At 38.0% G+C, this 67,608-nt stretch overlaps 3 protein-coding genes across 3 annotated transcripts; all 3 read right to left on the minus strand.

The window, feature by feature from the left end:
• Window positions 1-19,293: 19,293 nt before the first annotated feature.
• Window positions 19,294-23,255, minus strand: kctd12b (potassium channel tetramerisation domain containing 12b). The gene has a single exon (XM_058797069.1). It carries the CDS (start codon window positions 22,935-22,937, stop codon window positions 22,101-22,103), a length of 837 nt encoding a protein of 278 aa, XP_058653052.1. The 5' UTR covers window positions 22,938-23,255; the 3' UTR covers window positions 19,294-22,100.
• Window positions 23,256-38,069: 14,814 nt separating this feature from the next.
• On the minus strand, window positions 38,070-45,001 carry rhogd (ras homolog gene family, member Gd). The gene is made up of 2 exons (XM_058798687.1): window positions 44,859-45,001; window positions 38,070-40,861 (listed from the first exon to the last, which is right to left on the minus strand). Exon 2 carries the CDS (start codon window positions 40,834-40,836, stop codon window positions 40,261-40,263), a length of 576 nt encoding a protein of 191 aa, XP_058654670.1. The 5' UTR covers window positions 40,837-40,861; window positions 44,859-45,001; the 3' UTR covers window positions 38,070-40,260.
• Window positions 45,002-46,523: 1,522 nt separating this feature from the next.
• hspa9 (heat shock protein 9) lies at window positions 46,524-60,732 on the minus strand. Its single transcript, XM_058798685.1, has 17 exons — window positions 60,483-60,732; window positions 59,219-59,277; window positions 59,055-59,142; window positions 57,604-57,785; window positions 57,203-57,327; window positions 57,049-57,122; window positions 56,836-56,942; window positions 56,144-56,306; window positions 53,630-53,722; window positions 52,653-52,862; window positions 52,016-52,243; window positions 50,318-50,422; window positions 50,100-50,217; window positions 49,264-49,358; window positions 49,072-49,164; window positions 48,848-48,988; window positions 46,524-47,594 (listed from the first exon to the last, which is right to left on the minus strand). Exons 1-17 carry the CDS (start codon window positions 60,564-60,566, stop codon window positions 47,511-47,513), a joined length of 2,049 nt encoding a protein of 682 aa, XP_058654668.1. The 5' UTR covers window positions 60,567-60,732; the 3' UTR covers window positions 46,524-47,510.
• Window positions 60,733-67,608: the final 6,876 nt, after the last annotated feature.

The raw sequence follows: 67,608 nt of genomic DNA on the forward strand, positions 1-67,608 counted from the left end.
GACATGCCTATTTGATTCCTTTAAATGTGTAAACACATGACTCAAACAAAACGTTTCTTGTGCACCATTTGTTTGAGTATCCTGACACAGAAATGACACACTTCGACTTTAAGATATTATTGCTTTATTTACTATCACAGAAATTTGCAGGAACTATTTGGTTTCATATATTAGTGGCCCATACTAAATTAACCAATAAATGTATTTTACCATAATTTATTCATGATACAAGAATGTTTTCTGTTTACACAAAATATCATATTCAGTTTATGATGTACAAAAATGTTTTAAAAAATCTTGAACCATCAAAGGCTTGAAAAATATACATTTAAAAAACCAAACCCAACCTGAAAGACAAACTTTTTAATTCAGGATGTCTTTATGCTTTTTAAACAAACCGGTTTTAAGGAAGATTTGTTTATATAGTCTACATGTTACTAAACTGCTAATAGATTCTGGACTCAACAAAAGACATACAACTGCTCTGTAATGCATTGTGATGTTGTCCAAAATAATTTTCACAATTGTAATGCTGAAAAGACAGTTTTTGCATGTTAGTGATGCTTTTGTTGCTGGTCAAGCTGATGGACCAGCATAGCCAAGATGTAGCCAACATTGTCTTTCCACTGCAGCTAGTTGACTAATGAAACTAATGAAGCACTCTGGTGAGGTACCAGCATCCCATGCCAGGACCAGGGAAGGGTAGCACCAGCCATTCATATGTACTGATGTATTAATATGGATAGTTCATCCTAAAAATGAAAATCATTTACTCACCCTCATGTCATTCCAAATAAAAAATAAATAAATAAAAAAAGGAACATGGCAAGTAGGTTGGGAGCTCTGTAAAGTCATTATTACTTAAAGCTGCAGTCTGTAACTTTTTTGATCCATAATGAATTTTTGGGAAAGTACATAACCAGCTAGTGTTCAAAACTATCTCCTTACCTTAGCCTGATTCACAACGGTAAGCTTATAATAATGTTGTCTAATTTGAGTGGTACTGGTAGGCTATATCGCGTGTGAGGATGCTGCAGGTGGCGGATCATTAATAGCCTTTTAATAGCATTAATAAACGTATCATTTTGATGGCAGATTGTAATTTAGACTGGTCAATACAACAGTCATCAGTGACAACTGGAGATTACCCATAGTCACAAGTAGTCTACAGATAACGCTAATACAATAAATACATGTAGCCACGCAATGCTTATATTGTTAACATTAACATTTTGAGAACAAAGTATAACAATAATTTGCATGGTTTGATGTGATATGAGCTAAGCGAACATTCAATTTAATCACCACTGATAGCGTGATGTATTGTAAAGCTTTTTTTTCCTCAGTTGGTCAGAACAAAAGTGGCAGACTTGTTACTTACTTGTTCAGATGAAATTTTCCAGTAAAAATTTTTAATTTGGGTCATACTTCCAAGACGTAGAATCTGTGATTCCTAAGTACAGTATCCGCATGGGTGCGGTTACTGACAGCCACACATCAAAACATTAGATTCATCTGCGCTGGAGCCATGCCGGTGCACAACCCACGTAATGAAAATTAATTCTGCAAATGCAGGCAGAGATAGCGACAAAGAGGCAAAACTTATGGACTGCAGCTTTAATCATAAAATAATATATTAGGTAATTATGTAACATTCAAGAACTGTATTTGAAATTATTAAGGAGCAATAAATACTGACACACACACAAAAAAAATGCATTTAGATTTTTTGGCATGCATAACACAGAGGGAACCACACAGGTGCAGTGTTTAGATCAGGTTGTAAACTGCAGTGCTCCTTTATGCCACAACTAGGCAAAAGTAACTTACTTACAGTATAGCTGGTGCAACCAGATCCAGAACCCAAACAATGCTGGTGTTTTCAGAAGGGTGGTTTATCTGTATTACTCATTGTATTTTTTGAGCAGATCACTCTGCCAGTGTCTCTTGCGGTCTGGGAAGAGTTTTGGGATGCGGATTTTCCTGAAATCCTCGATGCATTTCTTCAGCTCTTCCTCCATCATCTTCTTCTCCTCTTCCTCCGGGTCTTTGCTCAGCGGTCCTCCGTTCTCCCTGGTGATGGCGCTGGCGGTGGAGGCCGTGGTGCTGCTGGTTGAGGGTCGGGGCAGTGTTTTCAGAGACAGAGTGGTGGGTCGCGCCGGACTGTCCGCAGGCAGCGGAGGGGGGCTCGGCTCCCGGGGGGGAGGCAGAGGCAGCTCAGGGCTGTCCAGGGGCGGAAGGGGTGGAGGGAGAGGAGGAAGGGGGTCCGAAAGAGATTCATTGTCCAGGTCAAGGGCAATGTTTGTGTCATCCTGGCTACAGACGTTGGATATATGTGGGTTATATATGGCCTCCTCCTCTGCTCTGTCGATATCTGGATCACTGAAGCAGGGCGACGTGGATGCTTTGCCTCCTGTCATTAGAAAAACAAAACAAATTATATTAGCGACACCCCAGATTGGTGGCAGAGTGTGTGATACAAAATATTCTGTTGCACAACAGTTGACAATTATATTTAATTTAACCCATGTGGTTTTTTTTATCATTTTGCCTGTTATTGGCAGCTGCATAAATTTTGGCACAGGTGTGTATTTTTATTGGAATTTTACTATTTCACCCCTATTACCTTTAATAAATCTATTTTGCACTAGGTACAAAAAAATAGTTCCTCTCAGGACCTTAAGGACAAAATTGTCCCCATTGAAACCCATTAAAACTGCTATTTTTAATCGCATTGCCATTTAACTGTAAAATGATGCAATTTTTGTCAATAGGCTTTCATTCTGTTGGAAAGGCTTCAAAATTAATTTTTTTACTATTTGTTTTTAGCATATGGAGCCATTTTTTCAGGTTTGGCCTATAAAGCAAATACTCGCTTTATTCCTGTTTTCTGCTTCTGCATATTATAGAGCCAATTGGATAAATAATGCAGCTTTAATTGTGTGGGTGTGTTGGTATGGATGTCAGAGTGTGGTTTGTATGTGTGTCATAAAAAAAAAAAAAAATTGTGTGTGTGTGCTTGAGAGAGAAAAACTCTACTGCAGATCACAAATCCAACCACTGTGTGCACCAGCGGAGTTTTGCTGGCATCTAATGGGGAAAATTTGGTATTGCGCCCAAACAAAATCTTACTGAAAGCTAATTTTTTGAGATATCAACCTCAAATTTGGAACACAAATTGTTTAGATTTATGGCTTTGATTTTCTAGCAGGTTTAGAGTATGTATTTTATATAAAGTATTGTTCATAAATCATTTTCATAAACTTAAACCTCTATAACTTGTTTTTGGTTTCTTTAAGAAAAATCTGCCATGGGTCTTCTTTAAAATTATTGTGTCAAAGCAGCCATACCTGCACTCAACCTTAAGCACAACCATTTTTTGACCACTTGGCGATTTTGAGTTAGGTCAGGATTAGGTTTAGTGTTAGCAGAATAACTTGACATGTAATTACAAAGTTAGCAGTCAATAGAATGTCTGTTTGGGGAGCATCAAAATAAAGTGCAGATATTAAGCAGATAGTCTGCTAATTTTGACTGCAAGTTGACATGGAGTTGCAAAGTTACTCCTAGTTAGTAGAATGTCTAAAGTGGACTATCAAAATAGAGTGTAAAAAGCATGTTAAAAGCGAACCACATTACAAACTTAAAGTGAACTTTACTCAAATCATTCCCTGACAAATTCGCTTTAGTGCATCAAACCGCATAAACCAGCCAATGAGTAAATTGTGGCTGGAGTTTTGAACAGGGTAAACACTGCTCAGGTGATCCTCACAGAGGTCCATCTGCTTCTGAGCTCCTCCTGTGGAGACTGAGGGACTTCACACAGAATATCCAATTACATCCCTGTTTTTCTGTTTGCATTTTCAAAGCGTTGGCTCTGCTTTGAAAATGGATTTGGATATTTAAGTCACTCTCAAAAATCTCCGGATGTCATTGCATTAGATACAAAATATGAAAACTAATGTCATCAGTGCTTTTCTCAGAACTATCACCACTTTCCTAAGTCATTTTTACAATGACTTCTAATCAACTGGTGTTTTGGAGAGTTTTTCACACAGATGTCGTTTATTACATTTAGTATGAACACTAATTCTTCTCTAGCACAGCGTGCTGATACTTGTCTTATTTCTAACCTTATATCTATTCTTTTTAACATTTTGTTTCAAATTGTTTATTCACATGTTGTGAAATACTTTGCTTGACAAATGTGCTTGTGCTACTTTCTTTAAAATGACACATGCTTTGATATTTTTTTGTCTAATGCAGTGACTTTTTTCTTTCTTTCCCTAAACCAGTGAAGTGCTCCACCACCAGTTCTCAAGACTTCATTGATCATGTCAGTGTTGATTGCATCCCTAACCTTATTTTTTTTTTTAGTATTTGCTAAATATACAGTACTGTGCAAAAGTCTTAGGCCACTAGTGTTTTTACCAGCTAAAAAAGAAAAAAAAATGGTTTTACGTCAGTTATTTCTCTCTTTTGCTAGTGTGTAAATAGGAAATATTAGTTTACAATTCGAAACATTCATTTTGCCATTAATTGTAATAATTGTGAGATTTTTGTCTGACAGCAGCCAGAGATCTGGGCCTGTATTCACAAAACATCTTATCTTACCACTAAGAGTTCTCCTAAATAGCAGTAAAAGAGTTTTCTCTTAAAGCCTATTCACAAAGCTGCCGAGACAAACTTGTACTAAGGAATAGAGAGAAGTTTACCTCGTTGCAATGGATGGTGTCAGCACGCTTATTAACTATGCAAACAGTGATTGGCTGATAGTCTCTGTCAGAGATTTATTCATAGAAATATTGTAGAGCGCAATATCATGTTGCCATAATCAAATAAATGTTTAAAAATAAAAATGTTAATTGCCACATTCAAATAAAGATTTTAAAATGCAGGCTAAGTGTCACTAATTAAACAAGTATATGTTCAGCTCTTACATGTATGCTTCTGATAATTAGCGGATATGCATATAAACAGCCTTTTAATTAACAGAGTAGAATAATCATAGTAAGACATGCAAACATAAAAGAAAACCATACTGGACGCAAGAACAGCTGTTACTTCTTGCCCAGCTGGTTAATGAAAACAAGGACATAATCAAAGGAAAATCTGGAGTTGAGATAACCACTAAAACCAAAGGCAGTTCCTTTTTAAAAGCACATTATAGTCAAATGTTTCTAAAATGTTCACGTTCCGAGGCAGATTGACAGCAACAGCTATTTTAGGATGGTTTGTGGCTTGGTCTTAGTGATTTAGGACTCCTAACCTTTCACAGATTTAGTGCTAAAACGCTTTGTGAAATACTCTTAGAGCAAAAATTTAGGAGTCCTAAATTTAGGACTGACACGCCTCTTATTTTTAAGATTTTCTCCTTAATTTGGTGAGTTATGAGCTGCTTTTAGCCTTACGATATTTTATGAATACGGGCCCTGAGCTCATCGTCATTCAGTCTGTCTGGAATGACATGAAGAAACAGAACAAACTGAGACTAAATCCAGAAGAACTGTGTCTTCAAGACGCTTCAAGAAACCTCCTGAAAAGCTACAGCTGTTAACAGTTTTAAGCACTTTAGGCACTCATGTTTAGGTGTAAAAATGCTGTAAAATGAGGATGCTGTCAAAAATAATGTCATAAATATATTTTCTTGATCAATTAACTTCTAGTAACTAAATTAAATCAACATTTGTTGTGAGCATCCTTTGTGTTTAAAGCAGCTTTTGTCCTCGCTGCACTTGAGCAGTTTCTCAGGAGGTTTCTCGAAGCAGAGACACACTTCTTCTGGATTTAGTCTCAGTTTGTTCTGTTTCTTCATGTCAAATTAACATTTACTTTCATATTTCCTATTTACCCACATAATATAGTATGTGTAAAAAATGTGTTCCAGGGGCAAGAAAATAAATTTCCAACCTCCCAGCAGTCTACAATTAGGCTTTATTAATTATTTATTTTTATTCAAATGTGTTACACACACACACACACAAAAAAATTTAAAAAATAATAATAATAATTCAAATGTGAAGAATGCATATGGAAATACATGGGGGGCAAAATATATTTTAAAATAATATTTATATTTTCTAAAATATATTTACTTAAAAATGTGTTTATAATTTTAAATATATTTTCAAAAATATTTTTAAAAAAAATGGCCAAAATATATTGGTAGACAATGCATTTATGTAAATATACTTTTGAATTTTTTTCCCCTGATAGATAACATTTCTGTTTGACATGATTTAATCCATTATGAATTTCCTGATCTCTGAACTGTATCCATGAAGTCTGAATGTTTGTTAATAAAGGTCTGTGACTGAGCTGACCGATGAAGTCAGCTATGAGGTTGGGTTTGCGCATTTTGGGAGAAAAATCACACCATTTGGACATAATTACAGTAAGTGTGACATAAGTGTCCAATTACATTTGGAGCAACTTTATGCCTGACATCTGCTACTCCACTGACCACATGATGTTTGGAGGAAAAATGTTGGAGTGAGCACAGATCACATAAGTACAGGTGGAAAACAGCTGATCCAGGCTGGCTGGAGTTTATATGGGAATGAGGATACAGGATTTGCTGGGAAGAGCTCCAGGAGGACATGCTGCCAAATCTGTTTTGTGTCCCCTGATGTTTGTTTGTTATATCAGCGGTTCAGAGTGTGAGAAAATGATCAGCTGTGTATGACGATGAGAAAATGCCCCTGGCTTTCACTTGTGTTCGAGCTCTGGCATCATTTCATCTGCTTCCAATCACATACACAACTCCCTCATTCAGCCACAGGCTCATCAGCACTGAAACCGGCTTACATAACCCAAAAACGACTGTTCCAGTGCTGCCGCTATCCGTCTGCTGTACCAGTGTGTGTGTGTGTGTGCGCAAACATGAGTGTCCATATAACGTGGGATGGTGTGTGTTTTGTGAGATTTCGAAGTGTGGGAGAGAAAATCTGCAAGCAGCCCTCATGAGTTTCTCTGAATCCCCTTAATGGATGAATAAATATAGAGCCGCTGCCATCACTCGCGATTTAGACATGTTCTTGTCCTGTCAAACAATTAATCGCATCCAAAATAAAAGTTTTTGTTTACATAATATGTGTGTGTGTACTGTGTCAATTTATTATGTACACACAGCATATATTCTGAAAATATTTACGTGTATATATTTATATTCTTTTAAATTATATCATATGTAAATATATTTAATATATAAACTTAACATATTTTTCTTAAATATATACATGCATATGTGTGTATTTAAATAAACATAATAAATATACACAGTACACGCACATATATTATGTAAACAAAAACTTTTATTTTGGATGCGATTAATTGTTTGACAGCACTAGTTCTTAAATAATAGCACTTTACAGAGTCACATAATGGGCGCGTGAGTGTTTTTTATTTTATTTTATTATTATATTTTATTTATTTTTCCTTTTGTGGGTGTACTTGAATGACAGTGACATCATTTCCTGAAAGGGGAAACTGCAGACAATGACCAATTTATGCATATAAAAGGATTTAAAAAAAAAAAAAAACCATGCCCAGGTCATATTTTAGCCCAAAACCAAAAGATACAATTTTATTTTGTTACTTTAATGTGAGAAAATAATGATTAAATATTTTACAAATGAAATAATTTTACATCATAGTAATGTTTGTTGTATAACTGGTATTTTGTGCAGATTTACATTAGCCAGTTTGTTTGATTTTTTTAATACAGCATAAATTGCACAGAAATGAGAATCTAATGGTAATCACTATTTAGAATTATAAGTATTACAAATCAATACATAACAATGCATCTGACACATTAATTAAAATTTGAGAGAGATGTGCGAGAAAAAAAAAAAAAAAGTCCCAGTATGAAGAAAAGCGTCCTTAAAACTGTCTGAAAATAGGCTTCAGTTTCTTCATGCAGTTTTTTCTCTTGATTGTGGGTTGAAATGTGAGCTTTAGATTTACTCAAAGAAGAAGTTGTCTTGGTTCTGTATGTAACCTGGTTCCCCGAGGAGGGAACGAGATGCTGTCGGTAGCTGACGCGATGGGAACACGGTCCAGGCGTGACGATTATCTGAAGCCTGTATAGAATCACACAATTCATTTGCTGATGCCACTAATGCTGGGATCAAGTTTAGCCCCGATTTTCACTTGCAGACAGATTTATGGAAATCTCCGACAAATGCCTGAAATCTGAGGCAAATCAGTGCACCTTGAGCTCCAACGGTGTGCTTACATGGAGCAAGAGCAAGCTGTTGGACGTGAATCTGTATAAGAGGCCTAACAATGTGGTCATATGATCCCGAATGTAGCTCCTGTGCTCCGAGGGCCCTGATGCACAGAGCACGAGAGAGAAAACTGAAGTGCAGAACTCATCACACATGACCCGACATGCACCATCAGGACACACCTTATTAACCACAAGTATATACTAAAGTAGACCTCCTGAGCTCAGAGGGTGTTGTTGCAAGAAAGTAAAGCATCATTAAAAATGCACAGTGTAGTATTGCTGTCTGCGACGAGGAATGTGAACTGATAAAGAATCCCAAAAGACAGCGAGAAGAACTTGTGGAAAAAAACAGCATATCCTTAACTGGTCATGTGCTGGTCCTAAGCTGGTCTTAAGCAACTAGATCCTGCTCAGGACCAGCTTAAACCAGCTCAAACCAGCAGCCATGCTTCAAAACATACCTAACCAGCCATGCACTGCACATGAGAGAACGAGAGAAGTGAAGAGCGTCTGCTCGATCTCTCAACATCGGATGCCCAAAACTCTCGATCACGTGGCACTTTGGCATCCGCAGGACTGGAGCAGCGTGGGACGGACACTTTCTTTCCTCCAAAAGAACACAAGCCTCCAGCGAAACTTTCAAAGAAGGAGAAATCTGAGGAGTGATGATGGCACACACACGTCCTTTCATGACACTGCTGACGCGATGCATAGATGTGAATCTACACAGGCCTCAGACGATCATCGGTCGGTGTGAAAGAGAGCTTCCTTTCATCGCTGTTCTGGAAAGATCTGGAAGTGGGTTTAAATATCTTTTCCTCAGCTCATTTCCAGGCAGTCCATCTGTTGTCGGTGGCACATTTTTACAGCACCATCATCAGCTTCAGTGTGCTATGAGAACTAGGCTCTCATTAACGAGTGAGTGTGAACTGGTATATATGGTTTATGAGGACACAAATCTGTATAATAACATGGGTACTACAACGTGAAGGTGGTTTATGAGGACACTGCCTATGTCCCCGTAAACCAAAAGGCTTAAAAAACATACTAAATGGTGTTTTTTTTAATATCTAAAAATACAGACAGTCTCCTGTAAGGGGTAGGTTTAGGTGTAGGGTTGGTGTAGGACAATAGCACATACAGTAAGTAAAGTATAACAACCATTACGCCTATGGAGAGTCCCCGTAAACCACATATGCCAGACTGTGTGTGTGTGTGTGCATGTGTGTGTGAGTGTGTGTGTGTGTGCGTGCGCGCGTGTGTGTGTGTGTGTGTGTGTGTGTGCGCATGTGTGCAGCCACAAATGTGAAAAATCTTCAACACAATCATGCTCATGAAACAACAACTCAGTTCAAGATGTTATTTAACATTCAAAGTAAGGTTCATTTCTAGAGAGAGCAGCTGTAACATGCTGTCAGTTAACACAGAAAATAATCTGTCCTTCTGTTGCGAGGCGTCTCAACTGTCACAAAACTAAACACATAACTAAAACTAAAACAAACTAAGGCATGAGTTGAATTATTTTTGTATAAACAAAATTATGAGGAACATTACTTTAAAGAGGAAGCCAGCGTGCTATTTTGTTAATATGGTAGCTTAGTGCATCATAGTGTTACTTACTTTAATATAATCACTCTTAGCATTAATTTTTTACACATACAAAATCAATAGCACCACTCTATTACTATTTCTACTATACGGATCAATGAATGCAGTGAATCAGCTTTTAGGAAAATTTTAAAACATTTAATAGAGTGCTGTCAAACAATTAATCGCATCCAAAATAAAAGTTTTTGTTCACATAATATATGTGTGTGTACTGTGTCTATTTATTATGTATATATAAATACAAACACATGCATGTATATATTTAAGAAAAATATGTAATGTTTATATATTAAATATATTTATATATGATATAAATTATATGAATATAAATATTTACATACATGTAAATATTTTCAAAATATATACTGTATGTGTGTGCCTTTATATCTACACATAATAAATATACACAGTACACATACATATACATTGAGAAAACAAAAACTTTATTTTATCTTAATTGCAATTAATCGTTTGACAGCACTAATTTAAAATGTTTTATTATATAGTAGCCATTTTATAAAAGCAATAAGGATGTCAAGCCTGTGCCTTATGCTGAATATAGTCACGCTGAAGGGTTCTGTTGCTAATGTGCCTAAAAATGCCTTATATTTTGACAATATAGCATGCCTCTCGCAGTGTACAGCCTTGCCCTGTAGGCTTAACTGCATTACTGTAAACATTAAAAAAAAAAAAAAAAAATGTTTTTGTTTGTTTTTTTTATGAGTCAGTAGACATTTTTCAGCTGGTGTGAAAATGTTTTTTCTAATGATTTGTTACAAATGATTAAAGATACCTTTTTCAAGTTGGCTTATTGCTAGCAATTTCATATATCACACAAGAGCAAAACACCTACCAACATGCAAGCTGTAAACGTCACTGACTCACAAGAAAAGTCAATCAGTGTCTTGAGTATCTGTTATCTTATGTTCAGCCGGCGCTGGTTAAGAGCCTGTGATCTGGCCTTGAGTGGGCCGTCAGATGCTTTTCAAAGAGAGAAATGCATATTGTCTCTATGGTTACGGCTCATAATGGCTTTATGATGCAGTCACATCTCCTCCTGAGGGCACTTTAATGGCTTTAAAACCGACTAATCTCTATATTTGTTTAATATAGAAATAATACAGCTGATCTTCCATCCTAAATGCACATTTACTAACCTTTAGATATTCATGATGTGTTTATGTTGTATTTTTTTCCCAATAAAAATTGAAAGAAAACCTAAAAATTGAAATCCTGAGCTTTCAAAGTTGCAAAAATTCACTGCTTTTAAAACTAGATAGAATTTTAAATAGATGACATTAGCCTTTTTGTTAATCTACATGGAGTGGGTCGCCTCATCATGGTTACCTCCATGTAGCTATTTCATGACTAGACATGTCAACTACAATGCAGCATTAAAGTTTGTCTAAACAACCCAAGCAAACCAAACAATATAACATATCTCTTCTATAGACACAACCAAGCCACGCATCTGCAGTCTTCTGAACCAAACAGAAAAGGCATCAGTGGAACAAAGTCTAGACACGCTGTCCCCAGATGAAAGAAAGTGCAATGCTTCCAAACACAGATTGAGGATAAATGCTGTGGCATAAAGCGCTGAGCGTAAACACACATCAGTCAGTCACCACCGTAAAAAACAGCCAGCCTTGAGACGACACAGACCACTAGAAACACTTTATAGAGTGTAGTGTGAGACAAAAACAAACAAACAACCCCAACATGAACAGCTTTGTTGGGCAGCGCTTCAGCACAGCATGGCATGCTTGCATTTTGGGTAACCTGAGTTTGAGGCTTGCAAAGGGGTGGAAAATTTCCAGTAAATTTCCAGAAACCTTCCAAAAATCCCTGGAAGATTCCAAAAAATCCTGAAAAGTTTCCAAAATTTACTGGAAATGTTCCACCTTTTTGCAACCCTTCTTGTGGTCCTTTCCAATCCCGTCCCTCCTCTCTCTCTCTCTCTCTCTCTCACACACACACACACACCGCTTTATGTCCACTCTATATTGTACTATGTGAATAAAGCTGAAAAATGCCCCCATAAAAAGAAGTTTAGCTGTGAAGTGTTTGTGTCTACCCAATAAATCACAATAAACTCCAGGCTAACTTAATCGTTTGTGTGGCTGCCAAGGAGAAGTTATAGGTTTTTGCTAGAATAAATAGTGTAGTATAAAATTTGAACTAGTCAGCTAGCATATATCATGGACAGAGAAAGCCTGTGCCAAGACAAAATCCAAACCACGGTGATAGATGAGATATTTACTTATTCATATGACCTTTTTTTTCCAACTGATGGTGATCACCAGTAACCAGTGCTGGGCAGTAACTAGTTACATGTAATTAAATTACAGTTACTTTAGAAAATGTTAATGATTACAAAGGGGGTTACATCTGAATTTTTTCACACACACACACACAGATTTAATTGACTTTAATAAATTGCAGTGATGGCTCTAAAATGAGACACCAGTGTTTCAGGAGTTTGGGACACATAGGACACACGCTTAATCGAGAACTGTTTTATTTCCTATTTGGGTTATTCATATGCTATATATATTTTTTTAAGTTATCTGTTTTTTCCAAGGCATTGTTAGATGCCAGTGTTTCCTGTCATAACTACGCAAACATTTGCTTTCAAAACCAGTATCATAGCTATTAAACTGTGTCTTATGATTTTAAATCTGTATTTAACCTCAGAATGATCTCAAAGTAAATAAGAGGAGTTAGGTCTGATTCTGTGGTGGCTGTGCTTTAAATTTAATTGTTACTCGGCTCTGTGGAATGCTTGATTCTGATTGGTCAGTCGTGGCGTTCCAAGGTCTGTTATTTCCCTTGATAACAACCAGTAAAAACTAATAACACAGACTCATCCGGGAAACTGAAGTCGGCGCTATACGCTTAATAGGAACAGTTTTTCTTGGTGGAAGCTTTGCGTTTGGTGAGCTAATAAAATATTAAAACTCAATTCGATATTATGTGTACAATTTCTTAATTCTGTCATCCTGGTATCGTGGACTCGCTCTCTCGTTTCATACAAACGCAGCTGCTGACATTTTGTTTTGTGCACTGTAATGGATTATAAGATAACTAACAAACTAGTACTATAAGTACTAATGCTTAATTATATATGTGGTGAAATGTGCAATAAAAAAGGTTTGACTGCACCTGCTTGCTAGCACCTGTTTTCTTCATGGAAGCTTTGCGTTCAAATATTTCAACTCAGATCAGTGTTTTGTGTCTAATTGTTTACTTTTGTGGCAAGCAGCCTGTAATAAGCAGGATAATGTACATCCAGCCAGGTGTTATTGCAAAATAAAGATGCACATTATCCCTTTCTTATGATCTTAATTCAAGTGAAGGATTTTGACAGTCTGACAGTAATCAGTGTTGAGTTCTACTGTAAGGTAACCCTGCCTGCTTTAAATCATTCAAAATGATTAACAGTTGAAAATATTAGAAATTTAGAAAGGTAATCAAATGTAGTAAGTTACATTACTTTAATAAAGTAATTGAAAAGTTACACTACTTATTACATTTTAAACAGGGTAACTTGTAATCTGTAACCGTAAAAGTATTTTTGTCTTGTTTCCTGTCAAAATATCTAACATTTTTTAAATTAAGACGCAAATTGACAGAAGATAATTTGTCTTGTTTCCAGGCAAAAAAAAATAAATAAAATAAATTAAGTGCATTTTGCTTAAATTGAGTAAAATGATCTGCTAGTGGTGTAAGTAAAATATTCTTAAAGCAAGAGTATTTTACTTACCCCACTGGCAGATCATTTGACTTATTGCTGAAAATGCATAAAGGTCTACAGCTCAATTGCTATGATCTCTAAAATTAATTTATAAACTTCATTGATTGTATTGATTCAGCAAGTTCTGCAGTAGAGTAACATTAAACACTGTAGCTCACAAAGACCCATATTTAGTCATATTTACACTAGTGTATAATACAATAAATGTTGACATTTTTCTATTAAAAAAAAAGGTTAAATAATGTATTTACTTAAAAGACTGCAAGATTCATTCAAATATTCTAATGTACATATTTTCCTTATAAACTTGCTGGATTAATCCATATTTAAGTGTAAAATGTATGTTTTATTTCTTTGAACAAGTAATGTTGCTGCAGAGGGTTTGTGAAGTGTATTCGGGGTTGAAGGTCAGTGCAGAGAGATCAAACGAGAAACAGAAAACTAACTGCCACGGGTGAAGTATCATTGTGTTGCTGTACATGTTCCTCCATCTGTGAAATTCTCATCTCCATTCCCTCAAGTGTTTCTGAACAATGCAGACATGGGCTGTAATTAATCCCACTGTGTCAATATTTGTCTTTAGATTCTCTTTGAACTTTCTCCCAGAGTCTCTTGTTTATCTGTAGTGACAGCTGCCTGTACCATGACGGATTCTTAACGCATTACGCACATGCCAGCCTCAATCTGACTCACACTATGTGTGTGAATGTAAGCAACAGTTATGGATTGATCTAAATAGAGTGATGAAAATAAACAGTAGCCTAGCTAAAAATCCAAACTTTAGTAAGCATTTCCAATCTGCATGTTGGCAAGTAAGACTGCAGTGCAGGATTGCCCAGTATAAAGCTGTGAAGTCGCACAGCATTTCAGTCAGAGGTAAGCACCCATCCTTGTAAATCTCTGTGAGTCGGGCTACTGAGGATAGAGCTTTCTGGAGATTATTGACTATTAGAGGCCAGATTAAAGACTCAAGGCTCCAGATGGTTGAGGTGATTCCCAGCACGCTTGCTTCTAGTTCAGCAATAGAAACAATTTCAACCGTGACACTATCTTCACTTCAGCTCCTTTAATAGGTTCACTCAACTATGGGCAAACTTCCCAAAAGCCTGTGTAGAATTACAGCAATTCATTGGCCGATGCCGCAAGCACCACCCACCAAGGTATGCAAAAGCACCCCTAGTGAAAGTGCTTCCCTCTCTGGCTTACGAAGAGCCCAGCTAGAAGCACAGCTGACTAATGCTTCTTGGCCAGTCGTAGTGCCCATTTGCCTCACCATTGCCTCACTCCTGATTGACCTTTTCTAGCTTGGTGGAGCAGAGATATGCTAGAGTAGGGCCCGATCCTGTTCCTGGAGATTTACCTACCTGCAAGTGTAACAGAGGCCAGCTGGTAAGAGCTGTTGGGGTAAACCTCAATCCTCTGATCTCAAGAGGTGCACTAGAGACTGAGGCTAGATGCTGGGGTCCTTGTCGTCATTGTTAGCGCTCGCCTCGCATGCCAGGAACACCGGTTCGAATCAGAGCGAGCGTGGTGAGTAGAACTAGAGGGGTTACACAAAGTTCAGCTGCAAGCCTGATCACCCAGTCGAAAAAAAACAGCGAATGCTGGTTAGGTATGTTTTGAAGCATGGCTGCTGATCATGAGCTGGATTAAGCTGGTCCTAAACTGGTCCTAAGCAACTAGCTCCTGCTCAGGACCAGCTTAGGAGCAGCACATGGCCATCTTAAACCAGCTCATGATCAGCAGCCATGCTTCAAAACACACCTAACCAGCATATGCTGGATTTTTCAACAGGGCAAACACATCTGACCCGACTAATTAAGATCTTCAGAAGCACTTGATAGATGCAGACAGGTGTGTTTGATCAGGGTTCGAACTGAACTCCGCAGGTAGGCCAGGAACAGGATTGGGCAAGTTGCTTGCAGCCTATTTGTCAACATCTTCACTTCCTTCTTAAAAGTCTTGCACTACTCTCCAAACGTGTTTGGGTGACTTTGGCTTTGATAGGCAAGTCCTATGTGGCTCCCAGTCACATGGGTGCATCGGTACTGATCGGCTCAGATGAGCGATTTGGTGTTTTATGTAACCAAACATTCAGTTTATGTGATCGGCTGCTCCATGACAGGGTTGGTGGCAATGGAGACACATCAGTGGCTAAACCTTACAGATGTCAGGGGAAAGGAGAAGGCTCTCCTGCTGGACGCTCATGTTTCTTAGTCTGGGATTTTTGGTGATGCTATGAATGCTGTCTTTGATAAGTTCACCAGCAGCTAATTCCACAACGAGCTCAAGAGTCTGTGGTGCCTTTGGACTGTTACCTTTCCAGCTCTCTGCAGTGTCCTCAAAAGGAGAAGAAGAGCAGTGAGGGAGTCGGGGTCCCCCTTCTGAAAGACTGGGGTCTGCAGGCTCGCTCAGTTACACTATAGACCTGAGGTTGCCAGCTAATGTTTCCCATTCTGCATGTCCAGTGGGCCATTCCTGATCAAATGGCCTGTAAATGGAAGACAGGCCCTCTTTGGACGATTGTGTCACAATGCAAACACATATTTGCCTTTCCTCTTTCTGTCCTGTAGATCTAGTCCCATCGTCTTTAATGTTTCTGTCAACAGCGGATCAGCTGTCTTGAACTACAATCTTCTCACTTGTGCTTCGTGCAACAATGCCACCATAGCACCAGAGATGCGCCTCCTTTACAAAGCTTTCTTTCAGACAGTAGCCTCCTCGGGACACATTCCTTGGGAGATCCCAATCAAAGCAGATCTACTTTCCCAGGCTCAGTGCATCGGGTGGCATCCCAGCCAGAGATATGGAAACAACAGATTCAGCCTTTGAGCAATGCTTTTTGATTAGATCTGGTCTTTTGTCACCGCCCTGTTGGTTTAGTGCTGATGTGGCCCCAGCTACTCTTAAGATGTACAGTACGTGGCGGGGAATGATTTCTCCTTCTTGTTTTGTTTTTTTAATCTATAATCTTAATAGGTTTAACAGGGCCTCGATCCTATTGAACCACTTGAGTCAGACTCAGATATAATTCTGATTTATAAGATGGTCTTGTTCAGGGGCGATAATGAACTCGTTATTTTTTGAGGGGGCATGAGTGAGGGAGGAGGGGGGCTCGTCATGCTTGTCATGTGATAGCATAACTGATATAGGCTTAAATTTTTTTTTTTTTTTTAATTCCCAAACATGTTAACTATATCATTAAATCTCGATTCTCAAATATGTGCAAGTAAGTGCATTTTGCACCTGTTTAGATCATGTTAGTTGATCTATAACGTGTGATGGGCAAACAGCCTAATGTTAGTGTAAATATGCATAAAACCTGTCTTTCTACTTAAGTACCAGATATGGGTGTCATGCCATAAAATATTTTGTTAATATGACTGATTTTGTATTTAATGTGAATTTAATAAAAATATTGTAAGTTACTAATTATAACACCTTCATTGTACAGAAAGTGAGCAAAAACATTCACATTATCAAAAAACATTATCATTGACTTCAGTCTAGCCAGAGTTCAAGCACTCTCAAAAACTCCCATTATAATCACTGAAGCTGTTTACACTGTGAAATGAATATCTTACATCATACGCACATCTGCACTTTGTTGTTTCTGATGAGAGAATTCAGTCAAGAGTCAATGCTCACTGAACACTTCAGCGACGACTCATCTGGACGCCTCTGATTGGCCATTGCATTCATAAGCTCAACAGAATCGTGTGTGATTGGTTACAATGTGCAGCGCTGTCAAAACACGTGTCTCTGGCTCAGCGGCAGCAAGCGAACGCAGATATGAATTTAGCAGCTGATGATGTGTGATTCATCTATTTTTTTCTTTTGGAAGCTGCATTCAAAATCCACTCGTCTTAAAAATCTGAGGGGGCACATTAAGAGGGTTGATGATTTACAGACCAGATTGTTTAGCCCATCCTATATGGATTCTGCTCCCGGTCTGGTGAAGGTTTTGTTGCAACCAACATTGGTTACTTACCAAAGGTTGCTTTCACTTTATTTGACTCTCTGGTTTTAGTGTTTCTCCTTCGCCCTTTGAGTCGCAGAAGACTGAAAGACTGCATTGGCTTTTTCCTGTGAAGGTGTTATGAATTTATATTGAATGCACAAACCAGTGGCATGAATATGATCAGCTGCTTGCTTACTTTGATGGCCACCACAGGGGTGTTGCTGCTAGGAAACAAAAGATGTTGCATTGGTTGAAGGATGCGATTTCTCTTGTTTATGAGGCATGTATGTTAATTTTGCTTCTTGGCATTCAGGGTCACACTCCTAGAAGCATTATCTAAGGGTTCTTCTTTGGAGGAAATTTGTATGATTTTATAATCTGGACATGGACTTGACTGCTGGTTCCCGGGGTTCATCTGCCTGAACACGTGTCAGTTCATATTCCTTTATAAGCCTGTATATGTGTTCACAAGCAGATAAAACTGTGGTATAGTGTTCCCATAGCATCAGCAGATGTAGTGAACGGTTATGTATGTAACCCTGGTTCCCATAGGATGAAACAAGACACTTTATAGCTCTGCCATAGTACCACCATATGTCTCGTTCTCAGTGAATTTGGGTTACGTATGTAACTGAGACATTTCACAGTCTTGTGTTTGTTTCACCTAAAATGGTTTAAAATGCTATTTTCTGTTGCTTTTTTTAATGGTTCAGTTGCTCAGTCTGAACCTGAGTTCAAATCCACCCACATCCTTCTGCCCCCACAGGTCTTCTTTCATTGTATGTTATTCGGTTGTTAACTGTGGTATTTTTGCATTATCGTTATGATTATGTAGCTGCAACTATTTACTACTGTATCACAGGAGGCAAAGACACCAAGTTCACTGCATTATTGAAGTATTTGTCGAATACTTTGCACGGATCAATGGATGCAAGAGATCCAAAGAATGTGAGGTACTCTGAAAGCAATTTATTTATAGACAAGCAACAGGAGGAATGCACCATACTATGATTATATTATACAGTTTTATATAATATAACTGGGAACATGCAAAGATTGCAAAATGCAAAGTATACATCATCAAGTTAGGACTGATTTCAGCTGTGAACCATACCAAACTGTACTCCACAATTTCTTCGTTCCTAGTGGACAAACTCTTTCACACCAACCCTACTAACTGAGCTCTGACAGTGCCATGAACTGAAAACAAGAGACAATTTTGACTTGCAGTAACAGAGAAGGGAATGTACAGGAATATTAATGCAATTTCTATCATAATATGGAGCCAAAGGTTTGTAATAGCATCACACAAGAATCCTCCAATCATCAGCTACAAACAGATAAAGATTCTGTTGCACTGAAAAATAACATTATTGGATTCTTATTTGACACCATTAGGGTCCCTGCGGACTGTCGTTTCCGATTCATGACAGACATTGTAATAGCAACCTTTACATTCCTTGAGGATTATCAGACTAGTAAATTAGATCATTTTGAATTTTGATGACAAGTGTTCATAATGAATTCTTACCGTTTGAGACATGGTCTCTTCTGAAATGTTCAGATCTTTTACTCTGAAGCAAACCCAGAAAAGCAGGACATTATCACATTTAAAACAGAAACGATAGAACAGCACAGGTTATCGGTTCAGGGGCTAAAGAGGTTCTGCCTCTCTTTCTCACCGTCAGCAGATAAGTTTCAAGTCCTTCTCCCTCACTGCCTCTTTTAATTAGTAAAGGTGATCAATCGAGGCATCATCACCCCCTCCACACATCAAGAGCTGTGGGCCTGGGATCGAAGATATTAATGATTTCAGTAAATCAAATGGAAAAATACAAGAATCGCTCACTGAAAAATCCTATTATGATTGGGGTATATATCCCCCGTAGTGCCTATTATGATTATGGCTTTGGAGTTACAGGCAGGCAGAATGGCTGCAGTGCTGCTTAATAGCTGTGTCTGGACCCTATAAATAACATCAGCACACAATGCAACAATTATCCCGCTGGCCAGACTGAAGGATCGACTGTTTACGGTCACAAATCACTTCACCATTTAGCGGTTGCACAGAGCTTAAATGTTTGTTAAAACCCACCTGCTGTGATATGCATCTACAAACACTCAAATAAGTTGGCATTTCTAACCCATTTGACTTCTGTAGTGTAACACATTTACAAGTTAAACAGGAAAAGTTGGTGCTCTGAATCTTGTTTTTTTTTTTTAGGACATCTGATACATTGCCTGTGACGTTACTTGTGCTTATTGTTTTTAAATGATTTACATTTAATACCAGGATCTATAAATCCATGCAGCAGTGCTTTAGATGGTTGACTGCGTTTAGGTGACGATGTTGGTCTGCGTCCACCTGTCTGTTTTATTTTCTCTCATCGCATATCAGCTAACAAGAGATGTTAATGTTTCAGACAGCTGAATAATTTCAGCTCTTGTGTCCGCGATCTCAGTTTGTCTGTTTGAATCATCGTTATATTTACTGAGCTGAAAAGTTATTTAAATATGTTTTTACCCAGTTCCTCACTGGAGTACAATGTGAGTGCTCAGTGTGCCAGCGCAATCTTAATTAGATAGATTAGACACAGCAACACAAAGGCTGGTTGGGTAATCTGCTTTGACTGAGCTGGTTATAGGTTTGTCCTGGTTTTCATTCTGGCCTTGCCTATGTTCACGCTTTGAAGTCTCCGCGGAGGGAACGCCAGAGCAAAATGAAAGAGAGAAATTGGGAAGCAGCGTGATAACAGAGGATTCAGTGGAGAAGAGACTTTGGGGGAGAGTAAGATTTAATAATCTGATGTAATGCTTCCATTTTCTCTTTAACTCTCACTGAGCAATGTAGATCTACCCAGAAAAAAAAATGCTACCAGAATGTATAAGACAGAATACACATTAAAAAATGAAAAAATCTATTTGAGTGAATCTCATGCTGTTTCTGACTTTTTTAATTTTTATTTATTTTTTAACCTTAATCTTTTATGCTTGTAAAAATTGTCTTCGATATAGAAATTTCTCTGGTGAATGAAGCACTGAAACTGAGATATGAAAGACTAGCTCGTCTTAATAGAGCATTAACTGTTGCTTTAATTTAAGATTGACTTTGATTTAACAGGAAATGTGTTTGCATATCATTTTGGCCTGTTTTTGGTAATGTGCAAATACATTAAATGCATACATTTGTTTTATATTTATGACAATATACTCATTGAATAATTATGTTTTTATTCATGCTTTCATAAAGACACTTTGAGGCGAGCACTTTGCTTTAAACAATGCCCGAACATAACCTTTAAAACGCTATCAGGAAATTAAGATTAAGGGATTAAGTTCATTTCTGATTGACATAAAATAAATTACTGTTTGATATGTATTATCCCAAATGACATCTCATAACTAAATTCCACTGTGAGATTTTGTGCCTGTGTTTCAGTTAATGGCAATTCTGGCCTGAGGTTACAATGGAAATACCTGAAATTTAAAGCTCTAAAAGTCACCGTCTAACTCTGTGTGCATTTAATGAAGAAGAAAATATCTAGTATCATCTGCATGGTTTAAATATAGATGGTGGTTCATAACAGGCTATGGCTTAAATAGGCCTAAGCAAACATTAATTACTGAATGCACTTGAATAATTCATTTAAATATACGTATCTTTAAATTTAAATAAGATTAATTAAAATATGAAGCATTTAACTCAATAAACAAAAATAATATTAGCACATGTGAGAATTTAAAAGAACTTACACAAATGGCAGGCATGTGAAATATCAGATTAATAATAATAACAAGATTCAGTATAGCTATCGTTCAACTGATCTGGCAACTCAAGTGGACCTAAAAATAAATCTGTGTTCTGAGCGCAATGTTTCGATATCATATCATATCTAGCCTTACACGAGTAAAACACAGAAAGCTTAATAACACAGCCAATACAGCTCACCACACTCTCAGGTGGCATTATACCATTCTGTGCAATTAATAAATCCAAAACCTGCTATAACGCTGTTCATTAATGCTAGTTAAAAATAGTTTGACACATTAATATATTCAATGTAAAACAGCTTGTCCAATTGAAATAGCTTCATCTTTTCGCATCTATCCATAAAGATGGCTTTATAACCTAGTGGATTCCCTCTCCTTTGGCCCCATTGAAGGGTTAGATACATTGATAATAACCCAAATTACATAGTCTATTACATCTCTATTTCGCATCACGAACAACTCAAAAGCTTTATAATTTGTCTGACAATTTGAGTGACACACGAGAGAAGCCCTTTCAAAAGGCTCAAGCCTAGTTTAGCAGTTCTTCTCCAACTTTTAGCTGGACAAAACACATCAACAACAGCTGAGAAAGGGGAAGGCAGTCTCTCGTGAGGGGAAGATCAACATGGCTCGTTCGGAGGGAAGAAAGGTTACTGGAGCGCGGCGGGGAAGAGGCATTAAGGGCTCTGATGTGGGGAAGTCTGATGGATGGTGATCTAGAAGCTTCTACATCTATTGCAGGTGATCTGTGGTCTGGGAGGCAGGGTTTAGGATCACTCACGGTAGAATACGTATTCGGTGTAGCTGGCCCAGATTTTGTCGTCAGTCTGCTCGTGAGCGAAGGCGCAAGTCCCAGTGGAGTTGCAAGCCACCATGTGGAAGCCGGCATCGGCTAACCGGTCAAAAGCCTGCTCCAAGAAAGTAAACTTTAGGTAATAGCGCGCCGTGTAGCGCTCAGGCGGGCGATCGGGGTCGCGGCTCTCGTTCAACGTTTCCCCGAAAACCTCCTTAGCGAGAGAAGTCTTCCCACACACCATAATCCGAGCCACGCGCCGGAACTTGGCGTCTGTTTGGCTGTCGCGGCCGAGAGTGTAGGAGCCCCGGTAGCCGATGGTGATGAACCCGGAGCACTTTCCGTCGCCCGAAGCCAAGCTGGAGCATGCAACGGCCCCGAGGCTCCGGGCGACGTCGGCCCCGGGCGAGGGCTCCTCGGGGTCGCTCTGGCAGCCCTCGTCCCCTAAAGAGTTCTGCTTGCTGAGCTTTGGTGCCAGCAGCTTAACGAGCTCGGGGAGGTTGAAGAACTCAGCCTCCCGCTGCAGCCGTCCTCGCTCCGGGAAATGGTCCGGAAGGACGAGCTGCTGGTCTCGCATGTAATCCAGAATATACCGGAACAGGAACCCGTCTCGGTCCACGAAAAAACGACCCTTGGTGTCGCGCGCCAAGCTCTCGGTGCTCTTCTGGCTGAACATCTCCCACAGGAGCGAGTCCGGCACACTTGTTAAAGTCGAGTAGCGGGTGATATACACCTGACCCCCGACGTTTAGCTCAATGATTTCCGGAAAGGCCAGTTCCTCGACAGGAAGGCTAATAGCATTGTCAGGTAAAGCCATGTTTCAGAATACTTGGTCAAAGCTTAAAAAAAGTCAACTTAGGAACTGAAATTTGCACTGGAGTTTAAAATATCAATATTGTAATGTCAGAAATATCCTGGTGAACTCACAATACGGCTCCAGTTCACAGTGGTAAAACACAATTTACGCATAATAATCCTTCAGTAATGAGTTTTCAAAATATTAATTAGCACACGTGGCTCAGAAAAGCTCACCAACGTCAAACGCTGGTGTTTTCAGATGATGTCCCTTTCATTTGTCCATAATCGAAGGTCCCAAACATATAGACACCGTCCAATTCACACGAACCTACCATAAGTCAAGCACTGGACCAAATGCCATCTAAAGAGCCGTCTGTGAGTGAATCAGCTGCTGGCGCGAACGCGTTTGGGAAGATGTGCACCGGAGACGCAGATGTGGATGATAAAGCGTCATGATCGCTGCTGCTCCACTCGCTGTTTCTGTCGCCGCGCGCTCTGCAGCCGGACCGTGATATTCCCGCGAGCCGGCCACGCCCCTGCGCGGCGACGTCACCCGCGCTAGCCCCGCCCCCGCAGCATCCGCACACACACATGTTTTTGGAACTCTATAATTGCGAATATTGACTGGAGAAGAGCTTGCTTACTTCCTTTTAAATATTGTATTGATAATAGAATGAAAGAAATACACTTCAAAATTCGACATACCATTTACCAGATACTGACTCACTTATTTTTTGACTGTAAAGTGCAAACAAGTTTTGGATTGATTTGGCAGAAATATGAATTATTGCTTTACTTTAAAGGATGTTATCTTGTATTATGAAAACATAGGCAATAAGGAGCTAATAAAATTATTTTATTAGCAAAATTTCACATACATAAACAAAAATGTCTTAATTCATCTCCTGTGTTAAATTTGTTTTGTTCTGACTTTTATATTTCTTCAATAAGACTGTTAAAAAACAAAAAGTCTGTGAAATGTTTAAAATACACTCTTATCCCCCGGTACTTTGTAATATCCTTATTTGTTAAAATTGAATGTGAGCTATGCCTTTTTATTTATTTATCTTATTCTTTTCTCTCTCTCTTATTTGTTTATATTTTGTATTGTTATTATTTGTATGTTCCTTTTTTCTGCAATAAAAAAAAAAAAAATCATCCGCACATACTTCATGAAACGTGTATACTTGTAATTTCTTATACTTTATCGTCTCTCAAACAAATCAGTGCAGAGAACAATACATTTTGAGGCATTTCATAAAACTTTGTTTACTGATTAATGAAGAATGAAGGCTAATTACTTATGTTGATTTCCATGTATTTATTTTTATATTAACTTACATTAATAAAATAATATATACGTTTTATTGTTAATCACATTATTTATCTACTATTAGCATAATTATTGTTGTTACTAACAGTATTATTCAGTTGATTGCATATTTTTGGTGTCTTTTTCTGTTCACATTACTTTAATTTGTTAATCATACTTTTTCAATCATGAGTTTCTTAAACAACATTCAGATTGTTATGTTTAGAAAGTATCCTACCAATAAAAAAACACACTACGAAATAGATTTGAAACAACATATTAAAATAGAATGTAACACTGACATCTAGTGGATAAAAAAAAGCTCTGCTCAGATGTTTCAGAATCACACACACACATCTCTCTCTCTCTCTCAATTCAATTCAATATGTGCTTTATTGGCATGACAATTGTTACAATGTATCGCCAAAGCGTAGTGTTTACATTGAATCTAGAACAGATATATATGCAACAAAAACATGCATGTAGATACATTTAAAAAGTAGAACAAATCAACATTTTAGAATTCCATGAACAATTTAAAATTCAATGTTGTGCGTGTGTGTGTGTGTGTGTGTGTGAGTGTGTGTGTGTGTGTGTGTGTGTGTGTGTGTGTGTGTTTGTTTGTGGACACATCACTGATTTGTTGACTCCTCCCTCTTTTGTGACCGGTATCAATGTATCTTGCTGCTAGTAGGATACAATCTTGTTTTTCCCCTAATAAATACTGAAGTTGTGTTTTCTTGTTTAACATTTTGAATATTTCAAATTTGGGATAAAATGTCTTTCTAATGTGTTGATAGTCAGTGCAGCTGGTGAGGAAGTGTTGTCTGTGGGAACAGTGTGGGCAGATGCGGCTCTCTTTGGGCAGCCAGTGCTATCGATATCTGCCCGTCTCTATAGTCAGAGTATGGTATCTCTCTCTCTCACACACACACACACACACACACACACACACACACACACACTCTCTCTCTCTCTCACACACACACACACACACACACACACACTCTCTCACACACACACACACACACACACACACTCTCTCTCTCTCTCTCTCTCACACACACACACACACACACTCTCTCTCTCACACACACACACACACACACACACACTCTCTCTCTCTCACACACACACACACACACACACACACAATTCAATTCAATTCAAATTAGCTTTATTGGCATGACTGTGTAGCATCACAATGTTGCCAAAGCAATACATATATTATACAGATAAATAAAATCATGAGGAAACACATATGTCCATATACATGTAGGTAAAAAAAAAAAAGAATAATTAAAAATAAATAAATGATTAAATGAATACAGAGAGCAGTTATAAATGGAAAGGGGGATCAGCCTTTGTCCCTCATTTGATGGCAGGAGGACACATACTGCGCTGCCAGGTGGATACACTTTTCCTTTTCTCCCAGAATATAACAGAGTTTGTCTAAGTTGCTTTTATGGTTAAATTCAGGTGAAACTAGAGCTATTTGTTTGAAATAGGCATCTCTCTTATTTGTTTATATTTTGTATTGTTATTATTTGTATGTTCCTTTTTCTGCAATAAAAAAAAAAATCATCCGCACATACTTCATGAAACGTGTATACTTGTAATTTCTTATACTTTATCGTCTCTCAAACAAATCAGTGCAGAGAACAATACATTTTGAGGCATTTCATAAAACTTTGTTTACTGATTAATGAAGAATGAAGGCTAATTACTTATGTTGATTTCCATGTATTTATTTTTATATTAACTTACATTAATAAAATAATATATACGTTTTATTGTTAATCACATTATTTATCTACTATTAGCATAATTATTGTTGTTACTAACAGTATTATTCAGTTGATTGCATGTTTTTGGTGTCTTTTTCTGTTCACATTACTTTAATTTGTTAATCATACTTTTTCAATCATGAGTTTCTTAAACAACATTCAGATTGTTATGTTTAGAAAGTATCCTACCAATAAAAAAACACACTACGAAATAGATTTGAAACAACATATTAAAATAGAATGTAACACTGACATCTAGTGGATAAAAAAAAGCTCTGCTCAGATGTTTCAGAATCACACACACACATCTCTCTCTCTCTCAATTCAATTCAATATGTGCTTTATTGGCATGACAATTGTTACAATGTATCGCCAAAGCGTAGTGTTTACATTGAATCTAGAACAGATATATATGCAACAAAAACATGCATGTAGATACATTTAAAAAGTAGAACAAATCAACATTTTAGAATTCCATGAACAATTTAAAATTCAATGTTGTGCGTGTGTGTGTGTGTGTGTGTGTGTGTGTGAGTGTGTGTGTGTGTGTGTGTGTGTGTGTGTGTGTGTGTGTTTGTTTGTGGACACATCACTGATTTGTTGACTCCTCCCTCTTTTTGTGACCGGTATCAATGTATCTTGCTGCTAGTAGGATACAATCTTGTTTTTCCCCTAATAAATACTGAAGTTGTGTTTTCTTGTTTAACATTTTGAATATTTCAAATTTGGGATAAAATGTCTTTCTAATGTGTTGATAGTCAGTGCAGCTGGTGAGGAAGTGTTGTCTGTGGGAACAGTGTGGGCAGATGCGGCTCTCTTTGGGCAGCCAGTGCTATCGATATCTGCCCGTCTCTATAGTCAGAGTATGGTATCTCTCTCTCTCTCACACACACACACACACACACACACACACACACACACACTCTCTCTCTCTCTCTCACACACACACACACACACACACACACTCTCTCACACACACACACACACACACACACTCTCTCTCTCTCTCTCTCTCACACACACACACACACACACACTCTCTCTCTCTCACACACACACACACACACACACACACACTCTCTCTCTCTCTCTCACACACACACACACACACACACAATTCAATTCAATTCAAATTAGCTTTATTGGCATGACTGTGTAGCATCACAATGTTGCCAAAGCAATACATATATTATACAGATAAATAAAATCATGAGGAAACACATATGTCCATATACATGTAGGTAAAAAAAAAAAAGAATAATTAAAAAATAAATAAATGATTAAATGAATACAGAGAGCAGTTATAAATGGAAAGGGGGATCAGCCTTTGTCCCTCATTTGATGGCAGGAGGACACATACTGCGCTGCCAGGTGGATACACTTTTCCTTTTCTCCCAGAATATAACAGAGTTTGTCTAAGTTGCTTTTATGGTTAAATTCAGGTGAAACTAGAGCTATTTGTTTGAAATAGGCATCTCTGATGTGTTTATATTTGCTGCACTCCGTGAGGAAGTGCAGCTCGTCCTCTACGAGTCCCTCAGTGCAGTGAGAACACAGTCTCTCTCACACACACACACACACACACACACACACACTCTCAGTGCAGTGAGAACACAGTCGCAGCTCTCTGGCTCTCCAGCTCTGCTTGTGTCGGCCCGTCTCCACACACACACACACACACACACACGTCTCCACACACACACACAGACTGTGGTCACTCAGACGATACTTCGTCAGCAGCTTTCTCTGACCATAGTCTTTAATACTGCTCAGGTATGGCGCTAATTTATAATCAGATTTTATTCTGTGGAAGTAAGTTAATTTCTTTACTTGAGTTACTTTTTGCTGCCAATCATGAATGTATTCTTCCTGGGTTATTTTTTCTGTTTCTTTAATTTTTGAATTCTTTAACTGAATTGTGGAATTGAGTTGATGTTTTTCCACTAAATAGTGAAAGGGGTCAGTCTCTGGGTGTTTCTGCCGATAAGTGAAAGCACTGTGGTGGCAGCTATCTGTCGGCGTCTGAAAGATGGATCCAGAACCGCTGCTCTCTTCTGGATCTCAGAGAGCAGAGGAATCTGCCCAGTTCTGCCCTGCAGCCGAGATTCGGGCGTTTCTGTGAATTCCCAGGATGCTTTTGCAGAATTCAAGGTGGAAAATTTCAACAGGGTTTTTGTCCCATGATTCGTAGTTTAATTTAAATTTGGGGCCCCAGATTTCACAGCCATAGAGGAGAATGGGTTTGATGATGCTATCGAAGATTTTCAGCCACAGTTTAATGGGTGGGTTGAATCTGAACAGGGTCGTCTTATACTGTAAAAGCCCTGCGTGCCTTATCCGTCAGATCTTTGATTGCAGTATTGAGCTGTCCAGAGGCTGAGATCGTCAGACCCAAATAATTATAACAGGTGACGTGATTAAGAATTGTTCCACCGATTGTGAACTCATATTTTTTGTCAGCAAGACGAGGCTTTTTCTGAAAGATCATGATTTTTGACTTCTCCATGTTTATCGGTAAGGCCCAATCGTTACTGTACTTTTCCAGAATGGAGAGGCTTTGGTGCAGCCCCTCTTCATGAGGAGACAAGAGCAGAAGATCGTCTGCATACAGGAGGCATTTGATTTCTCTGCCCTCGAGGGTCAGACCAGGACCAGAGGACTTATCAAGTGCTGATGCCAGTTCATTAATATAGATATTAAATAGAGTCGGGCTGAGGCTGCAGCCTTGACGGACTCCTTTCGTCTGACTGAAATTATCGGTTCGTTTGTCGTTGATTTTGACACAGCATTTGTTCCCGTTGTATATGTCCTTTATGATGTCATATGTCCTTCCTCCTATTCCACTCTGGATAAGTTTTAGGAAAAGTCCATCGTGCCACACGAATCAAAGGCTTTTGGAAATCAATGAAGCAACCAAATATTTTTCCTTGTTTTGTCTGCGTAACGTATTTTTGTATGAGTGTGTGGAGTGTGTAAATGTGATCTGATGTTCTTTGTTTAGGCATAAATCCAATTTGACAGTTGTTTATAATTTTGTGTTCTTGAATGAACTGAACTAATCTGTCATGAATAATCGAGCAGAATAGTTTTCCGAGGTTACTGCTGACTGTGATGCCTCTATAATTATTTGGGTCGTACTTCTCACCTTGTTTCAATATTGGAGTTATTAGATTTTCTTTCCAGATTTCGGGAAAGTGTCCTGATTTTAGTGCGAGATTGAATAATTTCAGAATAGCATCTTTCAATTTGGAGCTGCTGTGTTTCAGCATCTCGTTAGATATTCCATCCAAGCCACAGGATTTTTTATTTTTTAGGGATTTCATTTGGTCTATTAGTTCATTTAATGCTATGGGTTTGTCTAGATGGTTTAGCTGCTCTTTAATGGTGAATTCTAGGTCGTGTAGTTCAGAGGTCAGATGTTTTGGGTAAGGGTAGGTTCATTTTGTGAAAAGAGTTTTCCGAAATGTTCAGTCCAGATGTTTGGGTCGTGGATGGGAATGTGTTTAGCTTCTCTGGATTTATCTAAATTATTCCATAATTCCCAAAAAGAATTTTGATCGACTGCCTCCTCGATCTTGTTGAGCTTCATCTTCATGTGATCAGCTTTTTCTGTATTAGCAGTGACTTGTATATCTTAAGGGTTTGTTGATATGTGGCTCGTGTTTGTTGGTTTGCAGGGTCTCTGTGTTTTTTATTTGATAATGATCGTAATTCTTTTCTTAGTTTTTGGCATTCTTTATCAAACCAACCAGCTTTAGCGATTTCCTTTTACATCTGTAATGTTTTCTTTTCTCAGGGCTTTTCTGACTACGGTAGAGAAAATTGAAGTTAATTGTTCTGTTGCTAAATTGATCATTTTCTTCTCTTCACCAAATGAAGTCAGTAGAAATGAGTCCATCATGTTCTCCACGTGAGTGCTGTGGAGCTCGGCTTCGTACTGGGCAGGACTGTCTTTACTCCATATAAATGTGGAGGGGAGGGGGTGCAGTTTGACCTTCTGCTCTGAAGATGGCAGAAGCTTCACTGACGTGTTCAGACTGAGGACTATGTGACTGTGGTCTGATAACGGTAGCTGTGGCATCACTGTGAAATAGTTGATTTTGCTTTGGTCTAGATCCGTAATGGCGTAGTCTACTGTGCTGCTGCCCAGACAGGAGCAGTAGGTGAGTCGACCCAGAGAATCACCCTTTATTCTGCCGTTAACTATGTATAGACCCAGGCTTTTGCAGAGCTGCAGGACCTGTTTTCCGTGTCTGTTTACTGTGTTGTCATAATTCTGTCGTGCTTTAGTAAAACGTTTTTGTTGGTACGTATGTGAACTGTTAATATATTTATCTCCATCTGAACTAATGTAGTCCGCTTCTCTCCCTGTTCTAGCGTTCAGATCCCCCATTAACAGCACTGGGCCTCGAGACTGAAAGTATATGATCTCTGACTGTAGAGTTGAGAAGGTGTCTTCATTATAATAAGGCGACTCACGTGGAGGGATATATGTGGCACATAGGTACAGGTCCTCATCTAAACACAAAATCTCTTTTTAAGTTTTATCCAAATGTGTGTTTTCCTTTTTCACAGGCTGAATATACTGCCACAGATGGTCTTTGAACCAAACTATGATTCCTCCTGAATCTCTTCCGTTTTAACATTAGGCTGTTTGATTGAGGGATACGCAGCTCTCTGTAGTTTGGAGGGTGTAGGATTTGGAGTCTAAACGACTCACGTCTCAAGTAATATAATTATATCTGAACTATATACAATATTAACAAAATCAGAGTTAGTAATTTTCTCCCCAAAAGCTGAAGAGAACATCCCTTGAATATTGTAACATGTGATTTTAAACGATGACATTGAGTATTATTGTAATTACCAGAATAATGTTTGAGTTCATGACACAATCATATAAATATATAGATTAGTCAATTAAAAGATGATATAGAGAATATAGAAATACAGTGAGTGGGTCTATTTTACAAATGTTACATTTAAAAATAAACAAGTAAATAAGCAAAAAAATAAAATAAATAAATAAGTCATTAAGAAATAATGATCATTCTTGACTATAGACCCATCGTGTGCTTAAGTTAATAGATTATCACATATAATTTTCAGCATGTTTTTGATCTGGATGAGGTCAGTGGAGTCTGATGTACCTCGTCGTGCCGGTACAGCGCGTAGCTGCCGGAAGCTGCCCAGCTCTCTCCTCCCGGTCCGGATGTGTCTTCTGAGGGCTGTTCAGGGTCGATGCCTTGATGGTTTTGCAAACAGTCTCATGCCCTCTCGGTGGATGTGGATATGGTCGTAGAGATGCTGATGTGTGATTTGCTGATGGTTGGCTATGTGGACATTCGGTATTGGGGCACAGATGTTAGCTATCTCCACGTTGATGTTGTTGATGATCCTTTGTGGCACGTCTCTGCGAGGTAGAAGACTCGAGATGATGACTTTGGCTCTGGGGTAGATCCTGCTAGCTGTTCTCACCACGCTGGTCAGGGCTTTTGTGACGTCCACCCTTCTGGTGCTGAGGTCGTTTGTTCCGGTGTGAATAATAATGTGTGACGGGGCACCCAATGCACCCTCTTGCAGCAGTCTTAAAGCAGAGTGTGAGGTGGGACACCAGAACTTCTTCACGGATCTCCCCGGAAACAGTCGTCTGGGGTCAAGATGGTGGCCGTTGGAGTCGCAGAGGATGACGATGTTGTCTTTTCTCTCCTGTTCTCTGCCGTTGCTCGTGAATGATGATGATGTTGTAGTCGGTGGATGGATCTGAGTGCTGCTGAGGTTCTGATGGGCACTCTCTCTCTCTCTCTCTCTCTCTCTCTCTCTCTCTCTCTCACACACACACACACACACACACACACACACTCTCTCTCTCTCTCTCTCTCACACACACACACACATACACACACACACTCTCTCTCACACACGCTTGTTTCCTCGTGGGACCAAAAAAAGTGCCCAAAAGTCCAAAATGTATTGGTATTGCTGCACTTGTGGGGACGTTTGTTCCCTATAACACGGGGAATATGGGGCTCTGTATTTGATGGATAAGCTCAGCTGAATGCAGGGCTGCGCTGTGTCTCTCTCTCGAGCTGAATCTCATAAAGCTGCACTGCAGAGGATCAAATTGAGTTTGCAGTCAAGATAAAGGCACAACTCACACAGCAAGCAACACAATGCAAGAAAGCCTCATGAATACACTGCAAACATTCCAGTTTGTTTTGACACACTTGCCGTGTGGACAGCTCATTGTGAGTGGATTGCTGGAGCATTAATTATACGAGTAACACTGATAGTTTTCTGTGCTGCGGACTGCAGTGTGGACTCCAGCAGGTCTGCGTCAGTGTTTATTACCGAGTCAGATTCATCAAGACAGCTGTCTGTCTGTCAGTCACAACCTCAAACAATTCACAGATGACTCAAGCCTTCCATCTGGACTGCTGTGTGAAGACAACAGACAACAAACAACTGCAAAATCCCAATGAGGAAAATGATTCAGTGGTGTGGATGTGTTTCGAGTCACCTTTGTTTCTATAGCGGTTTATATAATAGAGATTGTTTCAAAGCAGCTTCACAGGATTAAACAGGACAGTAACAGAATCAGTAGCTATGTTTGCATCTATTTTTATGCAAATCTTGGAATATAACTTTTAAAAAATGCAGAATGGAAATGCAGAGATGTGCATAAAAACATTTGCCCTCAATTGAGTTGTACATATATATATATATATACTATCCGATAAGAAGACGTGCAAATAAACTATGATGGGAACACACTGTATGTCCTCGATTTGCATCAAAAAAGTCATGTGACTTTGTTATTTTGGTAACACTTTAGAATAATGGTCCGTTGTTAACAAGTAACTATGCAGGAAGTAATAGGTAGTGCTACATTAACACTTAATACTATTAACTCATAGAGAAGCAAGATTAACTAAGCAGTAAGTAATAACAATTTTAGGACTAAGTTAGTTCCTTATTAGACATGTGATAATTATTAAATAAAATATCCTCATTGAGAACTACTTGAGAACTATGACCAATTAACAAAGATAAACAATTAATTACTAATCACAACAGTGACGTCTTAAAAGTGAACAATTGTGTTCTTTGTGGAAACTAATTTATGAATATGATTTCCCCCAAATAAGCTACAGTTTAAAATTGTGACTACTGCTCTTACCAAAGGATGGATGTTCTCTGTTTATTTCAGTCAAAAACAGAGAATAATAATAAAAACGATAATTCACTTAATCATTTTAATAATTAGGAAGTGATGCTGACAAGCTCATGATTGAATTAGTTCACAATTATGAACTCTGTTTTATGTCAGTTCAATATGTATCCCACTCCAGATATCACTAGTGCCTCAGATATAAAACATTAAATAACTTATTAATTTACGTGTGAGTAATTACTGAGGGGTTAAGGTGTTAAGATCACTAGTAGTTTCTTAGTAGCACTTTAGCTTTGAAGTGAAAAATACAGTAACCCTTCACTAATTACTCAAGCGTCAGCTCGTCAGCCTGCAGGAACTACTAGTGATCTGGACCGTCATTTTAAAGTGAGAAACACCTTAACCACTCAGTAATTACTTAGTAATTTATTAATTTATTTAACATATTTAAATCTGACACATAGAGTGAGGCACTAGTGATATTATACCAGACGCTGGAATCTGCAGTTTTGTGCTTAACGCAATATTAATGCAGTCGATGCTTCATTAAGGATGTGAAATGTTTTTGTCAAGAGAACATCATTATTTATATTCAAGAAAAGTCCTCCCAGCCTACTGTCACTATACTGAACGGACACAAACTAGAGCTCATAATTGTGAACTAATTCAATCACTCTAATTATTAACATTTTTAAATGAATTATTTTTTATTATTATTCTCTGTTTTTGACTGAAATAAACAGAGAACATCCATCCTTTGGTAAGAGTAGCAGTCACAATTTTAAAATGTAGCCGACTTATTTGGGGGAAATCATATTCATAAATGTGACACTGGAGCACAAAACCAGTCATAAGGGTCCATTTTTCAAAATTGAGATTTATACAGCTGAATAAATAATCTTTCCATTGATGTATGGTTTGTTAGGATCAGACAATATTTGTCTGAGATGCAACTATTTGAAAATCTGGAATCTGAGGGTGCAAAAAAATCAAAATATTGAGAAAAGCACCTTTAAAGTTGTCCAAATTAATTCTTAGCAATGCATATTACTAATCAAAAATTAAGTTTTGATACATTTACAGTAGGAAATTTACAAAATATCTTCATGGAACATAATCTTTACTTAATATCCTAATGATTTTTGGCATAAAAGAAAAATCTATAATTTTGAGCCATACAGTGTATTGTTGGCTATTGCTACAAATATACCCAGCGACTTAAGACTGCTTCTGTGCTCCAGGGTCACAAACTAGTTTCCACAAAGAACCCAATTGTTCACTTTTAAGACGTTACTGTTGTGATCAGCAATTAATTGGTTATTCTTTATTAGTTGGTCATAGTTCGCAAGTAGTTCTCAATGAGGATATTTTATTTAATAATTATCACATGTCTAATAAGGAACTAACTTAGTCCTAAAATTGTTATTACTTACTGCTTAGTTAATCTTGCTTCTCTATGAGTTAACAGTATTAAGTGTTAATGTAGCACTACCTATTACTTCCTGCATAGTTACTTGTTAACAACGGACCGTTATTCTAAAGTGTTACCGTTATTTTAATAATTTTGAAATGCCTGTCATCAATAATGATTTGGTATAACGATTGTATTCCCAAACATCAGGCATCCGAACACAAGATAACATGACAATGTTTGTTATTGTGTTTCTTCCGGCACAACTCATTTGTTTATGAAGGAAAAAAGAGCCACAGATTTCCTCGTTTGCAGCAAGTTTGTGTCAGTTTCTGATTTTATTCTCTTGAACAGAAAACATAGTTTTATTCATAAATGTTTTATGTATTATTCTAATTTTGCTCATAACTTAAATGAGCAGCTTCAAAAGTGAGGCAAATCCAACCTCTGCTGTAAAGCAGACACCGGTGTCATTATTCAGTTCAGTTTAATAACTCTGAGTCAGTGTTGCAAACTTCATGAATTATGAATGAGTTTGATCCGACTATAAAGCAGACAATAGTTTCTTCATCAGCTCGATTCAGTTCAAGTTTGTTCTCATCTGAAGGTGCAGCGGAGCCAGCCGAAGTCCATCAGTGACAGAAACACCTCGGGCTCAGTGCTCAGGGCCGGTGAGGAATCACTAGAGATGTAGTCTGTCCAGCTGGTTTAAATATGAAGGCAAAGAAGTAGACGACTGGCTTATCAGTGCCTGAAACATGATGAACATCCTTCTGAACAGAGCGCTTTCGCTGTGTTCACAGCTGTCTATAAGGATCTGTGTGGAGGGGTCCTTCATCACTGCTGCGGGATGAGCAACTCTATTGTAGCATTAAGAATGAAGGTTAAGGGTCAGAGTTTAGAGTTCAGCTTCATCCCTCAATCCTCCAAAGCGCTCGTCCTCTGTCGGGTCACGAGCGTTTCGGACGCAGAGAGAAACACATTCACTTCACCTCTGCTGCATGTCTTTGAATTGTTTAACCACTTCCTGTTCTCTGTTGTTTGGGCTGATGTGCAGTGTGTCTATAGCTCTGCTAATAAAGGCTTTTTAAATACTAAAATCTATGCAAGTGCCTGGATGTTGAATTTAGTCTTTTCTTACACTATAAGATCCACCTATAATCATTTATATATATATATATTTAGAAGGCTTGAAAAATGAAGGTAGTCTAAGCATTCTGTGATCACGCAAAGGGTGAAATAAAACAATGTTTAGAAATGCTTTATTATTTCTTGAAAAATAATACACATTTGCAGTTTATGCACTGAAAAAAAAAATGATTCATTGAATTTAAAATGAAATAAAATAAAATTTAGTTTATTACATTTCAACATTTTATTTTGTTTATTTTTTTTAATTGTAGCTAAAATTAATTGTTTCATTTCACTTACCTTAAAAAAATGTAGTAAATTCATTGAATCTTTTTTTTTTCAGCGTGCCTGTTGCACAAAGCTGTTACTGTACATTGCAAAGAAAACAGGAAATGACATCACAGAAGGGACACTTCTAAAAAAGAATGAACCTTTTCATATCACGGCAGGGTTAGTTCTGTGGCCTGTACCGTGAAGCCGGTTTAGCTGGCTAGTCGGGTCTGTTTTAGATTAGTTTGCACTGATGCTGGGTTTAGTTCCACTGCACAGCTACTCTTGTTCTGGGTAAGAGATCTCAAAATCAAACAACTGTGAGCAAACAATAAAGCCACTCCCCCAGTGTCTCTGGTTTCACACCGAAGGTTGACCTGTTTCACGGCACGCGATTGGCTGTCGATTACTGATGTCACACTTTCATGCACTGCACAGTTATTCATGAACTCAGGATCAAATCTGGAGCTGACAGAAAGCTGATGATCAGTGTTATGATACAGTCAGCAGGTCATGATTAAAAAAACATCTGTTAAATAATAATTCATATCTGTGTTATTGTGTATTCAAGGTGAGGAAAATATGAATGTACATTTTACATTTTTAATCAAAAATAACCCTAGTGAAAAATAAAAATACATTTATTTCATGCTAAGCATACTAGAAATACATTTACATATTTATGTGCTTAATACCCTGCAATTGTTCTTTTAGTGCACTAAACTGGTATATACTCAAGTCTGCTCATTTTGTGCATAATGCACTTTAATCATGCTGAAGTCCAACTAAAGAAGTGTTTGATTGTGCTAAAGAGGAACTATTGCAGGTATACTTCAGGCACACTTAAAATATCTTTCATTTAAAGACCGATATTATTCAAAGATCATCCAATCCTCATCAATAGCGACATTAAAACACATTTTAGGCTTGATATTAGGAAATGTGGTAGTACTCCAAATAAAGCTTAATTATAATTTCAGTATCAGTAGGTCTTGAGTGATATGTCAGTAAATATGATTTGAACTATACTTAACATGAAATAAATGTATTTAAAATATATTATTTTGGTAACACTTTACAATAAGGTGTCATTTGTTAACATTAGTTAATGTGTTAACTAACATGAACGAACTATGATCAACACATTTATTACAGTATTTATTAATCTTTGTTAATGTTAGTTAATAAAAATACAGTTGTTCATTGTTTATTCATGTAAGTAACAACTTGTGATTTTAATGATGCATTAGTAAATGCTGAAATGAACATGAACTAAGATTAATAAATGCTGAAGAAGTATTGTTCATTCTTAGTTCATGTTAACTAATGTTAAGTAATGAACCTTATTGTAAAGTGTTACCATTATTTTTTACTAGGGAAAACCTTTTTAAAATACTAGTTTTTCAAATGTGAACACAGATTAGATTCTAGAAATACATGGTTGATTTATTCTGTAGTGCTTCTCGTTGAAACAGCTCGAGTCACAGAAACACCGGCTCATATATTTTAATTGATATATTTTTTAACTGAACAGAAAGCTGTATGAATTAGTCGATCCTGCACAGCAAGCCTGTGTTTCATTCTGAAAACACGATGTCTTCCGTGCCACCTGGTGGAAACCATCAAATTAAAATAATTACTAAATTGCATAAAGTGCAGCACATTAGAGTTATGAAATATTGCAACCGTTGTGTCTCCAAACAAGTAATCTTTCCAAATTGAAACCACTTGAATGCATTTCCCAAACGAACGAGAACAAAAAGCACAGCGTGTCTTGTTTTGCAGCTGAAGTGTGAAAACATCTCAAACAGGCAGCATGTAGGTTGCCACCACAAAGCAATGCGTCCGACTCGGGCCTGCCACATGCTCTTGTGTAATGAAGGGTGCACTGGAGCTGCTAGCAGCGTCTTGATATCCATCAGCTCTTTGTTGTGGCTTGTGCACGGCAGCAGCAGCGGAAACAATCTTAAGTAAGAACATGTGCTGCACTTCAGCAGCAGCGCCCTGCTCTCTGATGCAACTCCTGTGTCAGGAACAGACCAATCATAATACACACAAGTCAAAGAAAGAGTGTAAAAATTTATTTACCATCATTTTAAATAATTTCACGATTAGTTCATTTATACAATTTATTTTGGTTATAAAATGGCAATTTTGACAAAAATCGAGTTCCCAGTGTATATATGTAGTACCACATACCATAGACACAGACAGCACGCACTATTACTCTGAAAGATGAAACAGAAAGCAGTTCACTCTCACAATCACTCGTCAGTCACCAGCGGCACACCTAATAGTGATTTCAGCGTTTGCACAGATTTCAGTTCCCTTACACAGCACAACACTTGCATCCAGTTTGGCCATTGAATTTAAAAAGTAAGGAACAATTAGACACTGTCCTGGTTTAACAACAGAAACATTGTGATTGCTGACTCAAACGTTAACATGCATGAGTCCAGTTACTCCACAACACATCTTTGTATCCAAAGGCACTCTTTGGCCAAGTTTGGCAGACAGTTCAGAAAAAGCAAGAAGTTAAAAACACAAGGCAATTAAAAAATATATGACTGTGTCAGTTATAAAACATTGGCTGTCTAGTCACAGGTTTCCACACACGTCAGTTTTGCAAAATCTTTAACCACGACTTCCAGTTCTGAAAGCTAAGCACACATATCAGCGACCATTATATTCACCGAGATGCAGAGACACTTCTATAACAACCGCAACACTGGAAATCATCTCCTATCTTTAAATGCTGATGCGCGTGAGATGAGGATGTTGAAATACAGCGGGCCGTGTTGTTGGGTAACATGACGGACAACATCGGGCCTTTTATTGAACATGCACAACCAAAAATAAAACTTGTTGGTTATCAATAATATAAACCCACACAACTGCCTTCGAATGAGACATGAGATCTTCGCAGGGTTTGTACTCTGGCCCCTGGTGCATCAGCATGCCTTCGGGCTGGAAAGACTCATCAGCGTTTCGGTGCTTGCGAGGCTTTCGCTAAATGAGCAGCGACTCTCATGGAGGCAGATAAGAGTAACTCGAACAAGGCTTAATGGTGAGCTCCAGTAAGGCATGCAGAGCAACCTGATTAACAGTCTCTGAAGAGGAAAATACGGGCCAATGCTTGAATCTGCCATCGCAACAACAGTACTAACACTTGTTTAGCAGCGGGATGCATCCCTTTATATAAAAAGCACATAAGGCACGATTCTCAGGATGATGGGTTAATCGAACAAAGCTTCAGGGTCACATTTACCCCCAAAATCACAACTAAGGAAATATATTTAGCATTAAAAATATCTAGTTTTGGACCGTTAAGACATTTTGCATTTGTAAAATATAATTGGAAATGTACAGCTTTTCAGTATTTGTAGTACTATATGTATATAAAAAAATAATAATAATAGACTTTTCGCATTAAAAAAATCTTTATGCTCCTTAAAAAGATTATTTCTTTATGGAAAGTATGTGTTTTCTTCTGATTTTGGAGTGAAATATATCCTGCAGTTTTCACAGTGCAACCCAAACAATCCATTTTACACAACCTATTGAAATTACTATGAACCTATCAAAGCTATGGAGAAAACACAATACACGCATTAAAAAAATCAATCTGAAGGCACACCAGAGATTTGGCTGGGATATCTATAAACGTAAGTCTGATGTGTGGACCTCATTATATTGCACATTTATCTAAACGCACAGGACGCCGCGAGTCAAGGCAGTAGAAGCTCGACACGCTCCTGACAGATGCGGACCTTCGCTAATCTAATGTATCGTTCATTGAGTGGACCTGGCAACTAGGGGTGCGACGAAAAATCGATTCATGGATTGATTCTGCAAATTTCCGAATGCATCGTGATTCTCTGGAATCTATTCTGAGCTTAGTTTTAACAGCAGATGGCGCTCTACGCTAGTTTTTAAACCGCACATTCAAACGCTCACGTTTCTGAAGCATGCAGTGCCATCTGCTGTTCAAAACTAAGAATCAGAATCAATTCAAGAGAGAATCGCGATGCATGCAGAAAATCGCAGAATCAACCCACGAATTGATTTATCGTTGCACCCCTACTGGCAACAAACTGTTATTAATCAACAACAACAAAAAAAAAAAAGCAATTTCAACAGACTGATTTACAAGGCAATGAGACACGAAGAAGTCAAGCGAGAAAGAGCAAGAGCGTGAGAAGAGAACGGGGCCCCCTGCGCAGCTTGTTTTTACGAGTTCATCTCCGTCGCGGCCGACTATAAGAGCACACACTTCTTGGCGTTCTTTTTGGTAACGGGGTAGAGCACGGCGCGCACGGCCTCCACGAACACCTCCCGTACTCCCTCCTGCAGCAGCGCAGAGCACTCCATGTACTTGACGGCGCCGATCTGCTTGGCTAGAGCGCCGCCCTGCTGGTGAGAGGTGGGCGCCAAGCCCTGCTCCTTCAGCTTCTTCAGCGTCTCCGCGTCCGAGCGCAGGTCCCGCTTGGTGCCCACCAGCAGGATGGGCACGCTGGGGCAGTGGTGCAACACCTCGGGGTGCCACTTGTGCCGCACGTTGGCGAAGGACGAGGGGCTGCCGATGGAGAAGCAGATGATGAAGACGTTGGTCTGCGGGTAGGAGAGCGTGCGCAGGCGGTCGTACTCCTCCTGGCCCGCCGTGTCCCACAGGTTGAGGCTGACCGTTCGGCCGTCCACGCTCATCTGAGCGCTGTAGTTGTCGAACACGGTGGGGATGTACTCCTCGGGAAAGGCGTTGGTGGTGTAGGAGATGAGGAGGCACGTCTTGCCCACCGCCCCGTCGCCCACCACCACACACTTAATGGTCTGCATTCTGCGTCCTCACGGGCAGCGGCACCTGCGGCCAAGAGAATAAGACTCATATGTGACTCTGGACCACAAAACCAGTCATAAGGTCCAACTTTGTTAGGATCGGACAATATTTGGCCGAGGTACAACTATTTGAAAATCTGGAATCTGAGGGTGCAAAAAATATCTAGGATATGTAGGAAATTTACAAAATATCTTCATGGAACATAAGCTTTACTTAATATCTTAATTTTTAGCATAAAAGAAAAATGGATCATTTTGACCCATTGTTGGCTATAGCTACAAATATACCTGTGCTACTTATGACTGCTTTTGTGCTGCAGGGTCACATATATTTTGTGCTTGAGCTGAACACAAGTGTAAATCCACCGTTTGAGTTACTATAGTTATTGTTATGATGAAACGGCTGTCTACGATCCACGATTAGGGATGGGTTCGTTTACATTTTATCGATACTGATATCGATACTATTTGGTGATAAAAGATAAGATGTGAAAAGCTGTTGAAATTTTCAAGTTATTTTATTACTGCTGAACTTTAGCAACTGTATTAAAGTTCTTCAGTCAACAGCAGTGAGCTATTTTTCTCTTTGTGTTTTATTTTATTAACATTGAAGGAATAGTTCACCCAAAAATTAAAATTGTGTCATCATTTACTCACTCTGAAGTTGTTTTATACCTGAATGAGTTTCTTCTGTTGAACATAAAAGTTATTTTGAAGAATGTGGGAAACCAAACAGTTGCTGGTCCCCAGTGACTTCCATATTTTTTTCCTGCTATAAAAGTCAATGTGGACCAGCAACTGTTTGGTTACCCACATTCTTCAAAATATCATCTTTTGTGTTCAGCACAAGAGAGAAATTAATACAGGTTTGGTACAACATGACAGTGAGTAAATAATGACAGAATACAAATTTTTGAGTGAACTATCCCTTTAATGAAAATCGGCAGCATGTTTAGTTCTGTCCCTTTAAGACCAGCACGCATCTGTTTCTCTCTCAACTGTTTACTTTCACTTTAGACAAAACTAACTGTTTTTATATGTAAACCTTGTGTGTTTTTGACAGTATTAGTGCAATTAGACGATAACCAAGATAACTTAACGTAATCATGTGCTGTTTGACCGGTCTTTTAGTGTCCAGACGCTGCTCTGAATAAGCGCCTGTCAGAGCAGCACGCGAATGAAAAGTTTAACCGGCAAGGCTTTAAAGCACATGCAAATAATGTACTTCTGTGATTGCGAATAAGTGCAGTGTCTCGTGAGTGTAACTCTACCGCTGAATCAACATTTGATGAGAATGTGTCTCGTGAGTTGCAGTTGGAGCTGGAGCCGGGAGACTTAAATACAGCGCATTGCTTGAGGTATATGTTGTGTTTTGTTAGTAAATGTTTCATTATATTACTAGTGTTGCCTCCATTGTTCACTATGGACGGCAAACGACGGCCACATCATTCAGTGAAGGAACATGACAAGCAGCAGCTCCTAATTCATCATTAACATTGAAGTATACAGAGATAAAACAACGCAAGTATCGATAACCATATCGTTTGTCTTGAAGCTTTCCGGTAGTCCGATATTGACCCAATTACGTACCAGTCCAAAAAAATACCGGTTCTCAGTACCCATCCCTATCCACGATAGTATCGTGTATCCACTATAGTCAGAGATATCGCCTGTGGCTGATGCCTTTGATGATAGCAAGACAATTACTATTATTATTATTATTATTAGGCTAATCTAATTAATATTAGGGCTTATTTGTTCCATTATATTTATTTTTCCGCGTTTACAGTGTTGTGCATTATAACCAATCACACACGATTCTGTTGAGTTTATGAATGCAGTGGCCAATCGGAGGCGTTCAGATGAGTCACCGCTGAAACACCGGAGTTTTGTTGTTCAGTGCGCTGACTGAATTCTGACTCGCGAATTCTCATCATCATAAACACCAAGATTTATTCATCATACAGTGTAGACAGCTTCACTGATTATAATGGGAGTGTTTTTAAACTACATAAACTCGCACTAGACTGAGTCAGTGATGATGTTCTTTGGTAATGTAAATGTTCTTTGCTTGTTTTCTGTAGTTGCTGTCTGCATAACTGAGGAAATGTAAGCATTATAATTAGTAACTTATGATGTTTCTATTAAATTGTTATGATGTTAAATACAAACTGAGTCATTAAACACATGAGGCTGTTTTTAGCCTTACGCCGGGGTTGGTTCACTTTCCACCAATGAAACCAAGTAATTAATTAAATAAATTAGCAGGACAATATATCATGTATCGGTGATCTCATAGGCTGACGGTGAAAGTGGATCATATCGCTCCCAACATTATTGTCTACTGCCATTAAAAAAGGCATTAACTCTTGTGCTGTGTTGAGAATGCTTCACCTAATTTGGTGATCCAGGTCAAAAATGACAAGCCTTTAATAATGGTTGCAAATCTCTCTTTATGCTGCATTATGAAATTATGGATTAAATCTTTGTGTCAACTTGTTTTCTTCCAATTAGCACAGGTTTTGTGTTTGATCACAGGCCTCATTTATCTGAGTTTAAGCACCTCCATTTATAAATGTCAAAAGTTCATTTAAGCTTATTTACCTAAAAAAAACTGAGGAGCATAAAAATCAGATCAGTGAGGCCTACAATCAATCAGTTCCAAAAATAAATACAAAACCTGTGCTAATTGGAAGAAAACGAGTTGGCAAAAAGACTGAATCCAGTATTCCATGATAATATAGCAAAATGAGAGATAGCAAGAAATGGTCATTTTTGACTGGGAAGTTGTTATTACCCTCCGTGAGCAAAGTCAGTATGTTTCAGACTGATGTGATAAACATTAACTAGCGATTTCAGGAAAAAGAAAATCCTCTCTGGGTCAAAATGAGCAGAAAACATCACGAGGGTTAAGAAAATTAGCATAAATGTTCTGAAAGCTTTTTAAACAACTCACAAACAATAAACTGAATACAATCTGGTATTTCCTGGAAGAAACAAGGGAGAATTGTTGTAAGAGCTGTAGTCAGTTCTAACTGCATTTGTGCTTTATTATGAAGAACTAATAGAATTAAATGGTTTACATTAAGAAAAATCAAACTGGCCTTGTGTTTCAAACCGCAGTAAAAAGAAACCACTGACCGTGCGATCATAACCTGGGACTAAACCCAAAGGATCTTGATGAAATCAAAAATATAATTTAGGACTGTTATCAATAGAAATCAAGTTCCACTTCATTCTTTCGCAAAGGGAGAGTTTGATAGCGACAGGAATCAGAAACTGCTGAGACTTCATCAGACTCTCAGGTGAGTCACGTGTCACAATCTCTCTGACAGACTGTTATTGCGGAAGCTGCTAATGCTAGCCGCTAGATTAGCTATCAAACACTTGAGAAGTTCGCTAACTAGTCTTATATTCACATTTAAGTACTTTAATTAACACAGCAGCACACGTTATTAACGACGTGTTAATCTTAGGGAATTTAACACTTCGTTAACTCTGGAAACAGCTTTTTGAGTCTGTGACATTGCTTAGCTGCCGTTAGCAGTGACTGTCCAAATACCCGTCTACACTTCACACGACGCTAAAGCGGGACTCTTCCGTTACATTAACCACAGAAATATTACTATAATGAATAGTTTACTGTATACCATAGTTACTGTTCTTATCATCATTACGCGTAATATTGTTTTTAGTTTCACTACTTTAAGTTTGTAACTTATGTGTAAGGATGCTTTCACAATGTAAAACAATCACGCCACGAACGCACTTTTCATATAAAAATAATATTAATAATAATAATAGTTTGTAGTTTTGACGCGTCGCGTTCAGTCGCTCATTATCAGATTTGATATGGAGTTGCTGCGCGCGCCCAATGACAACAAGTATTTCCTGTATTTTTTTCCCCCCACACCCATAACATGTGTTTTACACAGCATCTGAACATCAGAACAAACACGAGTCTTAATGTACGCCATAACACGATGATAAAACTTATGAAAAGAGTTTGAAGAAGTTCTCACCGCCTCTGAAATCCTCGCGCGCTTCTCTGACTAGCGCTCAAAACCGTGCGCGCGTGAACGCAGACACCGTGTTCTCGCGGAAGACTCGGGCAACACACAATAATGTTTCAAAATAAAAGTTCAGCACTCAGCGATAGATTTTTTTTTTTTTTTTACTCTTGAAACCTTGTTAGGAATCATTTCTGTAGCTCGGATTTACGTTTTGCGACATAAAAGTCTAATTTAAATGAGTTATTAAACAATATTACATTATCAAATAGGATTGACCAATCACAAAGTTTTCAAGAAATCTGAGTAATAATGTATCACTGTAAATAAATATATATATTTTTCTCTTTAGTTTTAATGCTTATTCGTACGCGTTTGTGCATTGAACGCTACACAGCACTGTGTTCAGTTTTTTTTTTTTTTTCTTTTATTCCGTGGCAGAAACAACTAAATATTTGCCAAATGCAAACTCGGCATTGCAAGAAAGTTTTATAAAATTATATTATATCACGTAATTCTGGCTTTCCCCCTCAGGATTGAATAAATAAATAAATAAAAAATGTGTTGAATTGTGAGCTATAAACTCAGAGTTGTGAATTAAGAAGTCGCAGTTACCTTTTTATTATTCAGCTTTATTATTATTATAATTCAACCATATTTAACATAAGTGATTCATAGAGCAATATTTTCAGCTTTATATTTGGTATATAGTTCAGTCATCTGTAAATATTTTCATCGTCTTCACTGATATATATTTTTTTCATTGATTTTCTCAAAGTGACAGAGTCCCTGAAATAAAATAAAAATAAATAAAAAATACAGACTTTTGCATTCACACAATAAACTTGTTTGTGCCCTCGAGAAGCTATTGACATGTGCATCATGGGAATGTTTTGCATGCTTACACTTTACAATTTCTAGTTTTATATAACCTGTTTCCTTTGTGCATCACTGCCATCTTACTATGTTAATTTATGTGCATCCATGCTATCATTTTATTCAGAGATCTACCTGCTCAAAATTAGTTTTTTCTCACGGTAGTACCCCTAATATCAAGGCCTAATGCCCAATTGAACATCTTCTGTGGCGGCGGGGAAACCATGACATGAAATGGACTGAAGGCATAAAATTTGCCAAGTTCAAGAGTCTATAAAAAAGACTGGTACTGTAAAAAAGTGTTTAAGATTTGGCTTTCTTTGGGGCACTGTGCCATATTTCAAGGCCTTATGTCTGTTTAATGCACAGTCTGTGGCAGCCAAGACAGCACACTGCTTTAATGCTTTCTTGTGTGCACATAAGTGTATATTTTGTATTTTTGTAAAGGTCCTTGAGGCCATGTAATACAGTGCTAAGGATATAGCGTGAAGAAACCCAAAATGCTTATAACCTGCATTTTGCATAATGAAAAACTGCACCTTGAATTAAAAAAAAAAAAAACTAAAAACTAAATGGGTGCAAAAGCCTGGAAACACATTTTTCCATACTCTGCTTTCTTTCTTCCACACTTTTCCAAACCGCATAGGAACCCTGTTGAAAATCAAATGTCAAAAAGCAACTGATTACAGACGGAAAATCACTTTGTATTCAGGACACCTGAAGCCCGGACTACACACTGCTCCGTCAGCAGTTTCTGCCCGGAGCTCAACACACAAACCTCAACCAGAACACACTCACAAATGAGTTCAAACTATTTTATTATAAAAGACTGCACTGGAATATTACTTTCTTTAGACCTATTAAATCATTCAATTCCATAATGAACATTTAACAATTTCAACAGACATCAGCCTTTGTACAGAGCTACTGCGGTTATTCTTCTGTAATGAACCAGAAAGCCGTGTGTAGAAAAACAGAGCAGATGGGCTGCATTATATTGTGCCGTTATGAGACCAACAGACAGAACGTAATTCACTTTCAGAGTCGTCCATAACAGCAACACATCACTGATTTAAATAAAACGAGCAGAAGTCCCCAGTGAAGGCAGGTCAGAGGTCTCCGTTCCTCCCGTCTGCTTCATCATCTCTAGAATCTGCTCTGGACACCGCTGTAGAAGTGCGCTCCTGATTCACAATGCTGGTATGATCAGCAAATTACAACAGGAAAAATATGACAATTAGACTGAACTATCAATTCCACATCAGATATTCTTCTATTATGGAGTTTATCATTCATAGTTTCGTCCTCTCAGCTCACACACATGCACAAGCTTACAAAATGAGCGATTTAAGCAGAACCGATGGACTGAACAGATATATATCATTTAAAAATAAAACAGTGTCTTGAAACAAGGAAGTCCTGATATTATAAATACTTATAGACATCCTGAAGCCGTTCAGCCAGACATTCGGCCTCATTCGTTTCCAAAAAAATTCAAGGCATTAAATCACATCTTTAACAGGCATCAGGCAGGAATGCATGTCTGAATGGCTGGAGTCGTGTCTAAGATCATCTTAAACCCAAATCAAACACACTTCAAGACTGACGCTGATTATTCTCAGCGGACACAATAACTCAGTTTGAACTTGTAGACATTAAGGGAGGGGATGAGGAGCCAGGACAATAGTTTTGTAGAATGTACTGCTAGAAGCACAGTGTGTGTGAGAGTAAGGTGAGTATGCTGCTGAGGAAACTCATTCAGTCCAAACACACTCCAGCGCTCCGTCTTCACTGCTGGCCCTCCTTCTTCTCTCCGGTCTCTCCTCCGGAGCCCGAGCCCGACCCCGAGCCGCCTTCCCGCTCCGACGCCATCTGACAAACACACACACACACACATTATTACACCTGCACGAAAAACATCACATCAAGTGTAAAAGACAGTATTTCAGGTAAAATTCTGAGAATCTACATACCAAACCTGATCACTATTAAACATCTGTATTATTAATAATAATAATAATAATAATACATTTTAAATAGCTAATGCTCTTCCAAAACAGTCCACTGATTGAAAAATTTAATAAAAACAACTATTATTATTATTATTATTACTACATTTTAAATAATCCTCATCAAAAAGTCAATCTATTAAAAAAATAAAATAAATATTATTACTACTATCGATTTAAAATAACTAATGCTCTATCAAAACAGACCACTGATTGAATATTATTTATTAGATTTAATCATCATCTTCAGTTAATTAAGTTTAAAATAATGCTCTTCCAAATCAATTTATTGAAATAGTATTATTTTTTTTATAATTTAAAATAATTTAAAAAGTCCATTGATTGAATAATATTAATAACAATAAATACATTTTAAATAACTAATGCTCTATCAAAACAGACCACTTATTGAATAATATTTTTATTATTAGATTTAAAATAATGCTCTTCCAAGTCAATTTATTGAAATGTTGTTGTTGTTATTATTAATTTAATTAATTAATTTAAAATAACTAATGCTCTTCCAAAACAGTCCACTGATTGAATAAATTAAATTTAAAATAATGCTCTTCCAAGTCAATTGATTGAAACATTATTATTATTTTTGTTATTAATTTAAATCCACTGATTAAATAATTATTAAATCTAATAAAATATTATTATTATTTTATAATTATTATTAATTATTAAATTTAAAATAATGCTCTTCCAAATCAATTTATTGAAATATTGGCTGTTATTATTATTATTAATTGCCTAAAAATAACTAATTCTTCCAAAACAGTCGTTCAACAGTTATTCAACTGATTGAATAAAATGATTATTATTAAATTTAAAATAATGCTCTTCCATGTTAATTTATTGAAACATTACCATTATTTTTTGTTATTATTAATTAAAATCCACTGATTGAATAATAATAATATTTTTATTATTAGATTTAATAATTATTAACGATCATCATTATTATTATTAATTTAATTAATGAATGAATTAATATAAAATAACTAATGCTCTTCCAAAACAGTCCAATGCTGTGAAACGTGGTGAGAGCTGGTCAGATCAGCAGGTGCAAGGAGTCGGAGGGCAGTGTTTATGAGCGGGTGAGGAGCAGACCTTCTTGTACGCCATCTCGAAGAGCTTGAGCGAGGCCTGCTGCAGGTTCGTGGCGGCTTGTTTGATGTTTTCTCCCGTCTCCGTGTCCTTCCGCGAGAGCAGCTCTCGTACTTTAGCCACCTCCTCCTTCAGTTTGTCACACTGCAGAAAGAGATCAAGCGTTAAACTCTAGAAGAGCGTGGTTTCTCTCTCAGACGGATCATCACACAGCAGCAGGGTCAGACCTCTTCGGCCGGCAGCTGATCCTTGAACTCCTCCATCTTTGACTCGGTGTCGTGCACGATGCCCTCGGCCGTGTTCACCGCTTCCACACGATCCTTCAACACAAAATCAATCGTTTAGATGCTAAAACAGGTTTAAGGTGTGACATCACGTTCAAAGCGGTTTCAACTGCAGAAGTGGATTAGAGACGCCACCTTCCGTCTCCGGTCCTCCTCTGCGTACTTCTCAGCGTTCTTGATCATGTTTTCAATGTCGTCTTTGCTGAGGCCACCAGACGACTGGATGACAACTGGAAGCACAAACATAAAATAACATGTGAGATCAATGTTTTTCAGAGACAAATTCAACATTTTCGGTAGGGCTGGGCGTATAGCTAAAAAAATGCATCAACGATACAAGCTTCACATCATTCAGTATTGATAATTATTGACATTTTTATAACCTTTATTTAAAAGAGCCAAAAAAAAAAAAAAAGTTTAAATTTAATCATTGTGTTATTAATTTACCCAATGTATTAAAAAAAAAAAATTGTTTTTTTTGCTTTAACAGTCAAACACGAAATAAAATGTAAACATATCTCATGTATGTTTTATATGCAGATTAAATGCGACCCTGGACCACAAAACCAGTCATAGGGGTCAATTTGATGAAAATGAGATTTATACATCATCTGAAAGCTGAATAAATAATCTTTCAATATTTGGCTGAGATACAAAAATCTGGAATCTGAGGGTGCAAAAAAAAAATCTAAATATTGAGAAAATCACCTTTAAAGTTGTCCAAATGAAGTTCTTAGCAATGCATATTACTAATCAAAAATTAAGTTGAGATACATTTACGGTAGGAACCTTACAAAATATCGGAACATGATCTTTACTTAATATCTTAATGATTTTTGGCATAAAAGAAAAATGGATAATTTTGACCCATACAATGCATTGTTGGCTATTGCTACACATATACCCCAGCGACTTAAGACTGCTTCTGTGCTGCAGGATCACAAATATCATTGATTTTTGTCTGGACTTACTCTGCTGTTCTCGGCCGGTGCCCTTGTCTTTAGCGGAGACGTGAACGATCCCGTTAGCGTCGATATCAAAGGTGACTTCAATCTGCGGGACTCCACGAGGAGCCGGAGGGATGCCGACCTGTTGAGCACACAAACACCAGTCCAACAGTTATTCTCCAGCTGGCTTCTTCATCGTGTACCGCAGTGTGTGTAAGTGTGTTCTGTCCCAGAGTACACACCAGGGTGAACTGTCCCAGAACCTTGTTGTCTGTGGCCATCTCTCGCTCTCCCTGACAAACCTTGATCTCCACCTGAGTCTGTCCATCAGCGGCGGTGGAGAACACCTGAGGAGCACATCAACACCAACCAGAGTTAATATCCAACCACACGGACACACTAGTGCTGAACGAGTCATATTTCAGCCTGTTCCCAACATCTCTTATATTAGTACATATACATGCACCATTAAATTAAATCTGTGACTATCACATATAAACACTGATCAGTGCACATACATGAAGCACACCAGTTATGGTTGTGACAGAAGCTCAAGAACCAGTAAGGTTTGATCTCATGTATTAAATCAGTTCAGTCAAGCTGTTTATCATGTGACGAGCTCCTGTCATGCACGGGATTAATCAACGCATGCTGATGAACTTATAGTTTATTATTATTAATAACTTTTATCAGTAGTATTATTTGTGATTTGAATTTTGTGAACGGAGTTCCTCTTTTGCGGTGTTATAAGCCGGGTAAAGACAAGCAGAGTTCACGATCTTGTCACGTTTTCCATGAAAAGATCATTTTCTGTTTGGCTTACATGCATCTATACACCTTTCACTTTTTAAAACTAAAACAAAAAATGGGTTCATTGTTATTCTTGATTAAAAAGCACAACAATAAAACTGTAAGATACAATGACAAACTAGCTTACATAATGTTTATTAACAAAAACGAACAATACGAGGCATGGCATACACCTCGTGCTGCATTATATACACAGACTAATAAATGACAGAACGTTTAGCAAACACTGAGGAATCAAATCAAATTAATAAATAAATAAATGAGAGCGTCCATAGGCATAAGATAACAAGCTTCTCAAAATGAAAACAAAAAGCTGTCGGTGACGGTGCTTGCATGTTTGGTTTTTTTTCCCCACAAGAACACCAACACGTTCACCTTCTCTGGTTTGAGAAGCGGTCTTTTACTTTAGCATGAAAACCATCCATCGTTTCCTCAATATTCGAGTCATTTTTGCTGCACGCAGCGAGTATAAACCAGGCTCAAACGTGCAGCACGGTTTCATTGTGCTTTCAGTTTCGTTTGATGTTTCTCATATGCAACAGAAATAGCAGCGCTTATGAGTTGAACAACGCAGTGGTGGCGCCAGTGAGGCACACACAAAAATTAGTCGCACAGGCGAAGAAAACAAAAAAAACTTTTTGAAGCATCAAAATTAGGGTGAAATTGAAATGTGACCCTGCAGCACAAAAGCAGTCATAAGCAGCACAGCTATATTTGTAGCAATAGCCAACAATACATTGTATGGGTCAAAATTATAGATTTTTCTTTTATGGCAAAAATCATTAGGATATTAAGTAAAGATCATGTTCCATGAAGATATTTTGTAAATGTCCTACTGTAAATATATCAAAACTTCATTTTTGATTAGTAATATGCATTGCTAAGAACTTCATTTGAACAACTTTAAAGGTGATTTTCTCAATATTTAGATTTTTTTCAAATATCCCTTATGTGTTTCAAATAGTTTAACACTTGAAACTTCTTTGAAAAATGACAAAAAACCAACAAATCTTGGTTCAGACACTGAAACTGAGTTTCAAAAAAGTGCCTCGAAAGCCATGTCTGATAGTGAAGCTCAATTCAGTATAAAAACACCCATCTTGACGAGGTTTGAGACAGCATCAGCTCACCTGGCTCTTCTTGGTGGGGATGGTAGTGTTTCTGTTGATGAGTTTGGTGAAGACTCCTCCCAGCGTCTCGATGCCGAGAGACAGAGGCGTGACGTCCAGCAGCAGCACGTCGGTCACGTCTCCGGCCAGAACGCCTCCCTGGATGGCCGCTCCGATGGCCACGGCTTCGTCGGGGTTCACAGACTTACTGGGAGCGCGGCCGAACAGATCCTGGACCGTCTGCTGGACCTGAGGACACACACGCAGGGATGAAGCAGCGGTGTGCGATACTGACAAAACAACTCAATACTTTCTGGGATTTTATCGATAACGGTAATTAGATGATTAGAGTGTATTGTTGCGCTGGTATCTTTAGGAGGCAGCTGTCTACAGCAGTCCTCAAGTTTTTGATGTTCTACACATGTACTGCTACACCCCTAATAAACACAAGTAGGGATGGGCGATATCTTATCGTTTGCGATATACCGGTATAAATTCTCCTCACGATAAGAATTAGTCTCCCAGCGATAATAACGATGAAGTCTAGTTGTTGACATACTTCTGTGTCTACAATTGATAAACGTTCACTCTATTATGGTTAGATTTTGAAGTTAATCGGCGGATCACATGTGTGCCGAACCACGGGACCTGTGCTAACCTTCGGCATGCGGCTCATTCCTCCCACCAGCAGCACTTCTCCGATGTCACTCTTGGAGACCTCTGCGTCCTGCAAGGCCTTCTGACAGGGAGCCACGGTCCTGCGGATCAGATCCGCCACGATGCCCTCAAACTGAGAGCGGCTCAGCTTTATGTTCAGGTGTTTGGGGCCAGAGGCGTCCATCGTCAGGTACGGCAGGTTGATGTCCGTCTGTGTGCAGAAATACAACCACACGGTTACTAAAAAACTCACTCAATAACTCAACCACTGCATGCTGAAAACTCATCCCAACTAACTAATTCATCACAAGCTAGTGTTACATGATATTGACATTTTGAAACTATTTTATAAATATTATATGGCCAAATGGTCACACACCAACCACACCTCGATTGGTGGAGCAACAGAAGTAGCCTTTCCTTTTGTAAATTCCAAAATCAAAGACATAATCCGTTGCCTAAAAATAAACAGACTATTCACTAATAAGTAAACATGGCGGTCAGGTTTGAGTTACCATCCCAGAACGTGATCAGCGTGGTCTACTTTCACAGATGTGCTTGCTACGTTTCTGAGCTTGGATCGTGGTAATATTCTGTCTATGGGAGTCAGAGAGCTCTCGGATTTCATCAAAAATATCTTAATTTGTGCTCTGAAGATGAACGAAGGTCTTGCGGGTTTGTAACGACATGAGGGTGAGTAATTAATGACAGAATCTTCATTTTTGGGTGAACTATCCCTTTAAAAGAGACGTTTCACCCAAAAAAAGAAATAGTGTCATGTACTCATCACCTGTGCGACCTTTTCTAAATAAAAGACAGCATTGTTTAGTACATGTAATCACATTTAGTGTGACGTGCTTGTGATCTTTCAGCGTCTTGGATCTCCATCTCTGCAAAGGCTGAGAGTGTGTTTCTTCAGCCCTGCTCCTGGGGACTATCCAGCAGGTGAAAAACAGTATCCATGAAACATGCACTCACCTGCAGAGCGGAGGACAGCTCACACTTGGCCTTCTCAGCCGCCTCTCGCACTCGCTGCAGCGCCATGTTGTCTTTGGTCAGATCCACTCCAGACTGCAACGACACGAGACACAGCTTCAGACCACACGCAAACCACACCAGACCAGCTGACCAGAGCATACCAGCAACACACACTGCACCGATCAGCTCTACGCAGTCTGAAAACGCTGCATTAGGTACTACTTAAAACTAGGGTTGGAAACAAATCAATTCCAGAATCAGATACTTCAATTCCTGTGTGTGCATCTTTTTTTAGGTGGCGAAAAGGGGCTGTTAAAAATGTATTTGTCTTTGATTCATTCATTCATTCAAGAGATTCATTCAAAAACACTGATTCATCCAGTAATGAAATCACTGAATCATTTCATTCATAGTGAGATTTTGAGTTGTCTAATATTATATCTTCACAATTGTGAGAGAACTACAACCTCCATTTAAAAAAAAAAAAAAAAAAAAAAACACGTCTCAATTTATCCAAAATCACACAGCTCTGTTTTGCACACAAACAGCTCTTAATTGAGTTCAGTTTCTATGCAGCCGGCTGATTTTTGTTCATGGTATTCAGCTGCAATTAAATGTTTTGCAAAAAGAGACACAGAATAAATGTTTGGTATCTAAATGTTTGATTTTTTTTTTTTTTTAACCACATTGGAATGGAAACTGATAAGAATCTGAATCGATAAGCAGAACTAGAATTAATCAAATTCAAACAATACCCAACTCTACTTGAAACACAGCGGTGTGAGACCATATGCACCCTCTGAACACCCTGAACTCAGCACAACAAATGAATGAACTTACATTCTCTGACAAATTGACTAGAGTAGATTCTAACCAAACAAAATTCAGTACTCTTCATTGAACAACAAAATTAACAATAAATATTATATCTATAGAATGCCTCACCAATCATATGAAAGTGCAAAAATGTCATCCATAATGCAAACATGGCTACAGTGAAATTATGTAGAATTAAGTAGAATTCAATATAGAATTCAAAAGGCAAATGCATTTTAGTTGAGAAAATATGTAAAAATGCATTTATTACAACAACAAGCTCCTGTGGAAACACTTCAGCTTCTGCATTCTATAATGAGCGGTGCAGTGATGATCTTTTGGCCAATTCTGCACAAATTCAGATTTTTTAAAAATTTAAATATTAAATTCATATGTAATTGATCTCTCTTATTCTTGATTGTACCACTGCTGCATTTGATCTCATGCTGTCCACCGACTGCCAGTACGTCACGATGATCTCTGATAGTAACGACAGTTTTTAAATGTAATTTCAGTAAATTTTTTGAAAATTTGGAGTGTCGCACATTTTGATGAAGCATATTAACCTGTAAAAGTGTGGCCACTTCTAGCAACACAGACTCGAGCTGAAAGATGGGGGTTTTTACGTGCCTTTATAATTAAACATCAATGATTAAAACAGTGTTAAAATTTCAGTGATCGTTACCGGCCTCAAATTTGCTGATCAGTGCACCACTAAATACTAGGACTGTCAGGCAATTAACATTTTTAATCTAATTAATTACGTTGTTTAAATTATTTAACCGCAAAATAAATTTGACTGTGAAAATACCCACAAGAGATTAATTAAAGCTATTTTTGTGTTAAATCAGAAAGTACAAATTGTAGCTTGAGAAAGTAGTATTTTACTTGACTCAACATAGAATTTATTACGCAGCATTTAGGCTACAACGTCCTAACAAATTATGGTACATAAGAAGATAGTTTGAGAAACATCAGTAAGCTCTATTGTTTGTTCATACAATGAAAGTCATGGAACCAAAACAGCTTTGAAACAGTCTTTAAAATACCTTCTTTTATGCTCCACAAAAGAAAGGTTTGAAACGATACGAGGGTGAGTGAACTATCCCTTTAACGTTTTTATTTTTATTATTATTTTTTTTTTTTAATTAAATGACACTAAATTAGAAACTAAATCTGCCAGCAGGTGGCAGTAAATGTCTTCGAGTCGAATTCGTTCAAACGGAGATTCATTCAGCAATTCAGTAAACGATTCTCTGTATGAACAGGCTTTGAATCACTGAGTCACACGATTCGTTCAAAACACGGATTCATTCAGAAACTAAACACCGCTTGATATTGTAAACAATATGTTATTGACTGAACTGTTGTATCGAATCACATAAGCTCGTGATAAAATCAGCAGTCGTGTGATATCATATGATAAGAGACAAAACTCATACAGGGGCATTTTTGGCCCCAGTATCTTGAATTTTAGGGCATGACTGTATTTACGGAGTTCCTGTCCTGTATCATATTTGTCAACAATCAACTGAATGAAATGTAAGATGATGTACAGGTCTGGGGGCGGGGCCAGTGCTTTAACTGCGTTAAAATATTTTAAAATCGCGTTATTTTTTCAAAACTAATTAAGTTAGAGCATTAACCTGACAGCCCTAACAAACACACACAATGTTTTTAGGGAGGATGGACACAAACCTCTCTCCTGAACTCCTTCACTATGTGTCTGAGAAGATGCTGGTCGAAATCTTCTCCGCCCAAGAACGTGTCTCCATTGGTGGATTTCACCTCGAAAACACCCTTCTGGATCTCCAGGACCGAGATATCGAACGTCCCGCCGCCCAGATCATAGACCGCAATTCTGCGGAAACACAGGAATATTCTTTTGAACGAAGTCCAAGCACGATATCAGTATCCATGTCAAATAACAATATTCAGAAAGACTCATTGATGTCATTACATTTTTTACTAAAAGCATGTAATTTGACAGATTAATCACGACCAGCTAGAACCATTTAAAGACACAGGTATGATTTTGCCCGAGGCTTATACAAATATGAGACACTATGGGAAGCCAATGGGTAATTTTAATAAGACGAGAGTCCATTTTTACTACATTTCTGTCGATGTAAATAAGTTCAGCATCCCAACTCAAGCTACTGTCAAAACATGCTAAAAAATAAAAAGTTAAACATTGATTATTAATATGTTCTACCAAATACATACAACAATCAGCATTCCTGAGTGAACTGATTTAATAGTCTACACTCATAACTGATACTTCAGGTTGCAGTGTCAGTATCGATCATGATAAAGTGATAGAGAGCATCCCGAACTATGCTGGTATACAAATATGATCAAATAATGTAGTACGAGTATCTAATACTTACATTTTGTCCTGAGTCTTGTCCAGGCCGTAGGCTAAAGCAGCAGCAGTCGGCTCATTAATCACACGCAGCACATTCAAACCCGCAATCTGTCCGGCGTCCTTCGTCGCCTATAAACACACCAGATATTACACAGTCAATTCATAACCGATTACACGAATCAAAGCTGGTGCACAGTGTCCTCAGCGCAGATAAACACGAGCAGGAGTGCGTCACCTGTCTCTGGGAGTCGTTGAAGTAAGCAGGTACGGTGATAACAGCGTTCTTCACCGCGTGACCCAGGTAGCTCTCTGAAAACAGACAAGCAGTGGTTTGACGGAGCTGCGGATCATGTGTTTTATGCATCTTTTCCTCGTGCGGACGGACTGACCTGCGGTCTCCTTCATCTTCATGAGGATAAAGGCCCCGGACTGACTGGGAGAGTACAGTTTACCGTGAGCCTCCAGCCAGGCGTCTCCGTTAGACGCTCGCACGATCTTATACGGCACGTTCTTCCTGTCAAGCACAGCACAGCTCAGCACTTATTTGCACACAAAAAATAAATATTAATATACAGTGGTAGCCAAAATTATTAGGCCACTAGTATTTTCACCCACAACAACAAAAAACGGTTTGAAGTCAGTTATTTCCATCTTTTGCTGTTTCCTCCTGATACACTACAGCAAAAGATAGAAATAACTGACTTCAAACCATGTTTAGCTGCTGATGATACTAGTGTACTAATGATTTTGGCCAGCACTTGTGTATGGACATGAATGTTGAAAGTCTCACAGATCTTTCTGAACTTCAGGGTCGTCGTAGCGGCGTCCGATCAGGCGTTTCGTGGCGTAGAGCGTGTTGTTGGGGTTGGTGACAGCCTGGCGTTTGGCCGGCATTCCCACGAGTCGCTCTCCATCAGCTGTGAAGGCCACCACTGACGGCGTCGTCCTCGCTCCCTCCGCGTTCTCCAGGACCTGTGACCATCAACAGCTCTTCACTAAACATCAGTCTGACTGATGAACCTCAAGCTTTTGTTGACCTGAACAGACTCGAGCTGAATAATGACATTCAGAAACTGAACACCTGAGTTTCTAGGGCTGCAGAATAATGGTTAAACTTAATTATTTTGGTCAAAAAATTAGACAAGCCATTTTTTTGTTTTGTTTTGACTTCCTCAATTACAGCATTTTCACAAAAGCACAGATCAACAGAACGTTGCATGGTTTGCTGGCAGATTTAGTCGCAGCAATATTGTCATACAACCAGTCTTTGGCCGTTCTGCGCCGTTCGCGGTGACTAAATCTGCCAGCAAACCATGCAACTTTTAATTGTGCGACATTTGAGCAGAATCTCTCAAAAGAGATCGCTAAATGTTTGCCTGTGTTTTCAGCTTATCAGCGCTTTGTCCTTAATGCAGACATGGTTGCCAGATTGGGGAGATGAAGTAAATCACCGGGACAAAGCTCGGATCGGGGGATTCTGAACTAATGAAATCTGGCAACCACAAACATAAAAGCAAACAAAGTCCTCTCAAGTTCAGTATAAATAACCAGTGAGCAAATACTGCAGAAGCTGCTTTAACACAATCTGCATTTTATAACATGCTAAAGAAATAAAGAGGAATTGACTTGACTTCATTCAGATTTGTTCATGTCTTCTTAAGAGGTGCATTCACTCAGTGGCTTCACAATATTTATTCAAGTACACTGTTGCGTTGACTCCGTTATGAGTGATGTGCAGTGATAATTCATTTTAAATATTAAATGAAGCCATTTTCAAAACTACAGGCAGGTACATGTGTGTCCCGTGTCTCAAGAGAGTAATATTGAAGAGACAGCGGTCTATACATACAGGTTCATTCACCTCAAGCTAAATACAGCATATACATATATACTCTGACTAAGAACAACTGTCATGAATCCAGATGTGTCAGAGCCAAGTCTGTAGAAAACCTCAGTCTGGCATCTGCTTCACTGACAGGATCCATGAGAGGCGACCAGAAACATACAGCATACTGGTTTTACACAATTCGAAATATACTAGTCAACATTTGAGTCCAAAAAACCCAAATGCATTCTTGTCTCAGGACAACTTTGATGAACTTGAAAAGTTGACTACTGTATTGTGTGTTAAGGTTATCATGTAGCATCTGATCAAGCACAAATCAGCTCATTATACAAGCTTTTTTGTTGCCAGGTCTAGGTTTTATCCACTAAATGTGAGCGAGAGGAGTTAGCGCTCACCTTCGCTTGTTTTCCCTCCATCACAGCCACGCAGGAGTTGGTGGTTCCCAGATCAATGCCGATGACAGCGCCTCTGATCGCCTCCGACCTGAAACACCATCAGCAGCTCAGAAACACATCCTTCAGTCAGCACGAGACGCTCCGAACTAACCGCTCATACTCACGCATAATGACGTCTGGACACCGTCTGGAGAGTCTGCTGAGACAGGCCACTCCAACAAGCCTATAACAGACAAAACGGGTCGTTTAGGAACGTGTCAGAATACAATCATTACAAAATAAAGACAAACACAAGAGGAAAAACAGTTGTAGTGTGCAAAATAATAAGAGGGAAAACGGCAATATGAAGTGTTGTACTGTGCAATGAATCACATCACATGACAGAGCTAGACAGAACTGTGACCCTGGATCACAAAAACAGTCATACGGGTCAATTTTTTAAAATAAATAATCTTTCCATTGATGTATGGTTTGTTAGGATCGGACAATATTTGTCTGAGATACAACTATTTGTAAATCTGGAATCTGAGGGTGCAAAAAAATCAAAATATTGAGAAAATCTCCTTTAAAGTTGTTCAAATGAAGTTCTTAGCAATGCATATTACTAATCAAAAATGAAGTTGAGATACATTTACGGTAGGAACCTTACAAAATATCTTCATGGAACATGATCTTTACTTAATATCCTAATGAGTTTTGGCATAAAAGAAAAGTGGATAATTTTGAGCCATACAGTGTATTGTTGGCTATTGCTACAAATATAGCTGCTGCTTATGACTGCTTCTGTGCTGCAGGATCACAATTAATTCTGACCATGTGGTTTAATGCCATGTTGACGCAAAAAAGAATCACGTGTGTTACAATAATTGACTACAATGGCAAAATCGCTTGAAATATGCAGTATATATTACTCATAAACAACTTGTTTATCAGAAAGACACCGAGATGCAGGGAAGCTCATCTCATAAGCGAGACGAGATGCTTCAGGACACTTGATGAAGGTCATTCACACACACACACACACACACACACACACGACCTCCACTGCTGTTTACACATTAATAACACCGTCGAGATTGTGTAACAACTGCTCTTTATAATAAATACGCCGCATCTCCTGAAGCGCTTACATTATTTGTCACGAATCAGAGGAACAGTCAGGCGTCGCCGATGAAAGGCCACACGATTCGTCTAAAGCTTCTCTTCGCACCGATTTTGCCAGATTTTATATGTAGCGTGCTGCTACAGTCAACTCAATACAAACCACTTCAGCTAAATGTCATTAACACACACAGAACAGATCCCGCTACAAACCCACTGCACACCACAGTCCGGATCCTGACTGACCGAGATAAAGAGATGAAGCAGCACCTCTACTAAAGAAAGCACTCTTTAAGGGCACTCGGGAGTAGTGTATTAGTCGCTCACCTTCTTCATGAGATCAGACACACTGCTGCAGGATTTCTGAGAGCGCGACACACTCCTCGCTGCTGTTCTCGCCGCGGACAACATCTTTGACTTATTTATTACTAAATTCAGATGAACGCTGAGGGAGAGGTCTTTGTAAATCCGCTGAGAGTTAGTTAAATGAGCTCTGATAGTCAAACTCGGGCCCTGTGCGGTCAGTAGCGCTAGAACTGAAGTCTCACTGACGCTCTTCTAGAATTATCCAACACCACATGGCGTTCCGAAGGACCTCATAGCTGCTCACGGCGCGCCTGAACAGAATACGACATTCCGCTTTCATTTTAAATAGCAGTGTTGCTTAATACAATTATTCACTGTGTATTATGTGCTATTGTTGTATAAAATGATATTAATCTGAGATAAACATAGGAGTTAATAATATTTGAATGGCAAATTAAATAAGGCATGTTTTTAGACATCAAAGACTGCAATCCTGAAGGTCATACTAAAATCTTTCGTAGTCATTACATCATAGCGCTCTCATGCAATTATTATTATTATTACATTCTGCCAGGCTTCTCAATTTATCTCAGAAACATTTGTGTATTGTGATTCAGGTTATATATGGTAGTTTAGAATTTTACAAATGATGTATAATTATGTATTGAAATATTATTATTGAATAAATAATATTGTCATATCATATTGTTATATCAGTCACATCATAGTGTTATATCAGTCACATTTCACGTTCATTGGTGTTGTTCTGTAAAAAAGACAAAAAACAAAAAAAAACAAAAAAAAAACACTGATATAAAGACCTCATGCGAAACGCGAGTCATTCATAAAAAGTTTATTTTGGCTCTTTTTTCTCCTCGGTTTCTATACAAGCATCAGAGCAAAGTTCAGGCAGCATTCAGAAGTGAATCATCTGTGAATCATCTGTCACACACGTGCTGTCACTAGGGATGGGAGAAACGAATCTTTTCGAAGCTTCGAATCAATTGAACCAATTGATTCGCAAAATGATTCAGTGTTCCGAAGCGCTCGAGACATCATGTGCTGGTGACGCCTGCTGGTCAAAAGTGTGTAAATGCAACAAAAACTCAGACTAAATTAACGTATAAAAACAGCCTTTAAAAACCCATTGCAAATATTTTATTGAAAGAGTAATACATTAAATGCAATAAACTAATAAATAAAAAAGTGTCTGTATAGTATGTGTTTTTTTTAAATATATTTTATATTAATTTGCAATCAGCTCTCATGACTCACGGGTTCCACCCAGCGGCGAATCATTGAAATTTAAAAACGTTTCTAAACAGTTATGATGTAACGTTTACTGAAATCACGTGACTTTGGCAGTTTGATACGTGCTCCATTTGTTCATTTGTTTCGAAACAAATGCTTCGCAAAAGTAATGCTTCAAAGCGGCCCTTATGGAGCGAATTTTGTGCCAATATTCATCAAACAAATGCAGTGTTTTGCAAATAAACACAATCTGCTTTGCAAAGAAAACTCGTCTTTCAAACAAACGCGAACTGATTTGCAAATACAAAACTCTATTTGAGAGAAAATGCAGATGTATGGACAAATATGTATTGTGTGTTACAACTGTGAGACTCATTTGCCTTTTTATGACAAAATGTGACTTGATTTTCTCACAAATGCAATCCAAAAACAGCAGATGGCGCTGTCGGTCAATTTACGCTAGTCTCTCGAGACCCGAAACACCTGTTTACCTTTTCAGGGAATACAGCAGACCAACATGAGTGGAGAACAGGTGAGTTTCTGTCTTACTATATCTATAATTAACCATTTAGCCTAGGTGTTTTCACAAAGCATCCCCACTACACTGTTAGTGAGTGAAATTCACAATAAGTGCTGTAAAGTTGTTAACATGATTGATTAGTTCAAAAATCAGTAGTGACATGGCTAAACATTTAACTAGGCAGTCTTTCTCTATAAAAACTGATCCATTCTCTGTACCTCTCATCCTCTTTTGGATCGCGGGATATAGAATATATAGGCTACATATGTTGATACAATTGTTCAACATTCAAAAAATGCATGGGGTATAACAATATATTGTCACAATATATAGTAATTTTAAAATGCAAATGTATTATGGATAGCGACAATATTGTGTACCAAAAATGAAAGCTTAGACAATTTAATTTAGTATCAGATATAGTAATATCACCCAAGAGGTCATTAATTATTTACAAAAACAAATCACATTATTTAGTGCAATATCTAAAACTTTTTAAATGTTATAACACTGTGCAATCATTTGTGTCAAATAATTATGTAATTTTGTAGCTAAGCAAAATGATGAATATTTCTCTTCTGGTGTCACTCTTGTCCTGTGAATTGGGGAGAAGGATCAAGTTCACGCTGATATAATACTAAATTCAGTGTTTTAATAAACAGTGGTTTACCAGTATTTCAGAATGATTTTAACAATGGAATGATTAGAAAATAATCTTTGGGGTCGAAGACCACGAAAATAACTAAAAATACAGATACGAGTATTGCATAGTTTTAAACTGCAAAGTTTCTACTTTTATTGGTGTATAGTCTTAATAACAACAGAACAATGTGCTTTTCTAAAATAAAGAAAACAAACAGGGTGCGTTCTCGTCCGTCTCTGGGAATTTTCTTCATTGGCACATTAATAAAACAACCTGAATCTCAGTGAATATGTGCCTCACGTACATGATACATATATGTATAGAAAGCTTGACATCTCTACTTTTAAACAAACCAATTCAAATTGAAAACAAATATTCTCTGATTAGGCCTATACAATCTGTATGAAAGTAAGGAGAGATACAGTTTCTCCTGTAATGTGATCCCGCCTCACACTGAGCGCTCTGATCGCATGTTAATGATCTGAGATCAACCAGATAAACATGTAGATGCCCCTGAAAAATGCCATCAAAATGTCAAGCTTCATCATTGAATTTAGCCTACTTTCTTTTTCTGTGCGTTGGATGATGGCACGCTACACGGGTCAAGACACACTCTGGACAGCGAGGACTCTTCTCGGAGTGACTCAGATGACGAATGTTTGAAGAAAAGCCACTAATATAATTCCTGACAGTAGCCTTTTATTCTTAACTTCATGAGTTAAAATGTTGCTCAGCTATATATAAAAAGCTACATATTTTGAGTTGGACATTTCCAAACAGGCTATCGTCAGACTAAAATCTGCTGGTATTCAGAGTAAAATATTGGTTGAAATATGAAATATCTCTTTACAGGACACTTTTAGTTTTAAATGTTGTACAAGGCGTGCATATAAACTACTGTATGCTATATATAAACTTAAATATGATAATAAACTATGATATCCCTTATGAAAATTAAAGTTGGTTTTACTATAGTAAAAGTGTGGTAACCATGTTTTTGTTTTTTTGCAGGTTACCATTTCTGTAATGGCAGCTTTTCTGCAAACACCATGGTATTTATTTAGTAAAACCATGGTTAATTTTCGAAAGGGATATCGATGTTTAGATAATATTTCGGTACATTTATGTAGCTGAATCACAATAAAGCTCATCTGAACTTAAACTAGTTTGATTATAGTGGCCTATTTGTAATTAGTTTAGCCTACTCCTTTCAGTACGTTGTCTATGTGTAGTTTTATACTTGTTTAAACTTTTACTGCAGAGGTAGCCTACAACATTTCTCTTCACTGGAGGCTATGTCTCAACATATATAGCAGAATGACAATAAATCTTACTTGACCTAACGTAAAAATAAAATTCATTTTTGGTACACAGTTGTCGCGATCCAAAATACATCTGCATTTTAGTATTACAATATATTGTGACAATTTATTGTTATACCCCATGCATTTTTTTGAATGTTGAACAATTGTATCAACATATGTAGCCTATCTATTCTATATCCCGCGATCCAAAAGAGGATGAGAGGTACAGAGAATGGATCAGTTTTTATAGAGAAAGACTGCCTAGTTAAATGTTTAGCCATGTCACTACTGATTTTTGAACTAATCAATCATGTTAACAACTTTACAGCACTTATTGTGAATTTCACTCACTAACATTGTAGTGGGGATGCTTTGTGAAAACACCTAGGCTAAATGTTTAATTATAGATATAGTAAGACAGAAACTCACCTGTTCTCCACTCATGTTGGTCTGCTGTATTCCCTGAAAAGGTAAACAGGTGTTTCGGGTCTCGAGAGACTAGCGTAAATTGACCAACAGCGCCATCTGCTGTTTTTGGATTGCATTTGTGAGAAAATCTGCCTGCATGCATTTGTGAGAAAATCAAGTCACATTTCGTCATAAAAAGGCGAATGAGTCTCACAGTTGTAACACACAATACATATTTGTCCATACCTCTGCATTTTCTCTCAAATAGAGTTTTGTATTTGCAAATCAGTTCGCGTTTGTTTGAAAGTCGAGTTTTTCTGTGCAAAGCAGATTTGTTTGATGAATATTGGCACAAAATTCACTCCATAGGCCCTCGCGTGCTGTCACGCTCCGGGTATAAGATGCGTGTGAATGTGAATGAAATGATGAATGCAATGCAAACTCACCCGCAGACAGTAGATGTCGCTTAGAAAAGCAGAAACTCTCGTGTTACCCCGAAAACAAAGACGCCATACAGTATCTAGGCCTATAAACATATGTTCACCTCCAATTTCTGTCTAAAAGTGTGTGTAATGTATGCAGCCCATTGCTGCTGAAAATTGTGGCCCATTTTAGCTTAACCAGCCATTTTTACCTAATATGACCTTTTTCACAAAAATCTAAGTTTCTTTTTTAAATTAAAGGGGTTTTTTTTTATTTGAAAGAGCATGTCAAAACATTGTTCACAAACCTTTGCTTTGTTGGTAAGCTTACTTATAATTGCTTTAGTACCCTTATTAGTAAATGGTCACTTCATCAGTTTAGTGCACAGAGGGTTTGCTGCTTGTAAGTGCACTAGTTTGGCTGTGAGATTTAGGTCTTTTCTCATGTACACACTTCATCATTTAGTGTTTTTTAGTTTGTTTCCAGCAGTTCAGTTGTGATTCTGCTCTTATAAACCTTCAGCTCTTCTCTGAAATAGTGAACAATATTTTTTGGAACGATGCTGCATTTTCAAGCAGAGACAGACACTCCTAGCTATACAGCATGTTGTAGATCTGGTTGTGTCAGATGTTAAACTCCGTATGCTTCACTGTATGGTTTTTGTTTGATTGTTTTTCCCCTGAATGAATCTGCAGTTAAGACTGATAAAACCGGTTCAGTGTCAAATCTGCTGAACCACATTTACATTTAATCAAATATGTGACTGAAAAACACATGAGAACAGGATGATTATTAGATACATCAACACGCTTTCTTATTTTAACTATATATCTTTTGTAATTATATGTGTTTGTTCACTTACAGTAGCTGTGGTTTGGGGACAAACTGGAATAGGTTTTGTCATGGCAATCAATGCAGTGAATTCGTTAGGAAACCCAAAAGTGCTTTTCACACCACAGGTCATTGTTTTAACCCCACTTCAGTATAATCCAGGGTAAACAAATGTTTCACACTTAAAATATTTTTTTAACCCTGTGTTATGAACCGCTTTTGCAAACCCTGACGGAAAATGCATTAATCAGAGTGAAGAAGAGACCTTTTATATCTGTACAGTTACAGGCCAAAAATTTATGTTCAGTACAAAATGGAAAGTGCCATCAAGAATATAGAATACCAATTGATTGACTGATTAATTGATTGATTAAGAGTTATGATTTAAAGGGGTCATCGGATGCCCATTTTCCACAAGTTGATATGGTTCTTTAGGGTCTTAATGAAAAGTCTATAACATACTTTGGTTAAAATTTCTCAATGGTAGCGTAAAAAACACCCTTTTACCCTGTCAAAATCAGCTCTGTTTTCAGCACGCTGTTCTAGTCCATGTTGCTTTAAATCAGTGGTTCTCAAACCTCTCCATGAAGTACCCCCAGCACTGCACATTTTGTATGTCTCCCTATATTTGATACACCCACTTCAGTGTCTTGCAGTCTCCACTAACGAGCTGATGAGTTGAATCAGGTGTGATAGATGAGGGAGACGTACAGGTTTGAGAACCACTGCTTTAAATAATAATGAGCTCTGCTCGCCCCAGTTACTATAATTCTTATGTATTAAAAATGAATTATTTTCATATCTGTGTTTCACCACTGCTCTAGCTTTATGGATTATTCTAATTGATACATTTAACTTGCCATTTTATACTATGATCATTGCTTTATAACGTTCCTCATTTGTGCTAAATGAATAAATGTAAATGTTTGTTTGCGTTGGGATTATTTAGAGGGGAATAAAGTGTCGTGGATTGTTCCAGTAACACTGTTAACTCGGTGTTTGTTGTGATTCTGCTCTTCTTATAAACCTTCAGCTCTTCTCTGAAATGTTGAAAAATGTTCAAGTAGAGACAGACACACTTATTTAGACATTTAGACATTTAGATTTATTCATTTTGCAGACGCTTTTATCCAAAGCCACTTACAATTGGGGAATACATCACGTGATTCATCTTAAAGAGGCAAATAGACACAGGAAGTGCTTGTAATAGTTATATTACAATATAATAAGTTTCAGGCATTGTTCAAGTAAGTACAAGCTAGACAGGGAAAGATTAAAGAAAAGAGAAGACAAAGATTTTTTTTTAAAGTCAAATAGTGATGAAAGAGATATGTTTTCAGACACTGCTTCTGCGGGTGTGAAGAAGAGACCTGTTTATTTGTGCAGTTATTGTCCAAAAAGTCTATTCAGGGCAAATTGAATGTGACCATCAAGAATACAGAAGCCCAACTGATGCACAAGAGCAGGACAAGCTGCTATTTATACTGATCACATACTGTATTCATGCAATCAGTGATTCTGACAGTGGTGTGAATAAAAATATTAACTCAGGGTTTATGAATGTGCTGTACATTGTGAAACTTCAAAACCTGAAAATCCAGGTTTAATTCTTAAATAAACAGAACTAAGAGGAGCTGCCTAAAACATGAGGTACAACATTCAATGCAATCACATTCTTTCAAATATTGTAGAAATGATTCAACATGTCAGAAATGAATTATGGTCATATCAGACAATTGTGTGTGGTGTCTGTTGGTCATGAATGAA

The sequence above is a fragment of the Onychostoma macrolepis genome, chromosome 14 (assembly GCF_012432095.1).
Source record: "Onychostoma macrolepis isolate SWU-2019 chromosome 14, ASM1243209v1, whole genome shotgun sequence".
NCBI classification, from domain to species: Eukaryota; Metazoa; Chordata; class Actinopteri; order Cypriniformes; family Cyprinidae; genus Onychostoma; species Onychostoma macrolepis.

Coding starts and splice junctions, on each gene's coding strand:
- hspa9 (XM_058798685.1), bottom strand. CDS start 60,566: ATGTTGTCCGCGGCGAGAACAGCAGCGAGGAGTGTGTCGCGCTCTCAG. Junction 59,278..60,482: donor TGTCTGATCTCATGAAGAAG/GTGAGCGACTAA, acceptor TGTCTGTTATAG/GCTTGTTGGAGTGGCCTGTC. Junction 56,307..56,835: donor GACAAGACTCAGGACAAAAT/GTAAGTATTAGA, acceptor GTGTTTCCGCAG/AATTGCGGTCTATGATCTGG.
- kctd12b (XM_058797069.1), bottom strand. CDS start 22,937: ATGGCTTTACCTGACAATGCTATTAGCCTTCCTGTCGAGGAACTGGCC.
- rhogd (XM_058798687.1), bottom strand. CDS start 40,836: ATGCAGACCATTAAGTGTGTGGTGGTGGGCGACGGGGCGGTGGGCAAG.